Raw genomic sequence first — 63,098 nt, forward strand, 5'->3', positions numbered from 1 at the left:
AGCGATCTGGAGGATATTTCAGGAGCTCGTTAGTCGATTGCTCCGAGCTCGTTGGGGGATTACCGGGAGCTCGCCATATGCTCGCTTTACGAGTTCCGGATCTTTGGTGGAGGCTGGACCTTCCTTGACGAGGTCGTCCGGGCCTTGGGTGATTGGGCCGGTCTATCGAACCGAGTCTGGCCCATGCGAGGTGATGCGGGAAATACATATAACAGTTGGGAAGTACCACTTACCTTGCAAAAAGATAATTTTGCCTCTAACATAATCTTGCCTCAAAATTCGCGTCGGACTTCCAATTATACTCAATTATAAACCTTGGCGTACCCTGAGCATCATAATTATTTAAGAAAATTAGATTTTTAATTTTTCTAATTTCTCTCATTTCCTCCTATTATTTCCTCAAGATTATGAAATAAAAACTTTCTCATAAAATTTTCTCAATTTCTCTTCCCAATAATTCCTAAAGCAATATTCCTAAACTCCATAAATTTCCTCATAATTTTCAGAATCCATGTTCTATTTATTTTTCATTTTCTCTTTAATTTTCAAGCATCTATTACCTAAAAAATCCATAATAAATACTAATCATGCATTTTTATTCCAATTTCATCATCAAAAATTCTAAAATATCATTCTCATATTTCTGAAATTTTTGAAGATAACTCACTTTCCTGCAGAGCGATTCGGTATTCTTCAATATTGCAATGAAATCTCGATTTGCGTATCTAACAACACCTTTTGCTACAAATTTTCACACAAACTACTAAACCACGCCTATAGGATTTTTCTAGGAATTTTTTGATATTTTTCTCTCCCTATTTTTTTTTTCTTTTCTCTCTCTTACTCTCAAATATTTATTTCTTACAACCTTTCTCCTTCTAATCTAAGTTCTCAAACCTTTCAAGTTTCCTCTATTTATAGAAGGTTGAGTTAAGCTTATCATAATTGTAGTGACCCACTATCTTTAATTATTTTTCACTAAATATCACTAAAAATCTTTAATTATTTATTCACACATTACTTTGTCTCCCACACTTCTCAATTATTTCATCCATCATCTTTGATTATTTGTCCACACCTTACCTTGTCTCCCACATTTCTCAATTATTTCAGTAATCATATTTAATTATTTTGTCATATTTCTTAATTATTTTTCACTAAATCTTACTCATAATCTTTAATTATTTGTCCACACCCTATTTTATCTCCAACATTTCTCAATTATTTCACTCATTATCTTTGATTATTTGTCAACACCTTAATTTGTCTCCAACATTTCTCAATTATTTCACCCATCATTTTTAATTATTTTGTCATATTTCTTAATTATTTTTCACTAAATCTCACTCATAATCTTTAATTATTTGTTCACACCCTACTTGTCTTCAACATTTCTCAATTATTTCACCTACTATTTTTAATTATTTTGTCACCTTAATTATTTTTCACTAAATCTTCTTCTAAATAGATTATTCTTTTATTTAATTCATTAATTTTAAATCCACTTTCTTAGCCTACTAATTAGCCCATTTACTTAGCCTTTTATTTTTTTCAAATTAGCCCAGTAACTCTAGGCTCATTTACTTAGTCTTTATTTTTTCAATTTAGCCTACTAACTCTAAGTCTATTTACTTAGTCTTTATTTTTCCAATTTAGCCTAATAACTTTAAACCTATTAATTTTCTTTTTTCAATTATAATATCTAATTGATGTTAAAAATATTTTAAATACAAAATTAATTATTATTATTTTCAAAATGCTAGGATATTATAGGGAGGAGGTTGCCACGGAGCCGTCTCAAGGAGGCTCGTGGTTGCCTGTCGTGAGGCAGCCTGGCCTCACGGCAAAGGCTGTCGCATGGCAGCCAGGACCTGCGACAAATGCTACCGCAAAGCAACTCGACCTTGCAACCAACGCTTATTGCGAGGCAGATGGGCCTCGCAGCAAGCTACTGCCTCGCGGCCAAGGTTGTCGCGAGGCAGCTTGGCCTTGCGGTTAGCGCTGGCCGCCAGGCAAGTCAGCCTTGCACCTAGCGCTAGCTGCGAGGCAGCCCAACGGTTGGCCCTCATGGCTATGACCTAGCCGCCTTGCGACTAGCGGCTCGCAACTTCTCAACGAGCCGAAAAATTCTTTTATTTCTCATTTTATTTTTCCTCCCATTTTTTCGTGGCACAACAATGGTATCTCAAAATAAAACTCAAATACATATCTCTAACTATCTTAGTTAAATCGTAAGAGACACATTTGACATTTTTTTCAACATCACGGATCTAGAATCTCTTTTGCATCACGTGACAAACTACATTCTAATTACCAAAATATATAAGGATAACCAATGTGTTAAAAGTAGGCGCAAGTCTTCCCATAATCTTGGTATATCATATAACAACATAAACTATGGCTATATATATATTTTATTTTATATCAATTTCCAAATTCATGTTGTCAATTTATTTTTTTTTCCTAACATATCATGTAATACCTAAATATTGAGAACATACTATTTTGATCAAACATTTCAAATGCATAAGAGCAATTTTCAAAAAAAATACACACATTGCAAAAGGTACCTACTCCTACTTGTTCATTGTGTTGTTTATCTCAAAAGAATAATTTTGCAATAATCTCTAACTTAGGTTATCTCCAGCAAGTCTCCTTATTTCACTCTTTATTATATTATAAACAATTCACTCCTTATTCTAATTTTGTCTCGAAAATTGTATTTGCTCCAACAACATTCCCTATTCTCTTGTCTATTTGACTCCCTATTTCATGTCTTTATCAATAAATTTTAATTTTCTTTATTTTACCTTACATATATGTTTAACTACTCTAAATTTTTATTATTTATTTTATAATTTAATAATAAATATTATGATATTAAATATTAATAATATTTTTAAATCAATTTACTAATTTAAAAAAAATAATTATTTAACAAAATACAAATTTTGAATTTGCTAAAGCACTTTCATGATTCAAGAAAATGGGTCATTCTTCCACTAAGCTATCTCCAGCAGGTTAAAAAATATACAAAATATACAAAGAAGACTTCCCGAGGAAGTTGCTAAAGAAGACTCGCCGAGAAAGCCGCTAAAGAAGAGTTACGGAAGGAAGACGTCGCCACTGTTATTTTGTCGAATCTGTTGCTGGCACTGTTGCTCGTTGCTACTGCTGTTCGTGGCTGTCGCCGTTGCTCGTTGCTACTACTGTTCGTGGCTGCTGCGCGCCGGATCTATTGTGTGCCACCGAATTTGCTGTTGCCGCCGCTGTTCTACAACTCGTCTTCACCATTCCCGTATTTGGTTCTCTCTTCTCGTCTTGAGCAATTGGGAGGTAAGGGAGAGATAGCGAGAAAATTCAATCACTAACATTGACGATGCATTTCAAGGTTGTCCAAAATTTAGTGAGCAAAAATAACTATAGTGAGCACTGTTGGAACTCATTTTCTAGAACATTCTCGCCACAAATAGTTTTGGCGAACTAAAAATAGCATTGCTTGGACATAGCCTTAGTATAGCTCTAATTTTCTTTTAAAAAATGCCCTAAGAGTATTATAAGGATACTTTTATCATTTTCTATTGAAATTTAGGTGCCTTTTATGTCATTTGTATTAACCAATGGCCATATTTATAATTTTTAAGAATCTAAGGATCATTAATCATTCCATCATATATATATATATATTCTCGTTAAAATTTGATTAATAGTTATTTAACATAAAATACTCATATTAGTTATGAAAATTAACCCACAAGGCTTGAATCCCCATTTTTTGAGAGTTTAGGTTAACCTTATTAAAAATCCCTTTTTGAGTTTAACATTTATAATAGAGGTTTTAAATTCGTATTCTTATATTTCTTTGGTATTAAGGGTTCTAAATTCTCATTTATTTCTTATAATATTAGAGGTGTGGTCCGTGTGATATATGTATAAATAAAAATAAAATATTTCAAATAAAGTTTTATTAGGCAGTAATTGATAGTTGTTGTATAATTTTTATATAAAATTTAAATAAATATTAAAGTTAGTGAAGTGGTAAAATTCAATATTTTGTATTTGGAATGCTCTCCTTCTTAGGGGTCCATCGCTCAATTTCACAATTTCAACAAGAGAGATAAATCTAAATATGATCTATAGTAATTGCACATAGAAATAATTCAAAATTAAAAATTCAACTCGCCCATCACTCTCTGTTGACCAATTAGGATAACCCAATGGACTCAATATTATGTATTTGAAAGGTCATGTGATCAAATATTGATAATTAATTTTTTTATTTTTTCAAACAAAAATATGAATGGGGTTTTAAATTTATAAAAATAAATTTATACCAAAAGGACTTTCTTCAATTTACGCCTATGGCCAAACAGGCACTAATGACTTCGATTTGGGAGAGACTACAATGCTAATATAATATATAAGCTTACAACTCAACAAAACCTAGGGAAGTTGCCTCTTGTGATTTGTGAACACCGAGACTTCGATCGGAGAGAGAGAGAGAGAGAGAGAGAGATGAAGAAGTTCGATCCGTGGCCAGTTTTCTTCAGGCGAGAATGGAATCGGAACTGGCCATTCTTAGTCGGTTTCGCTATCACCGGCACAATCATCACCAAGTTATCTCTTGGCCTGACCGGTATAATCTCTCTCCGTTTTGTCATTTAATTACGTTAGGTTTTACAAATCCTTCCTTGTAATCTGATCGATATTCGAATTGCATTGCAGAGGAGGACGCCAAGAACTCGCCATTCGTGCAGAGGCACAAGAGGTGATCCTATCTCGTTTGCCCTAATTTCCCTAACAAATCTTCGACCTTGTTTCCTCTGTTGTGTGCATTTAGATTCCGCTTTTTTGTTGTGATTCTTAGATTTTTATTCATAGGTCTTTCATTGTTGCTTAAATACATGTGGAACTTTTATTTGTTTTTATGCGTCTTTCAGAATGTACATATAGCCCGTGTTTAGCTTTGGAGGCCTAGAAGAAATCAGTGGAGTTGGTTATGATATGCAAGTGGCAGTTTAGTTAATTAGGATTGTCTAACAGTAACTAAAGTATTAGGGGTATATTGGAGATTTTGATGTCTTATGTACTCCTAGGTTTATCCGCCCAATCTGTCTATATATACGAGGGCATAGGCCAGTCGCTTGAGATAAAACTAATCATTCGATTCTCATGTTGTTGAACGAGTGCAGTGATAGAGAGGAAAGGCTGTGATTAGAATAGCTTTTGTAATCTCGTGAAGTAAGGATTGTACTCGTGAGAACAGAGGGACTCTTGTATTCTGATTTCTTGTTCTAGTGGATTGCTCTCTGGATTGGGGAAGGCTGGATGTAGGACTGATTTCAATCAGTCTGAACTAGGATAAATTCTCGGTGCCTATTGTTGATTGTTCTAACTCTACTCTTTTCAATTCTTTACTTTCTGCTTATGTTGTATGATTGTGTCGATGAGAGAGTGTGTCAAGAGTGTTTATGTTCATTGGTTTCTTGGGTGAATTTAGACTGACAGTGCTCCCAATTGTAACAGGTCTAGACCTAACAGAAAGTACATCCCCAGTCGAGTTCTTTCCCTCTACCCTATGTTGCAACTCTCTTGAATTCAAAGCTCCTATTACATCATCTAGGGTTAGGGTACCCCTGCCACGTTTCAAGATATCTACAAATGTTTCATATGATTTAGGTAGAGAATGCAACAGGACTAACGCTTTGTCCTCATCATCATATTTTACATCTATATTTTTCCAAATCTAAACAAAGTTTATTGAAATCATCTATATGTTCCTGTAAATTTTGACCTTTATTCATTTTGAAGGTAAAGAACTTAGCCTTTAAATACAATCAGCTAGATAAAGTCTTGGTCATGTAAAGGCTTTCTAATCTAAGCCAAAGTTCAACCACGGCTTTCATTTTAGTCACCTCCCGCAACTCCTTATCCCCTAGACTCAAGATCAATGTATTATAGGCTTTCTTGACAATTTCTTTCTTCTGTTCATTCATATAAGTTTTAGGCATTTTTTATTCCCCCTTTAACGCATCTTCTAGTCCTAAATTCCCCAATGGCCCTCATTTTCATTTTCCACAACCCAAAAATCATTCAACCCATTAAACTTTTCTATATCATACCTAGCAACTAACATATTTGAAGACATTTTTAGTGACTGGCTATTTCCTAATGAGTTCTTGGTTTTCTTGATCCTAATAATCGGCTTTGATACCAAGTTGTTAACTAGGGACACTGGAAACAGAATACTTAGAAGGATTTAACACCTCTCTCAATCGAACCCACTCACGATCTAATTTGAAATGAAAGAACAGAATATAACGCATCAAAGAATAGAAATGAAGATTGATAGAAATGTAAATCCAACCACACGAAGAACACGGATATTTATCCTGGTTCAGTTCATTCATGGAATGAACCTACATCCAGCCTTAAATCCTCCCACTGAGAGCCGTCTTCTTAATTGAATTCTGTTGGACGAGATTGAAATTCCAAGTGGAAGCCTATCAACTCTCGGGCATAGATTAAAATCAGATTATCCTAAAGTTGTTTAATTACTTTTCAAGTTGTAGATATTGTTGTAAATTTGTATTTTATTTCTGTTTTATCTCCTAAAATTTAGGAGATAGTTCATCCTAGTTCTTAGGAGATAGATTACCTAAATCTTCTCCTACTTTATAGGAGAAAGATTAGGATATAACCTGTATATATTTTCAAGCTCTCTTAATATCAATTTAGGCAAGGATTCACGGTTTTCTAAAGCTTGTTTCATGGTATCAGAGCCTGCTTTACAATCATAACAAGTCTTTGCCTGTTTTTTCAATCTTTGTTTGTTCTAACCATGGCCGACCCACAACCTAACACTACCTTAACAAAAGATTATGCTACCAACCCTTCGAGCACTCTTCCTCCTTCTCCTTCTTAGCAAAATTTTCCTGTCGTCCCTATTGATAATCACCCTCTGCAAATCACTCCACATAAGGTAAATGGGAGTAATTTCAGGGAGTGGTTTCAATCCGTGATGTTGGTGATTAAAGGGAAGGGAAAGGCAGGATATTTGACAGGATCTACTCCTACTCCACCAACAGATGTAGCCACCTATGGCGTATGAGAGGCAGAGAACTCGACAATCATGGCATGGTTGATAAACTCAATGGAGCCTAGAATTGGTAGGACTTATCTCTTCTACAAAACCACAAAAGAGATTTGGGATTCAGTCTAGAAAATGTACCTAGACTTGGAAAACTCATCCCAATGCTTTGAAATTAGGTCAGCCATAAGGTCTACCAAACAAGGTAATCTAAGTGTTACTGAATATTTCAATATTTTGGTAGAATTGTGGCATGAATGGACCTATTTCACTCTAATAGCTGGGAATCTCTTGCGGATAGCCAAAAGTACAGTAAGATGGTAGAAAATGATAAGATTTTTTATTTTCTATATGGGCTTAACACTGATTTGGATGAGGTCAAGGGAAGGATTTTGGGTTCAAAACCCCGACCGGCCCTTAAAGAAGTTTTTGCAGAAGTCAGGAGGGAAGAAAGCAGGCGTAAAGTCATGTTTCATCACACTGATCCTATCTTAAACCATCAAAACTCAGCACTGACCACTATTAGGCAGGGGGAGATATTTCCAAAAGATCAGGGAAAGAACAAATTGTGGTGTGATTTTTGTAAGAAACCATACCACACGAAGGAGAGATGCTGGAAGATCCATAGAAAACTAGCCAATTGGAAGCCAAAAAACAGGAAGGAAATACCAAGATCAGCATATGTTGCTGAAACTCCTACAGAACCTAAAACTGGTACCAACCTAAATCTCTCTAAGGAACAAATTCAGGCCTTGTACATGCTGCTCAGTCAAGGTATTGCTACTCAGCCCACAACATCTGTAGCATTGCAAGGTAACTCTCTATTCTACTACTCAAATTCAAATAGACTTCTGAAAAATGTGTGGGTGGTAGACCACGGGTGCATCTGACCATATGGCAAGTCTTGAAACCCTAATGACTGATTATACTTTGTGCACTTTACCTATTAACATCTCCATGGCCGATGGCACGTCATCTCCTGCTATGGGTTTCGGAACAATGTGTGTATCATCATTAAGGCTGAAATCAGTCCTACATGTGACAAGGTTAAAATGAAACCTTTTATTTGTAAATAGGATCACTCAGGATATGAATTGCAGTGTAATTTTCTCACCCTCCTATTGTTTATTTCAGGATCAAGTCTTGGGGAGGTTGATTGGCAGTGCTAAGGCTATGGGTGGTCTTTACTATCTGGAAGGAGATCCTCTCAACTTTTGGACCAATGATTCAGTCCTAAATGTAACTTGGAATGCCAAAGTCTTGTTACGGCATAAACATTTAGGGCATCCTAGCTTTCCTTATCTTAAATCTTTGTTTCCTAAAATTTTTATCAATAAAGAGCACAGTTTTTCGTGTGAATCATGCACTCTTACTAAACAACCTAGATATCATCATCCTATTCAGTCTTATAAACCTTCAAAACCTTTTCATTTGATACATAGTGATATTTTATTTGGGGTCCTTCTAAACACCATAATATTATCGGATCAAGGTGGTTCATCACATTTATCGATGATCACTCTAGAGCCTGTTGGGTTTATCTAATGAAGGAAAAATCAGAAGCTAGCAATATTTTCAAAAGATTCCATCGATTCATTTTGAATATGTTTCAAACTTCTATCCAAATCCTTCGGACTAATAATGGCTAAGAGTATTTTTCTAATGATCTCACTCATTACTTGGTTGAACATGGAATATTTCATCAAAGTTGCCCTTCACACCTCAACAAAATGGGGTGGTCGAAAGGAAAAATAGGCATCTTCTAGAAGTGGCACGAGCTATGCTATTTACCTCTCATGTTCCTAATTCCTATTGGGGGGAAGCTATTCTCACAGCTGCCTATTTGATCAATCGGCTTCCCTCTAAAACCTTGAACTTCCACACTTCTCTCAGCATCCTATGTGATATATATCCTCATGCTCCCTATCTCTCTAAACTTGACCCTAAAGTGTTTGGATGTACTGCATATGTACACAACAACAGCCTCACATAGACAAAGTTAGATCCCAAGGCCCAAAAAATGCATCTTTATTGGGTACTCACCTTCTCAAAAAGGGTACAAGTGTTACTGCCCTACAACCAGAAAATTCTCTGTCTCTACTAATGTTACTTTCTATGAGGATTTACCATTCTATCAATTCGGTTGTTCTCAAGAGGTGCCTGTTAGAGTATCTCACAGCTTTCCACTCTATTCTCTCAACCCAACCAGCTTACCAACACAAGAATATACTGATAACAAAGAACAGAAAAGGAAACAACTCATCCACACGAGAAAACAACAAGATTTATCCTGGTTCGGTCTTGAAATCCAAGACCTACATCCAGACTGCTTAGGAGCCACTGAAATCAACTATCTTGAAACCACCAAGGATGATTACAACGAGAACTTAATCCCTCCCGCCCATATACACTGAAAGCTATAGGGAAAATAGGGAATACAAGCTAAGAACCAGCCACTCCCAACCTCTCGCACTCAATCCCAACTCAAGACAGTAAACCGGAAACAATCCTTCACGATTTTTGGCACACTAAGACTCTCTCCCATACAAACCTATCCACGACCCCTATTTATAGGATATAGGGGTGGCGGAGCACAAGGAATAAAACTAACTAACCGCCTAACCGAATAACTAACACATAAAGTTGGCAGCCTTCTTCTAGAAACAGACCTTCTAGAAGAACAATTAAATCTAACACTAAATTAGGAATTAAAATATGCAGAAATACAAAATACATGATTACATTTAATCTAATCTAATACAAATGTTACAACAGTGCCTATTCCTCACAGCCCGAATACTATCTTTCCCTTACCTCATCATGACCTTCCACTGCCAGTATGTTCTCAAGGGGAAGCATCTTCATCTTTGACACCTGAGAATACACTAGCAGATCCTAGCCCATGCCTTCCTCCTATTACCTCTAAACCTGAAATAACAGTTGTGCCTCACTGTCCTTTCCATTCAGACCCAAATAGCCCCTTGCTTGTTTATTCCCGATGCCCTAAACACCGGGAAAATTCTCTGTTTCTACTGATGTTACTTTCTATGAGGATTTACCATTCTATCAATCCGGTTGTTCTCAAGAGGTGCCTATTCCTCACAGCCCAAATACTATCTTTCCCTTACCTCATCATGACCTTCCATTGCTAGTATGTTCTCAAGGGGGAGCATCTTCATCTTTGACACCTAAGAATACACAGGCAGATCCTAGTCCATACCCTCCTCCTATTACCTCTAAACTTGAAATAATAGTTGTGCCTCACTGTCCTTTCCATTCAGACCCAAATAGCCCTTTGCTTGTTTATTCCTGATGCCCTAAACACCATCTAGAACCTCAGCAAAGTCAGCTATTTATTCCAGAGACTGGTCTAGCTGGTCCATCAAATGAAAAAGGGGAAGACAATAGTGACAGCAGTACAATCAGGGAAGATGATATGGATCGGGCCATGCCTATTGCTTTAAGGAAAGGGGTAAGATCATGTGTCAAGTACCCTATTGCTAACCATTTAAATTATGCATAACTCTCTCCTCAATTTAGAGGATTTATTGTGAATGTTGATAGCACTGAAATTCCAAGGGATATTCAAAGTGCCATGAATAATCCAAAGTGGAAGGCTACAGTTATGGAGGAAATGAATTCCCTGGTGGGGAACAATACATGGGATGTTGTGAAACTACCCCCGAACAAGAAGGTCGTAGGATGTAAGTGGGTCTTTATTGTGAAATATAATGCTAATGGTAGTATTGAAAGGTACAAGGCTAGATTGGTTGTCCAAGGGTTTACACAAACCTATGGGATTGATTATGATGAGACATTTGCTCTGGTTGCTAAGTTGAATTCCATTCGAGTGTTACTATCTATTGCTGTGAATTTGGATGAAGAGATCTATATGAGGTTTCCACCTTGTTTTGAACATGAGGTTAATAGTGGGAGTGTGTGCATAGTTTTGAAAGACGCGAGGCGCAGCAAAGCGCAAAGGGTCCTAGAGCCTGAGGTGCACGAGGCAAGGCGCGCCTTAGCGAGGCGAGGCGCACCTTTTAGAAAAAAAAAAAAATTCAAAATCTTGTAAAATCATAAAAAAACTATCAAATTATCAATAATATCACATACATATCATTAATGATTCATTATCTTCAAATTCTAAACTAACATCATCAAAGTTGATTCATTCATCATACAAATTCTAAACTAGAAACATCATCAAAGTTCAAACTTAAAGTCTCAAACTCAAACAAGTACCAATCATCATGCAAAGTTTTAAACAAACATATAAACATTACAAGTCCACAATCAAGAAAATGTTTTTATTTTGAAAAATGTTATTTTTCTAAGTCTAGAAAATTAGCACATTATAAGGAGACATATAAGAAAATGTTTTCATTTTGAAAAACTATCTCCTGGTATTTTGATAGCTAATATTTATTGTTGTTAAAATGATTTTTAATGAATTTTTCAAGAAATAGTAGGTATATATTTTGAGGGTGGTAAAATTGTTAAATTTCGAGTTTGTACTAAAATCAAAATTTTATTTTCTTATTGTTATGGATTTTGATTTTTTAGATATTTTTATTGAATCCAAATGGGGAGTACTTTCTTCTTTACATTTATGTATTAAAGTAAATTGAAGGTAAAATATAAATAAAAGAAAATATGGACATTTACTTAAATTAAAGAAATGTAAATATGTTGTAATGTATACATGCTGGAACTGAGAAGAGGGGAGGAATTGGGCTGCCCAGGTTTTAATTAAAACCTAAGTTTCATGAGGTGCGCCTCTTGCCTCGGTGCCTCACCATGCAAGGCAAGGGTCTTGTTGAAATCGCCTCGCCTTGGCCTAGGCGAGGCATCGAACTAGCGCCTTAAGGCGCCTTGCGCCTAGGTGCGCCTTAAACAACTATGAGTGTGTGCAAGCTAAAGAAATCCTTATACGGATTAAAGCAGTCCCCAAGAGCATAGTTCAAGAAATTTAGCATGACCCTCAACCGATTAGGGTATAAACAAGGACAATCAGATCACACCTTGTTTATAAAACCCACTAGAAATGAGAAAAGGGTTATATTAATTGTATATGTTGATATTATCGTGATAGGTGATGATTTACAGGAAATTGACAACTTGAAGAGGCAACTAAAGGCTGAATTTGAAGTAAAAGACTCAGGAACCATGAAATACTTCCTAGGCATGGAGGTAGCTCGAAGCAAAGAAGGGTTGTTCATATCACAACGGAAATATACCCTTACTAAAAGATATAGGGATGTTAGCTTGCTTGCATACCAGCTGGAACTCCCTTAGAAAAGGGCTGGAAAATGGAAGAAAAAGATGATATTCTGGTAGAAAAAGAAAGGTATCAAAGGTTAGTGGGGAGATTGATTTATTTGTCACTTACCAGGCCAGACATAGCGTATACAGTCAGTGTAATTAATCAATATATGCATTCTCCCACTCAAAGGCACATGAAGGCTGTGTTTCATGTTCTAAGATACTTAAAAGGTACTCTCGGGAAAGGTTTAATGTTCCAGAAAACTAATAATAGGGGAATTGAGGGCTATGTTGATGCATATTGCGCAAGTTCTAGAGAGGACAACATGTCAACTTCAGGATATTGTACCAAGGTATGGGGGAATATGGTTACATGGAGGAGTAAGAATGTAATACTCCAGGAGCCCAGAGGAGAATGGTATATATCAAGGATAGGTAAGGAAGGAAACAATACCAGCTGAATACCTTTGGGCTGAATGTTGGCAAAGAACTCCCAAGTTAAGCGTGCTTGACCTGGGGTAATCCAAGGATGGGTGACCCCCCTGGGAAGTTCGCGTAGGCCCATCAGGGTAAAGTTGTTCCGGTCTTTCCTATCGCTCGATGTAAGATGTTATAGGTGGTATCAGAGTCGACCCTTGGCGAAGGCGGTCCGATGAGGGTGGGGAGTGGCGTCGGGGCTCGAGGGCCTGTATAAGGAGCGGCTTCTGGCAGACTTCTAGGATGGCAGCCCCCAAGGGGAGAAGATCTGGGATCAGTTGTTAGGTCGCATGACGAGAACGTCATGTGCTCAAGGGGGGGAGAATGTAATACCCCAGGAGAATAGTATATATCGAGGATAGGTAAGGAAGGAAACAACACTAGCTGGATATCTTTTGGGCTGAATGTTGGTAAAGAACTCCCAAGTTAAGCGTGCTTGACCTAGGGTAATCCAAGGATGGGTGACCCCCCTGGGAAGTTCACGTAGGCTCATCAGGGTAAAGTTGTTCCAGTCCTTCTTATCGCTCGATGTGGGATATTACAAAGAAGCAATCAGTGGTGGCTCGCAGCAGCGTTGAAGTTGAATTTCGAGCAATAGCTCAAGGGAAATGTGAGGTGATTTAGCTGGAAAGGCTAATGAAAGACTTGGGTATACCTTTATTTCAACCAACAAAGGTATTTAGTGATAGCAAATCAGCTATCAATATTGCAAAAAATCCGGTGTAACATGATCGGATCAAGCATGTGAGAATAGATAGAAGTTTTATAAAGAGGGAGATGGAAGAAGGAGAGATAAGTCTATCCTATATACTTTCTACTAATCAAGTGGCTTATGTTTTAACAAAAATAGTTGCAAAACCATGTTTTGAGCCCTTAATTAGCAAGCTGGAAATGACTTGCATCTATTCACCAGTTTGAAGAGTGTTGGACAAGATTGAAATTCCAAATGGAAGCCTCAACTCTCAGGCATAGATTAAAATCAGATTATCCTAAAGTTATTTAATTACTTTTCAAGTTATAGATATTGTTGTAAATTTGTATTTTATTTATGTTTTATCTCCTAGAATTTAGGAGATAGTTCATCTTAGTTTTTAGGGGATAGATTACCTAAATCTTCTCCTACTTTATAGGAGAAATATTAGGATATAACCTGTATATATTTTCAAGCTCTCTTAATCTCAATTTAGGCAAGCATTCACGGTTTTCTAAGGTTTGTTTCAAATTCAATCAGTACACACACAGCAGTCAATCCCCACGAGTACAATCTTTCCTCACCCGAGATTACAAAGAACTACTCAAACTCTAGCCTTCTCTCTCAATAGAACTGAAAGCACTCGTAGAATGATATCTCTAGCGCCTACACCTTCCCCTTATTTATAGAAACAAAGGGTGGACAACCCAATACAAATACCGGTTTTAGACATTACTGGTTTACCCCTCAACTAATAACAAAATACAGTTGATAAAAAACCGTATATCTTTATAAGGGACGCTCAAAGCTTTGACTGCTTCCAATTGAATTCATTAAAATCAAAATCTCTTTTGTTTATTATCTCTCTTTAGGTTCTGTAAAGGGGATCCCTTCCCCTAATGCCTGTGCAATATTGTTAGGTACATAAAATGGGACATGAAGTACAACCTCTGGTCTAAATTGTGGATATTTGATTGGTTCAACTTGGGACATGAGGATCTTAATCCTCAAATATGTGGCTTTACAGAACTCATGGAATTAGTTATGGATCAGATAAGGGAGCATGCCATTGAACAATAAAAACCACGTGAATTAAGGTGGTGAAACATTGGGAATATAGATAGGATGTTCCACTTTTGGGAATTCTGATTGCTTGCTAATTTGATAAGCAGCTGCTTGTGTGGGGCTTCAGCCTTCTGGTATGAGCTTCATATGTCATGGTTTGCAGATTGGATGAGTTGTGGTTGGACGTACAAGTGTACTCTAGTTGGCCCCTTAAATCCATAGCCAAAACTGAACCAAACCAAACCAAAATTAATTGGCTTTGTTTAGTTCTACCATGGTTCACGTGAACGATTTGGACTTGTATGGAATTGGATCAATTATCCAACCAGCTCAATTTACTGGCTGAGATCACTTAATTACAAGCCCAGCTGAATCCAGGAGCAGGGAAAATGCGGGGAAAGATTATCAACATCATAATGTCAAGAGTAGCATCAAGTTGAGACCCCAGAAATGCAAATGCCTTGCTGGCCCTGAGAATTGAAGCTTGGAAATATGCTTTAAAGATAGAAGTAATGAGAGAAAACGGGATATGTAAAGGTGTCTTGAGTTGGATGTGGAAGGAGATCTCAGCAGGTGGAAATGTCGGGACAAAGATGGGAAGGAGTAAGAGGGAGAGGAACAGGAGATTTAGGGGGTGGGGGGGGGGATAGAATGGAGAAGCAGGTAAACCAAAGGATTATCCTGTAAGACCCATGGAGTTGTGTTTGGAAGTTTTTTTAACCTTGTAAGACCCATGGATCAGTGTGTATATCTATTTATATGTTCCACGTCTCAGGTTGGGTCAGTTTATCAGCTGAATAACCCCTAACCGAACTGTTCCGGTTGGTTCTGGAGAATTCAGACCTGTAATGGAAACAAACTGTGTATTGTATTAGGGCTTTATTGGAATAACAATTATTGTGATTGGTCTTGGGTGCTTGTAGATTCAGTGCAAAGTGTTGATGGTGATGAGTGACATCCATGTTCCTTCTATTTTGAGGCTTGTAATTTCAAATAAGGCCATGAGAAGATTCAAATAAGGCTCTAATTTCATTTTACGGATTATTGTCCTAGTTCTCTTTGTTTTTAAACGAGAATAGATCCCTAAGTTTGGGTGTGAATTAAATGTAAATAGGGGAGACCCAAAAATTGCAGTACAGATCAACTGTAACAAACATATTCAGCAGGGTTGTTTTATGGGCACTGCAATGCAGCCAACGTGATCTGTTGAAAGTGTCTTGATCAAACTGTCTACTTTTGGTGTTTGGGCACTTTTGGAAAATGGTAGAATGACTTTTAATGATCCTAATCCACATTGATGTGTTCCAAGTTTCAGAGGGCTGAAAGAAAATTGTGGAATAACAAGAATTGACATCTTTGCACTAAATTTGCTTGGTGACTTGACCTCTACTAAAACCAATAGAAGGAAATGAATTCATGCAGGTCATCCCCTTTTTTTGTGTCTATTTTCCATTCTAGGCGGTGAGCATTTATTGGATTGATAGCTTCAATCCTACTCTCTACCCATTTATTATGCTTATGTGCCTCTGCAGAAAAACTCTCCATTGATTATCTCCCCGTCAGATCAGTAGTGTTAAATAAAGATTTTTTGAGGAAGATTCTTTGGCCATTGTATATTTGTTTGTTTGTTGTCTTGATTTTATTTTCTTTTTAGCTGTTTCTGGATGTTATGCCACTTAAAAATGTTAACATCTTTGATCTTCTGCAGGTGAATCAAGAAGTCTGGTAGTTTGTTACATGGGGGCTGGAATGGAATGTCTTTTATCTCTCTGTTTTTGCGTTGCTCAATAATTGAATGGATGTTCTAGAAGTTCAACATTGAATTTATATTATTGGCTTTCCACCAAGAATGGGACTTCTGAATGACTGACTGCCTATCTGGCAAGGTTAGGCCACTTTGAAGGCGGATTCAGGTGGTGTGAGATTTATTTGCTTCCCTTTAATCATGTTATTTTGAATGCCAATCCAATCTCTACACTAGCATTTGGTCATGTTCTATAGGTAGTCTTCTTCCATCCTTGGCCCAATCTTTTGGTCTTGTTACTACATGAAATGTCTACATGATTGCATCTTTTTGCGCGCCAGTCTAGCATAAAAAGCGTCTGCCATGGCATACAACGTTTATTAGTGATTATCCAACGAATAGCGTCATCCGTCGTTGGCTGCGGGGGTTGATACAGCTACTCATGTTGTAGAGAGGGCTGCAATAAGACAATTCTGCCACCAAAAAGGGGGGCACAAGGGCTGCGCATGAATTAAAACATTGTAAAAAGGAATAGCATACTACATTCATCCAATTGGAATGGGTCGGCAAAGTGGGCCTGTATTGGCCCAAAACGAGGTCTGCTCCATGCTGCGACCAGTTGGACCAACATAGGCCCAAACCAGACGTACTTAACGAATTTGCCCACTAGACTAATTTGTAACTTTCTTAACCCAACTCCAATTATAATGTCAAAATTTTATTTTATTAAAATATTTCCTATTTAATAATTACTTCAGTGACTTCAAACGCTGACTAAATAGTATCAAATAACATCAAATGGTAAACATAATATACAAATAGATTTACATAATACATTTAATATAAGAAATTACTGACGGGGCAAATTTTATACAAGTCTGGCCCGGGAGCTTTAACATATTTTGTGGGGCTCCTTAATAATAGGGCAAAGGTGTCAACTAAAACAAGAGAAAATGCTGAAATAACAACAGTACCAGGCCGCAAAGCTAAATTGCGGCACAAAACTATATGGTAGTCGTGATCTCCAACGACAAGCCCATCTCCGTTCACACAGCAGTATCTACTGTCTTCATTTTCTTTTTGTCAGGCCTGCCAACCAAAGGAAACTGTTTCATGACTGAAACCGTCATACAGAGAGAAAAACGAAAATACGAGCTGTGTTTGCTCATTTCCATATTCTTAATTTAGTTAACTATTTTATCCTGATTAAAACTGTAATACTTGTATACTACCCAATGTTAACAGCTCCCGTAGTGATATCCCTTGCACTGAGACTTAAAATCTCATATTCAAATCTAGTTTTGTCCAGGAGTTGCTCGAGTCAGTGTAAGGACATGGGAGCTAATGACGCCACCTTACATGGTTCCTATGACAGATGGGTTTTCCCAAATAGTCAGTATGCTGACCTTTGCTGGATTAGTAAACACCACATTGTTTGCATTAATATGCGTCTGTGGGACAGCCGCTCAGGTCTACATTAACATCCGTAACATAATTTTATCAAAGACTTCTTCAAAGGAAGAAGTGATGTTACTAATGGACTCAGAACCCTTTACCCTTTTTAAATCGTGCATAGTAGTAGAATGTTGAGTTCCAGCTATAGAAAAACGACAGGGTTGCAGAAAGTTCTATGGCCATCATATCAAAGGTAACAGTTCCAACATAGCAAGGGCGACAACTATGAGTTCCTGGCTTATGGGGGCCAGCAACGATATCTCCGATTGTGTCCCCTAGTTCAGGCTGCCCACCGCTAACCTTACCATTTGAAAAAAGATAAACCTGGATTTGTATGTCTGTGAGGCTCTCTCTCACTTGGCCATTAAATCAAACCAAATTTGGTTACTAACCTTTTATGGGCAGAGTTTTCGACTGATCGGCTCCCTTCGCATTCATGGGAACTACCTTCGCTTTCTGTCTTGAGGTTCAGATCTACTCCCTGTCAAGAAGGCTCATGCTGACAATGCTGGTTACAAGTTATCCTTTGAGGACTTACGTTGACAATGTTGAAAATAGGTATGCCATAAAATCTCGTGGAGTGGTCAATTTCCAAAATTAAGCAGTTGGCAAACATATGGTAAAGCATAGCACAATCACAGACCCATCATGGGATGGACAAACATAGTTGAAAAAAGAAAGAATAATGCTATTCAGTCCAAGAAATCAGACCTAATAGCAGGGTCCAAAAAGAAATACACTCAGGGCAGGGAGTAAACCAGGGTTATATATTTGAGGGAGCCATGACCCCTGCGGCTTAGCACATGAGACAATATCCAGTATAACTCCAACTCCAATTACTAAATCGTTTGCAGGTACAGTGCGATTTTATCCTTAATATTTATAAATGAATAAATCTAACATAACACGTCTGGCAGTTGTAGTTACCACATGGCTAATTTCAACTGAATTACTATATCATTTTACCACCGTATATTTTAACTTGCACACACACACACACACACACACACACACACATATCAGATCCCTTTTTTGTGATGGATGATTACAATTATAACCTTCGCTGTGGTGGACTTGGGTGAAAAAATCCAGATTCATTCTACCATTTCATTTTGAACCAAGTTTGTTTAAATTTGTAAATGTTTACCGAATAAACATGGCACAAGATTATAGATCCTATATCCCTGAATTACAGGTTCATCTGCTTTTAAAAATGTTAATCACTCTTTCAATAACTAGGCCTTTTAGAGGTGATATAGTTGGTTGGGCTTGGAAATTTGGTCCTCATTTTTCCATTTGGCATTAAGAATTTATTTATATTACTTTGTATATGTCAGATAAGAGGTAAAACTTAACTGTGAAGCATGCAATACCACAATGCTTTCTTGAGATTCAGCGATTGGAGAAAGATTATATTTTAATTCACAAAGAAACATCCCGGGTCAGCAATAATTTTTAGGAGACAAACCTCTAGATGGTTCTACACCATGAAGGCCGCCTTGAATTCCAGTAATTCTACGATCCTGAAATAACAAGATATATGTAGTGTTACAAGAAAGAACCAAATCACTTAATCTTGAAGAGTCGTGCTAGTATCAAGCATGATAGGTGGCCACCTGAATTGACTGACATAGATGTGTCAGCAAATATGACACTAGTTGATCATATATCAGCCTAGAGTGACCTCAATCCTGGCTGATGTTAATTTCTCTTGGTTCTGGAATATGCATTCGTAGTATTTGGCGAGGGAAAAAAGTAAAACTTGAAGCAAATTGATCAAATAATTGAAATAAATGCAAATATAAGCAAAATCAAAGGCATTATACAGTTTTACAATTTGAAGGTACAAAAAGGTCAGAGAAACAGAAATGGTTTCAGTTAGGAAATGAGAAAATAACTGATTTCCAACTTAATTGAGGCGGCATCAAATTAAGGGTACAAACCCACATTTGCTGGGAAAAGTAGTACATGCTATTTAGCAAAGTCATGGCCACAATGGTCAAGACTTGTAAGAACTATAGGTTTCATGCAATGGACGTAAATATAAATTTCTCTAGCCAATTCTTGGGGAAATGCTCTATTTGCTAGGAAAAATGGAAAGGTTTTCTTGAGTGGAGACTAAGAATTAGATTAAAAAGGCACCACACAGAAAAAATGCAGCAGACCAAAAGCAGATAGCATAAATGTCCCACAGTACAAACAGGACATGGTAAGCCACGAGAAAAGAAAGGAAAATAGAAGACCTTAGTTCATGTCAATAGTTGAAATTTACAGGCTTTAAAATTAAACCAGCCAATAAATTTTCACTGGAAAATGCAAATTGAGTCATGATTATGATTCGTTGTTCAGGACATAGACAAGTTAGACATTGGAAAGTTCAAGGGTGGGCAACTGATGTATGGGTTCAAAAAGACACTTTGCAGAAGCATGCAATCATGAATTCAGGGAACGGTAACCAAACAAATAATGGATTATACTTTCCAGGTCTCAACTTCCTCAATCCATCTGACTTAATGATGATCGTAACTGAAGATGCTAGCTTCAGTTCTTCTGACTGCCAAGAAAATACCATCATCTTTGTCGCTGACAACTATGTTACATGCATATATTATCATTTTAGATTGCTACAAAAAGAAACTCTCAACTCAACAAAAACTTCTAATCAAGTCAAGTAAAAACCTTAACTTCAGACTTCATAGATGAATAGTTGAAAGTGCACAAGGGCAGAATGGGTCGCATGTGTGGGTGTTGGAAAATATATGTACATAACAGTAAAGTTACATTCACAAAGTGCAAGTATAGAGTTATTGGCACAACGTTCCAAAAATCATCACAAACCATATCATAAATTGGCATCTGATTGCGCCAGAATTCTAGGGTAGGTAGCAGCAGTCTTCCTGCAAAAATACCAAAAACATTGAATACCTGGCAAGAACCAAACTGAGGATTAAAGATTTAGTACATTTAGGGTTTTAAAGAATTCTTTTTTATAATACACTGCCATGGCAAGGATTTATTGGTAATGTGCATAAAAAGCAGAAAAGCTGACTGGAAGAAAATAAACACACCAAAATAATACTGTATGTTTGTGTGTGTGAGAAAGAGGGGGGGAGTTGCACCAGAACTTTTGAGGACAATGCAACAGGATGTACCATGTATTACTAGATATTGGCATCATGGGAACAGGAAATTTGACATAGTTTTATAATAAAAAATTTACCTGATCGAGATCGTTTAAGATTCAAAGATTCTGGAGAAATTAAAGATGCTTTTTTGGCTCCTCCCCTGCTTATTGGACTTTCCTGAAAGAAGAAAACCGGGGGTGGGTGGATTTAATAATAATAATTGAGAAAAGAAAAAATAGAAAAGGTAGCAGATTGTCAAACTGGAAAATTCAATAAATTGCCAATTAAACTACATCTAAACTATCACCATCAGCAGCCATAAACTGATTATTAATAACTCTAGTTAGAGGTACTGCAGCAACTACAGCAGAATGAACAAAACTGCTCCACCTATGTTTAAACATCAAGCACTATCTACATTTATAATACATCAATGCCTCAATCAAAATTTGCAGCCAAAGGTGAAGTTAATGGGCTAGTATAACAAATGCAAGCACCTAACTTGCAAAAATGGCTGGTTAGATCTCACTTGTAATCTTGGAAATAATACTGGAAGCTTATATGCTAATACGATGAGCAACTAGCTTCATGCTTTCTTCACAACAATAGTGCAATTATATCAAAATGCATAGAACTGCTCAATATCAGACCACAAAGAACTTTGTCTGCACTTAGATTATTAAATAGCTCAATCTAAATGTACATAAATAGTACTAGAAATGTAGGTTCATGCTCTTTCACACAATGAGGTAAAGGAACACAGCCATGATACTTTCACAAGAGATTGATTACCATGGAAGGCATCAATTTGACTTCGATGCTGTTAATAAGTGGACAATCATAATAGCATTATGACTCAAGTGGGTGATATTAATTTGTCTTGTTAAAATTAGGAAGCCATGTCTAATGCTGACACTTCTAATAGATTTTGACCAAAAACTATATAAAAACACACTGAAAATCGTACAGCAATGATCACAATGCATAAAAGAGTAAGAAAAGAAAGAAAGTAACAGCTAATGTTCCTAAGGAATATGATGAGTCAGTCCTCCTCTACAGTTGATATTCAATCATAATGGTTGCAAAATTCATAGCAATTTTATGATGGAGAATGCCCCTTAAAATGACAGAAGGCTTTCATTCTAGTAAACCACCAGATTATGTGAATACAAATCATTTTCATTAATTATTTAATTCAATTGTCATCTAACCTGGCTTATTCTTAGGCCGGGGTAATTGCTATAATATTGAACCAGCCATGGAAAGTATTTTAAATGCAATAATATTTACCTACAGTAAGATTAATATCCCTATATAAAAAAGGAAGAAATCAATTTAGGTTCAAAGTTCAGGAAACAGCTTACTGACATATATCAGTCTTCTCCTGGTTTCACTCCTGGGTTTGCTTGCTTTCTTAGCATTAGTTTGCTTCTTGCTGACAACAGCATGCAATTCATCATCTTGGATTTCATTACCAAGCCCAACAGAAGACTTCAATGCCCCCCTGGTGCTTTTGATTTCCTTACCACTGTGACTTCTAATGTTTCCACACTTTCGTTCCTGTTGTTCATCAAGTATTAATGAAAGGAAATGTATACTTTGGACAAAATCCATTTTTAGCACGTATATTTCTTACAATTTCATGACTGGTAGGCTGTTGATATCCAATTTCACATGGAATGCAGACCCCAGGTTCGACCTCACCATTTACTGCAGCATTTTCCAATTGATCAGGATTGCCAGTTGAGACACGATTCAGCTCATTATTTTCATTTCCCAACAGATTGACAGCTGTTTGGTCATCCTTCAGGTTATTCTTCTTGTTACGTAAGTTATATCTATTAATACTTCTCTCAGATGGATTAATCTTATCCAAAGTATTGCCATGCTGCACAGATCTACCATCTAGATGACCATCGGTTTTTGATGATGAAGGATATCTTTGTAATGCATCTTTGCTGTTAATGTTACTGACACCTGAACCAAAACCAACATCAAATTCATCCTCAAAATCATAAAGCAAGTCACTTGAATAGTTTTACAAGTCAAAACCTGGTGACACATGGCCAATGAATATCTCAGACAAAACCTGAGAAGAATTTATATTTGGATCTTCAACTGAAGAGGCACTACCAGTACCATTCTGGTCAGAATGCTGCACCTTCATTGAGAAACCATCTCCACCATCTTTTGAAAAATCCATTTTGTCATTATCATCATGCCTTTCTTCACTAATGGATTTTTTGTCGTTTGAAGTTCCTTTATTAGAATCATTAATACCTGCTCCAAGGTAAAACTTTCAGCAATAATATTAGTTTAAAAAAAGATGCCAGAATAATTGTAAGAAAACAGACAAAACTGACTGTATCTCACATCATCCTAGTAACCGGACAGTTTTAACTTGATCTGTAAAGAACTTACCATGATCTGAGGGAGTTCTTGAAACATCCTTGTGGGTAACACCTAACCCCAAACACTTTCCAGCATATTCCTCCCAATAAGGAGGGAAGCCAAAAACAAAATGTTTGAAAACCTGTCCAGAGCAGGAACTAATATTTATGCTTTGATTTGGTATGTCACTAATTGCAGATTGGGTTCAACTCTTGGGTTGTGCCAAATAGACTTGCAACCCAAGCTCATGCGAGTTGAAAAGGAAAAATAAATCTAGACACAGATCAATCCTGTAGCATGCTGGATAAAGCTTTTTGATTTCCTCAAATTAGAAAGTTTTTCCCTTAATGTGACCATCTGACAGAAAGAGAAACAGTCATACATTTAGTCATCTGGTAGGAATCAATGTAATTGAGCATAAGAAAAGCAAACCCAAAATATCCAATAAGAGATATCTTACTGGCCAAATACATATTTTTGCCCTTGTACTTGCACGTTCTTTTTTTTTTTTTTTCCATTTACACACTTGAACTTTTCATTGTTTTAATAACACTCTTGAACTATGCAATTTTGAGTCAATTTAACCCCTGTACTTCGACTTTTTTTCATGTAGACATTCAAACTTTTCATTGTTCCGATTACACCCCTGAACTACGCATTTTCGAGTCAATTTAACCCCTTCTCAAGAGTAATATTTTGTGTGATTAGTGTATCTAACACTTGTGTTGATTAGACAGGCAACAAAATACACAAATACAAGTGTGTTATATTAAATATCACTTTAAAGTGTTCAAATAACATTTTTTTAAATTTTCTCTAATTTTCTGTTGGTATTTTAATGCTTTATTCTTTAATTATATCTGAAAAAAGTTAGTATTATATAATTATTTATTTAATTTATAAGTTTGCAAAACGTATTTAAAACAATGATTTATAAAAAAAAATGATATTTGGACACTTTAAAGTGACATTTAATGTAACACTTTTGTATTTGTGTATTTTGTTGCATGTTTAATCAGTACAAGTGTTAGATACACCAATCAGATAGAATATTACTCTTAAGAAGGGTTAAATTGACTCGAAAATGTATAATTCAGGGATATAATTAAAACAATGAAAAGTTCGAGTGTCTATAGGAAAAGAGGTCAAAGAACAAGAGTTAAATTGATTCAAAATTGGATAGTTCAAAGATGTAATTGAAACAACGAAAATTTCGAGTATCTAAATGAAAAAAAAGTGCAAATACAGGGGCAAAAATATATATTTGGCCTATTATGTTATTTGCAAATGAGATTGTCATGATAGATGGAACAAAAGAAAGCATGAATACTAAGCTTGAATTATAGAAGGACACCTCTTCAAGTTGAGTAGGTCAAAAACTAAATATATGGAATGCAAGTACTATAAAATTAAAAATGTGAATGATGTCATGGTGAGACTTGGAAATCAAGTTCCTAAAAAAGACCAATTTAGATATTTCGATTAAAGTGCTTAAAAATAAGGCAAACTTATTGAAGATGTTGATAACAGAATCAAGGTTGAAAGATTAAAGTGGAGAACTACATCCAACATTTATGCAATTCTAAAATCCTTTTAGAGCTAAAAGACAAGTTTTATCAGACAAGCTATAAGACCATCTTTCTTGTATGACAAGGAATTTTAAGCAATTAAAATACCAATAGGTTCAAAATATGGCCATAAATTGGGTGAGAATATTACAATGGATGCACAATTGTACAAGAGAAAATATAAGTAGAAACAAGATTATCTGTAGTAAGGTCAAAGTAACACCCTAGGCTGCATGGAAACTGAAATGTTTCCGCTAAGAAACAAAAATAGGGAAACGACATTTTTCCAAAAAAGTAGAAAACAGAAACACGAGGTAAAAGCGTAAATGAAAAAAATATAGACTTTTTTATAAATATAATTTTTAATATAAAAAATTATAAAAAATAGTTATTAAACATAAACTTATAGAACCCAATCGACAGAACAATTGTTAGTTTGTCTAGAATATTGATGGCAATGATAGTAGTGTTTTTTGAACATGTTATTATGCGATTTTAGAGGGTAGAGATAGGTGGTGGCCTCACTTGCAATTAGAAATCAAGTTGGAAGGTAAACCGATAATATCCATACCGGTTTTGTAATAGCCTAGGAATTATCACCCTACTATTCTATAAATAGGGAAGAAGGGCTAGACATCATTAACACATGATGCTATTGTTTCTTGAGAAAGATTTAAGAGAGGAAAAGCTGTGATTTTAGAATAGCTTTTGTAATCTTGAGAGAAGGTTTGTAATCGAGGTGTAACTGGCTATACTGATCATTCTTTCTTTAAATCAAAGAAGGCTGCTCTTGGAGGGTTCTTAGGCTGGATGTAGGGTTGTCCTAAGGGGCAATTTGAACCAGGATAATTCTTGCGCCTCTTGTCTCATGTGGTTTGCTTTACTTTTTGTTCTGTTTCTTATTTCAGTTTGATTCTTTAACTTGTTATGTTAATTTTGTCCGTGAGTGTGTGCGGTTGAGAGTGGCATAATTCTTGTCTAAGAAATCTGATCCAGTGACCATAGGTATAACAACAATCGAGCACGGAAATGGAGCATCGAGATGGTAGCGCGAGCACCAAGCAATTGATGAAGAAAGGGAACGACGATAAAAGGCGTGAGAACGGAATCAATGGTGGCACGAGCACCAAGCACCGAGCAATCGGCGGTGAAAAGGAACAACAACAAAAGGCATGAGAACGGCGAGAGGACTGAGCAACTAAATCGATAACAGCATAAGCACTGAGCAATCGACACAGGGCGTGAGAACGGTGACGAGAGAATTAAGTTGAATTTCGAACTTCAAACAAGAAATTAAGGCTACGGTGTGAGTGAAGAGAAGAACCGGAGAAGAAAGAAAAGACTCAATAGAAAAGTATATATTTGCTGCTTAGAGACAAAATTGCTTCCCTCTCTAACCAGCTTCGGTAGCTGGAAATGCATTCCTGATAGTTTATGTTAATTGCAAAAAGCCCCCCGAAACATTTATGAAATTACAAAAACAACTCGAAAAACGTTTTTAGCTGTTTTCAATGTTTTCGAAATGAGAAACATCTCAGAAATGCCAAAATGGCGTCTCCGAGTTATTCTCGTGCATCACTGGTAACACCTATTATATGCACAAGATGCAATTAATATGTGGTTTGGACACGTGACAAGAAGACCAAACAAGGAAAATGAAAGATGAAGAAGAAAAACCATAGAAAACTTCGTGGAAATTGGACATGAATATACAACCATGTACATATATAATTAGAGAACTAGAATTCATGTAGCTAACCATAGTGGGATAAAGGCTTATGATGGTGGTGGTGGTGGTGGTAATGACGATGATTAGAAACCCAACTCCTAGAATGGCAAATCCAATTTTGACTCACCTTTTATCACAAAAAAATTGCCACTATAGCAGGACTCTTACAGCATTAGAAGTTTGCATTCAGAAATGACTCAATATCAACTCATACATTGTATTTGTCAACCATTTTCATATCAAGCAACACCCACACACTAAACTACCCACACAATAAACTAGTTTTCTTGTTTGATTAGTCACAACATATCAAATTTGCATGAGTCTTGTGCATTACACCCACCTAATTGCTTCATTAGGTATCACTGGGTATCACTACTCTGCTTGCAGCACACTTGTGCCACCTTCAAGGGCTACCAGGCAACCTAAGGATGTAAATGGGGCCCATTAACCCCATTTAGAAAAAAGCACAAAAATGAGGTATAGGTACAAGACTAATTTGAAAATTAACAAAACAGGCATGTAAATGGAGTTATTTGGGGCCCCATTTACATCCCTAAGCCTACCATACAATTATCTGAATTTCCAAAGGCAAAAGTACAAGTTAGTGTTTACTAGCCAAGGAATGGTTTTTCATTTATCCCTCCCCCTATCTCTACAAAAGGTGCAGTTAAATGCGCCGTGCTCCTGCCATTGAGCTTACATATACAGAATTTTACTGCAGAAAAGAAGAGCTGTTTGTGTTTTAGAAGTGTGATGCCTAGGTAACATTGGCAACCTTCCCAATTTTCAATGCCCATATATCAAATATTTATTTATTTCTGGTATTTTCAGTTTTTGTCCATCATTGATCATTGTTCAAAAATGTTGTCGTGCCAATTCCAAATGTATGTTATTTTTCTTATAGTGCCTTTTCTGATCTAGACTTGACAGTTGATGCTTCAGCTGATCTGCCTTCTTTGACAGAGATTGTTGTGGATCATGACATAATATATGGATGGCCTTAGTCCAGGAAGAATCTACTTAAGTACCTGTTCAATTATAGACCTCACTAAACTAAAACATATATTTACCTCAGAGGGAAACCCATTTTCTTCTGTGCGAGCCTTGTTTATGAATCCTTTCATAAGAACACATATCCCATCAGCTGTTTCAAGAGTGAACACATCATATCTTTTAACAATTGGTGCAGATGAAAACACTCGAACGGCTTGCTTCCTGCAGAAGAAATGTTTCACATAAATTAGATGGTACAGAAGTGCAAGAAGCTGGAAAGGGATCTTGAAGGGGAAAAAAAAGAAAAAAATGCTACGAACTTCCAATTCAAATTATAGTGTACAGTCAAATAAAATTTCCATCATTATTTCGTTCCAAAAGGCCATAGCCTCCATGCACGTTGATGTCCTCGTTCACTTTTCAGCCCACGTGGTCATTTAAGCAACCTCCTATAATCATCTTTTTCCCTTTAGGTTGTTTTAGCAATGATCCATCTAAAATCTCTCAAAATTGTCTTTATCCTTCTCTTAACCCAATTTGTGATACATATGTACTAACAATATTCAAAGTCTCTTATCCTATAACAACTTTAATAACAATAATTGTTGGAAACAAAACAAAGATATCAGGATTATTACCTTTATTTTATTGTATATTAGACGTATATATTGCTGATATGATGTATATCTTGAAGATATGTTGTAGATATTTCATTCCTAGGATTAAGGGAGCTGATTTGTAATCTTTGATTTGATTTGGAATCTTTTCTATTATTTCCTTTTGTGGAGAGATTTGTTTCCTCTCCTTTAGTATAAATTAGTTGTAAACCTAGAGCATTTGATATAGGAGAAATGTCAGTTTCTTTATTTTTCTCTTCAATAATTTTATCCCCCAACCTCTTCAAGTCCACTACCCTACCCCATCTTTTAAAGTGAGGTAAAACACACTAACCACCCCCCAGGTTTGGCATAATTACAGGGACCTCCCCTCTAGTTTGAGAAATTACAAAGAGCCCCCCTACTGTTAAAAAAATAAAGTAAATTAACCATTTTACCCCTATAACGTTCTCTCTTCTCTTTCTTTCACTCCTGTTTTTCTCTCTCATCTCCTCCCGCTAATTACAAAAATTTAAAAAGAGAGAGAACCCCAAGCATAGTTTTGAGGTTTGTGATGAGGTCATTATAGAAAACCCCAATACGATTATGTGCGTGTTTCTTTCTTTTTTTTTTTTTTTTTTTTTTTGGGGGGGGGGGTTGTGGGGGCTTACCACACTGCTATCACCACCATTGCTAGGAAAGGAGAGAAGGGGAGTGACACGACCCCAAGGTTTGGCTAGGGTTTAGAAAGGAATTTGAGAAGAATACAGGGGAGAGAAAGAAGAAAGGAAGGGAGAGACAAAACAGAAACAGAGATAATTGAGGGAGAAGAGAGGAAATTGAGGGAGAGGAGTGCAGAGAGAAAAGACTAAAATCAAATTATCATTCAATCCTCTCTAATTCTTTGGGTTATAGCCTATTTATAGGCTTTTTAGATCAAGGTACAAATCAACAAAGCAACAAGTACACAAAGGAAAAAAATACATGTAATCTATTATTACTAATATGCCTTAAAATGCCATTGGGGTCATGACAAGGAGAAAGAAAGAAAATAGATGAGGGGCAGAGAGACATTTAAATATGTAAAAATTCTCGGAATTCTTGTATATTCACAACATAGATTTACAGTCATATTTAAGATAGTCTTGACACCTCCATAAGGAAACTATCAATCTATCTTCTAAGAAAACTAGCTATTAAGGAAACATATACAATAAGGAAACTAACTAATTAGGCAGCTAATTGATACAGAAAAACAACTAACTATACATTCTATATCTACATTAGGAAACATAATCCTCTACATTTAATGGTGAGCCAATTAGCTAAGTCTTCTACTTCCATTATTCCAACACTCCCCCCCTCAAGATGGGTGAGTGGATATCTTCCATTCCTAACTTGACAGCAATTTCTTGAAACCTAGAAATGGGTAACCCTTTGGTTAGAACATCTGTCAATTGATTTTTTGATTTCACGTGAGGGATAGTAATGAATCAACTATCAATTTTCTCTTTGATGAAATGTCTGTCTGCCCACTTTCACACACTTCATTCGATCATGTAGTACCAAATTATGCGCTACATTGATAGCTAATTTGTTATTACAGTATAGTTTCATCGATCCACTTTCAATCATCAAATCCTTTAGAATTATTTTAATCCACAAAAGTTCACAAACACCTAGAGCCATAGCACGAAATTCTACTTCTACACTTGATTTGGCTATCACATTTTGCTTTTTACTCCTCCAAGTAACCAAATTTCCTCCTATGAAAGTGCAGTAGCTTGTAGTTGACCTCCAATCTATAAGAGATCCTGCATGGTCAACATTGGTGTATGCCTCTACTGTTAGGTTACTACCCTTTTTGAACAAAATTCCTTTTTTTGGAGTAACTTTTAAGTACCTGAGAATTCTTTAAATTGCTTGTAGATGTTCCTTCTTAGGATCATGGATGAACTAACTAACTACTCCCACAATATAAGCAATGTTAAGTCTAATGTGTGAGAATAAATCAATCTTCCTACTAGCCTCTAGTAGCGCTCTTTATCAATGATTATTCCCTCCCTGCTCTCTTGTTTCATTCTATGGTTTGGATCAATAGGTGTACTCATTGGTTTGCATCAAAGGGGACCTATTTCCTTGAGCAAGTCAAGTATATACTTTTGTTGGCATATAAATATCCCTTGTTTAAAATATGACATTTCAATTCTGAGGAAGTATTTCAATTTCCCTAGCTCTTTCATTTCAAATTCTCGAGCCAATTTTGTTTTCGGCCTCAATTTTTCTTCCTCATCACTTCCAGTAACTATAAATCTATAATATCATGTACATATATCAATAGGATTGTATATTTTCCTTACCTGAGTGTTTCACAAATAAAGTATGGTCACCATGACTTTGCTTATACCCAAACTACAACATAGCCTTAGTGAATCTCCCAAACCAAGCTTACAGAGATTGTTTTAGCCTATACAACGCTTTCTTCAGTCTGCAAACTTTGTCAGGACCATACTTGCCATTAAAGCCTGGTAGTGGCTCCATGCACACCTTTTCTTCTAAGCTTCCATGAAGGAATGCATTTTTTTACATCATATGGTTGAATTTCCCAATGAAAATGAACTGCTAGAGATAATAGGATTCTCATCGTTTTCATTTTTTGTCATCGGTGTTAAAAGTCTCTTAGTAATCCACCCCATAGGTTTGTGTGTAGCCTTTTTGCAACTAGCTGTGCCTTGTATTGTTCAATAGTTCCATCTGCCTTAAATTTAACAGTGTAGACCCATTTACAACCAACTGCTTTCTTTTCCTTGGGACACACCACAATCTCCCATGTTTCATTATCTCCAAATCTCTCATTTCCTCCTTCATGGCATATGACCAATTCCTATCCCTTAAAGCATCATATACTGTTTAGGGTATTTCGATTGAGTTCAAGGTGGAGAGAAAGCTTTTGTGCTGGGAAGATAGTCTATGTGAGGAGGTAAAATGGGCCATAGGATGTTGGGTACACTTTCGTGTTCCTTTTGTGCAAGCAATAGGAAGATAGAGATCACAATTTGAGTTAGCATCACAAACAATAGTGTTTTCAGTTTCAGAACTGGACAAGTTCAAAGTGTTTGCATTACCTATGCTTGGAGTTGATTCTTAGACTTACTTGAGAGGCTGTGAGGGTTGTATTGTTCTTGAATACTGCTTCAATGGCCTTAAAGGGTTACGGATTTGAACATGTTCATGGACATTGGCAGTGGCAGGTTCAATGTTGTCAGTGTCAATTACTGCAATTGTCTTTTATAGCAGTGATATCTGCCATATCTGCAACCTGTTCAATTGTTTCTGGGATGATAACATTGGGAAAGGGTTGAGATAATGATGGTGGTGGTGATGGTTTTATCAAGAAGATTTGCATGTAGTTCGAGAAAGGGGATGGAGCTTGAGCACACATCTTTGTTTCTGGACTACTCCACCTAAAGATGGGTGTGAGGAGATCTATAGAAAGGTTGAGACTCATGGAATGCGACATCAAGAGTAACATAGGTGTGTCAACTAGAAGGATCATAGTATTTGTAACCCTTTTGGGTAAAAGAATAACCAACAAAGATGCACTTTTGTGCCTGGGGTCCAATTTAGATCTATGCGTTTTGTGAATATGCACGAAAGCTGATTTCTAGTAGACACAATATTTGGAAAATTGTTGGATAGAATATGTATAGGACTATGATTGGCTAAGACTTTAGAAGGAAGACGATTTATGAGATAAGGAAATGTTAGACCTACTTTCCCCCATAGGAATTTTGGAGCATTGGACTAAAAAAGAAGTGCACGAGTGACTTCTAGGATATGATGGTTTTTCCGTTCCATCACTCCATTCTGCTATGGGTTTTCAACATAAGAAGATTCGTGAATAATACCTTCCTTGATAAAAAAAGAAGAGAGATTCTGATTGAAATAATATCTGACATTATTTGAGCGAAATTGTTTTATTTTTACTCCAAATTGAGTAAAAATCATTTTTTGAAATTGAGGAAGCAGTGAACTAACTTTATATTTGTCTTTTATTAAGAGCAACCAAGTAGTCCTAGTGCAGTCATTAATAAAATTGACAAACCACCTAGCCATGAATATCAAGAATTTTTGCTAGCTCCCATATATTAGAATTTATCAAAGTAAAAGGCTGACTGCATTTCATTGAATTAATAGGGAATGAAGTACAACAATGTTTAGCAAATTGACACACTTCACATTGAAAATCTGACACAACCAGATCTTTAAACAACAATGGAAACATATATTTTAAGAGAGGAAAAGGTGGATGACCAAGACAAAGATGATGTGCCCAGATCATTTGTTTATTAGACGTGGTTAAAAAAACTTGAGAGAAAGGAGACTGGTTTCCCTTTATTCGACCACTATTAAGATCCTCATAGTACATCCCATCACTCTCGAGCAAATCCAATCATCTTCCTCGAGACTTGATCCCGAAGCACACAATGAAAGTCAAAGAATGTTAGTTTGCAATGGAGTTCTTTAGTAATTTTTTTGGACAGAGATAAGATTAGTTAAAAGGTTGGGCATATGAAGGACATTTGTAAGAGATATGGAAGGGGTAAGATGAAGACTTCCTTATCTAGCAATGTCAGTGGGAGAGCCATCAACTATAGTAATTTTTTGGTTTCCTAGGGTTGGTTTGTATGAATCAACGAAAGAGATATCGTGAGTCATATAATAAGTTGACCCAGAATCTACAACCCATCTACTCGTTTTGGTATGTGATGCTTTCAGTCCTCTAACTTTTGATTTTAATAAACTGAAAGTTACAGTTAACGTTGCAGGGAGAAAATTAACATTGATGGGAAGCCTAGAGACAGGGGAATGCAAATTGATCTCCAAAAGGAAGTTACAAAAGATGCTGGAGAGAGGGAAGGTTCAAGCCTCCTAATTGTTCTCCATTCAGGTAGTGGAGGTGGAAGAGGAAGGATGCATAGGAGGAGGGAATGCAAGAAAGGAAGATACAAAATCAAAGTTGCCACGCGAAGAGGTAACCAATTTGGACACCCTCAATTCACTCTTGATTGAATTTAAGGATTTATTTGCTGAACCTAACTCATTACCCCCTACTCGAGCCTTAGAACACATCATTCCTCTCAAACCCAACTTTGAACCAGCAAATATTCGGCCCTACCGATACCCTCCCACGCAAAAGACTGAAATTGAAAAACAAGTCAAACAAATACTAGCCTCTTCCCTTATACAGCCCAGCCAAAGCCCATTCGCCTCACCAGTCCTTTTGGTTAAGAAAAAAGATGATACCTGGAGGTTTTGCATAGACTATCGCCAATTAAACACCCTCACCATCAAAAAAAAATTTCCAATTCCTATCATAGAGGATCTGATGGATGAGCTACATGGGGCAACCATCTTCTCTAAGCTAGATTTAAGGTTAGGGTACCATCATATCAGAATGCACCCTATTGACATCCTCAAAACCGCCTTCCGTACCCACCAAGGCCTATATGACTTCCTTGTCATGCCCTTTGGGCTTACTAATGCCCCTACCTAAGGAAGTTCATCCTAGTCTTTTTTGACGACATACTTATCTATAGCCCGAACCTATCAGAACACCTATCTCACCTAAGGACAGCTTTTGAAATCCTTAAACTCAATCAATTGTACATCAAAATGTCCAAGTGTTTATTCGCTAAGAAGGAGGTAGAATATCTAGGGCACGTGATATCAGGGAAGGGGGTCAGCACAGATCCCAAAAAATTTCAACTATGGCTAAATGGCCAAGACTGAGGGAGTTAAGGGGTTTTTTGGAATTAACCGAGTATTACAGGAGGTTTGTTCCCAAATACGGCATTATTAGCAAGCCTTTAACCAGGCTGTTGAAGAAACACAGATTTCAATGGGATTCAGAAGCAGAGATTGCCTTTACTGCCCTCAAGGAAGCCATGACAAGAACTCCAGTCCTCGCCCTCCTAGATTTTTCAAAGGCTTTTGTAGTGGAAACAGATGCATGTGAAACGGGCATCGGTGTAGTGCTTGTGCAAGAAGGAAAACCCCTGGAATACCTTAGCCAGGCCTTAGCCCCTAGACACTTGGGACTAAGTATGTATGATAAAGAGCTTCTAGCAGTGTTGGTGGCGGTGGAAAAATGGAGGCACTATTTGGAGGGCAACCATTTCATTATCAACACCGATCATGATAGTTTAAGGCACTTGTTACAGCAAAGAGTGCACACCCAATTACAAAAAAAAAGGGTAACCAAACTACTGGGATTGGACTTTACAATCCATGCAAGGAAATGAGAACAAGGTGGTGGATGCACTCTCTAGAAGAGAAGGAGAGGTCAAATGCAATGCCATCACAGCTGTAGTGCCGGACTGGGTGAAAGAGATAACAGAAAGTTATGGGCAAGTGGATTAAGGAATTGCAGGGGTAACTGGCCATCGAGCCAAAAGGAAACCGGGAGTACTCATTCTCCAATGGTTTGATACACTACAAAGGAAGAATAGTGGTGGGCAATGACTCCAGGTTGAAAGAAAGGATCTTACAATCCCTCCATGATTCCCCTCTGGGGGGACATTCTGAAATCAAGGCTACCAACTACAAGGTGACCCAACTTTTCTTTTGGCCGGGACTTAAGAAAGAGGTGATGTCTTTTGTGCTGGCTTGCCCTATTTGGTACAGATGCAAACATAAGCATGTAGCTCTTTCAGGGTTACTCCAGCCCTTTTCCATTCCAAAGCAAGCTTGGGAAGGAGTATCGATGGAGTTTATTGAAGGGCTACCAAAATTAGAAGGTAGGGATGTAATTTTGGTAATCGTGGATCACCTGACCAAGTTTGCCTATTTCATCAGCATGACCCATCCCTACACGGCCCAAGAGGTCGCCCGAAAGTTTATAGATTCAGTAATAAGGGTGCATGGGGTTCCAAAATCTATAGTGTCTAATCGGGACAAGATTTTTACTAGCAATTTCTGGCAAGAATTGTTTAAAAGTATGGGAGTAGATTTACACATGTCTACTGCTTACCACCCCCAAACAGATGGGCAAACGGAGAGAGTAAACCAATGCTTAAAGGCCTACTTACGGTACATGTGTTTTGCCAAACCAAAAAGTTGGAATCGGTGGTTGTCTATGGCATAGTGGTGGTACAACACCAGCTATCACAGTGCTCTGAAAAAGCCCCCTTTTGAAGCACTGTTTGGGTACAAGGCCCCTATCCTACCAGCCCTACTGAATGCACCCACAAGTGTGTCCGCAGTCGAAGACTATCTGCAGCAACGTCAAAATACGGTGCAATTGTTGAGGAAGGAGCTTACCACGGCCCAAAACCGAATGATGTAGGTAGCTGACAAAAGGAGGAGTGACTGAGAGTTTAATGTGGGGGACAAGGTGTACCTTAAGGTCAAAAGGTTCCTCCAGCATTCGTTTTCAACCTCCCCAGTTTCCAAATTGAGCCCCAAGTACTTTGGGCCATATGATGTGTTGGCTAAAGTAGGCAAGGTTGCCTATAGGCTACAACTACTAGAAGGAACTCCTACTCACCCAATGTCCCATGTATCCTTGCTTAAGAAGGAAATAGAACCCACGGACAATACCAGCCCCAACCTACCTATAGCCGATGAAGACAGGGAGGTGATCAAAGAGCCCCAGGCTGTTGTGGACCGGAGGATAACATACAAGGAAGCACTGCCACTAATGGAGGTGTTGGTCCAATGGAGCCGCCTGCATCCGGACAATGCCACCTGGGAGTATCTACCAGAATTGCTGAAACAATACCCCCAAGCAGCTCACCTCTTGTCCTTTCTTGGGGACAAGAAAGATCTTAAGGGGTGGGGGAAATGTCACGACCCAAAGAGGAACAGGGACCTAATTGTAATTAACTAAGGGGGCAAGGCTGTAATTAGCCTAACACATGTAATAAGTAGCAGTTGTAGCTATAGTCGCTTGTACCCATTTGGTTACAGTTCAAGGCAACCTATAAAAGGAATCCAAACGCCTAAGGACGGGAATTATGAATTGAATGAGAACATAATTATTTCCCTCCTATTCTCTCAATTCTCTCTTAATACTCCTTCCTCCTTTCAAATTCTCTCTCTTTTCTACCTAAATTCCCTACAGCTACCAGATCATATAAGTCTCAGATCAAAGACTTATCAACAGGCTCCAAAAAAGAAAAGAGTAATATATCTCAAAGCCACAAGTCACTGAGCAATGTAAAAGGAGGTGGTCCATCAACTCTCCATTCTCTTTACAAAGGACCACAAATCCACCATTGAATGCCCTCTGTTTCCCTAGTTGTCTCTTTCTCAAGTTGTCAATAATAAAGGATGGAATCAAGTGAAGCCGCCCAAGTAAGAAGGAAAAGCCACTCAAGGTGGACTTCTCACTTTTTAGATAGCGTCCCAAAAAAAGTTGCTCTCAATTCCAAGTCTATGTGGTTCATTTGTGCCTGGGGGGGTGGGGGGCGTTTGTTAGATTGTGTTAAAGACTGTGCTCACCAATTTCTCTTAAATCTATGTTGTAAATTGCTCTTACATGTAAATCATAAACTTAGAGCAATCTACAGTAATTGAGAAACAAGAAACTTAACCTTACAAAAACGGTTATCAAAATCACCGCTCATTGATCATAAATGACACAGCAACAGGAGAGAAGGCCACCTGCTCTAAACCCAACGAGTAGGACACCTTGATATAGTTCATTTCTTTGCATAATAACGGAATTGACAACGCGAAACAATGTTTATTTTGAAGCGAAAACCCTAAAAGTTAAAAATTCTTACTCTCGAGATGTCAATCCTGCAACGGCAAGCCTCTTCCCTTGGGAGTCTTTTTCAGCCTTAATCAACCACCAATCTTGCAAACAAACCTTTCCAATTGCAACAAAAAAACAAACAAACAAAGAAAGAAAATGAGAAATTAAAAACCAAGTGTTTAAAGTTCGAGAGGGAGCTCCGGGAAATGACTTACGGTTTTTTGGAAATACGATAATGACGCGCTACTATTAGTGTCCGAGATGGCGGTGTTGTTGTCTGAGTGCTTCGACACAGGAACAGTAGCCATTTCTGGATGGCGGCCGCCGACCAGCGGGTCCAATAATCTGACGCCACCACTAAACTCCCCGCATCGCAGTGAACAATATGTTAAGGTGAACACGCATACTCGTGAATATACATATATGTAAATATATACCGGCGGGAATGAACAGAGAGAGAGCATACCTGGAAGGAAAGGGCAGATAAGATGAAGAGGCAGTGGTAGGAAATTGCAGAGGAAGTGAAGATGCGGTGCTTGTGGCGCTTCTTGGTGGCGGTGCCCGGTGGCGACGGAGGCGGTGGTCGGGCCTCAGCTGTGGTTGCCGGACGGTGATGGCCGAAGAGGCCTTGGTCGTCGACGGCGGTGGCGGTGGCTGGCCGCCGAAGAACGGAGAGGAATAGGAGATGGTGGCTGCTGGTGGAGGCGGCGGTGATGGTGGTCGCTGGGAGAGGGGGGCTACAGTTTGGGGAGAGTGAAGTCTCTCCAGCATTATATTCCGACCCGGTTAGGTCGGTTCGGGCGTTCGGTCTGGATCACCCAGATCCGGCTGATTCCCTTTCTCCTTTTAAAACTACAGTAAGAAATAAGAATATACAAAAATAAGAAAATAATATTCTTTTAAAAAATAGTAAATGAATACTAGAACAAATATGTAAATAAAAAGAATATAAAGGTATTTTTATAAATATAATTTTTAATATAAAAGATTATAATAATATTTATTTAATCCTACATAAATATAAATTTCATAATCAAACATAAACACAAATTTTATTATCCATAAATTATAATTTAATAATTAAAAAATAAGAAATTAAAAAAAAAAAGTCTTTGAACCAACTCTTTATTTTTTTGAGTTGGTTGGTTATTTATCTGGAGCGGAGATAAAGAGTTAATTGTATAAAACACGTTTTCAAGTTTTTGAGAATTTTTGAAATGGTCCTAAAACATTTACAAAATTATTGAAACAATTTCAAAGTGCATTTTTTGAGTATCTCAAGATGTTGGGATACATAATATTTCAAAAATATTGAAATGACACTATTTCGACATTTTCTTTTGTCAAAGCTGGTGAGGATTAAGATCGTCACAAAATTTTTAAAGAGTCGTAGCAATGTTACCAATAATTATAAATTATCATTAAAACATAAATAAATCGTTACAAAATAGCTTTTCTTTTTGTGGTAGTGCCAAGTTCTTGTGTAATTATGAGAGTAAAGTAGTTTCGCTCAAAGCATAGATCGACTGATCGGACAAGTGATATGTCGGTGCTAGTCCAATGAGTCGTGAGTTTAATTTTTGCCCTGCGCTATAAGGTGAAGCCTCACACCTATAATTTATCTCTCTTAACGTAATCAATGACACAAGCACTGATGATCATGCAATGATGATTATCTCAAGAGAGTAAAGTAGTTTGGATTCATTTTCAGCTTGTTCGGAATGCTTATTTAGTTGTATAAAATGATTTTAAATTTTTTACTTTTACTTCTTAATTGTTATTTTTATAAAATTTTGAAGGATCGTTCATATTTAAAAATTCATAAACTAGTTTCTAATTAAAAAAATTAGAACATATGTTGAAAAAAATAAGAGATATTTTAATTTTTTTTTATCTAACTTTTGTAAGAGAATTGGACGAAGATTTCTGATTTTTTTTTTTCAAAAATTGCGTTTTACAAAGCTCTAAATTAACAAGAAAAATTTAGAAAACTCATTTGAGTAGTTTTCCATATTTAATTCAATTTTAAGCTCTACATTAAAACACGCCAAACAAACCCTTAATTTTAGAAAATATTTTAATTCCAATTTTATAATTCAACATATCTAATGTTTTAAAAATTAATAGCATTCGTTTTTGAAATTTTTTGAAAAAATATATTTTTTTATATTTTTCAATTATAGTATAAGTTAAAAAATTAAAAAATTGAGGGCCTATTTAGTTGTAGTAAACATTTTTAACTTTATAATTCTAATTTTATATTGAATGATTAAATACTTAATTATAGAACAAAAACTCAATTTTTTAATTTTTAACATCATATTATGAATTGAAAAATATTAAAAATATGTTTTTTTAAAATAAATGTTATTATTTTAATTCAAATTTAGTTATACTTTTATTGTTTATTCTAAACAAAATAATTAAGATTATAATTTTGATAAAATCATTAAATCAAATTAAAATTCATCCCAAACAATCTTTTAAGGTAATGATCCAATCGAAAGTGAGAGAATCTCATGGATTTAAATCCATGGTTGTCAAAATCTCGTCTCAACTCTTATGAATTTACGATTTTATGTATTAGAAACTTTTAAATAATTCAACGCCTATATAAAATCTAAATTATAATTGTTTCTTCCTGGCTAAAGGGGGCGATCGGAGGCAGGCCTGTAATGGTGGGCGACGAGCTCTAGCGTTTGGTCCGTCGGTGGGGTTGGCACCTACAAACACTTTGATACTCAAGTGAGTAGATGAACGAAATGACATTGTATAAGTAGGCTAAAAAGATAACATACCTTGGCTATATAGAAAGCTTGTTCATATAGAAGGATGAGAGGTCATATTGCATGCATGCGTTGTGTGTTTGCAGGGTGATGAGACTGAGTATACGGCGCCCATAGAGGCTTCTAGGTGATATCATGGCATTGACAGGACCCCCATTAATGCATATGGGATCCGCCATTAATGAAAATATGATCTTCCATAAAAGATGGTGAATCTTGAGCGGGCGCACGAACACCCAGCCTACGATCGCAATGATGTTGTTGCAGGCTAGCGTAAGGTCAGGATCAATCCAGGGGCCAAGATCAAAGGCAGGCTTGCAACAGTGGGGTGACAAGCTCCGATGTTTAGTTCGTCGAGGGGCGGCTGGCATCTGCAAACACTCTGATGCTCAAGTTAGTAAATGAACAAAATGACATTGTGTGAGTAGGCTAAAAAAAGAACATACATTGGTTTTGAAGAGAGCTTGTTCATATGGAATGATGAGAGGTCTTCCTACATGCATGCGTTGTGTGTTTACAGGGTGATATGATAGAGTATCTGGCGCTAGTGGAGGCTCTCATGTGATAGCATGGCGTTGATGAGACTCTCATTAATGTGGATAGAATTCGTCATTAATGAATATGGGATCTGTCATGATGAGGGTGAATCTCAAGCGGGCACGCGAACATCCAACCTACGACCGCAATGATGCTGTTGCAGACTGGCCCTACCAGGATCAAGCCAGGGGATAAGATCAGGTCAAGATTGGGCCGAATATCATGGCCAAGACTAGGCTGAAGACCATGGGCTAAGATTGGGCAGAATACCATGGGCCAAGATTGGGCCGGGACAATCCAATAGTAGAATTAGAATGAATCTCGACTTAACTCAATAAATCGATAGAATCCCGAGTTGGATAACGATTTTACTAATTTTAGTTTTCATGCACAGAAAGGTTAAAAATGAAAAAAATTACGATTTAAGGGATGCCATTTGCCTGTACAAACTTTTATCTCTCTTAAACACTCTCGTCACTATAATATCCTCAATTAATTAAATGAAATTAAATTAATTAATTTGTGTTAAAATTTGAGGCGATGCGCGTGTGTTGGTGTGCTAAGCATCAAAAAAATTTGTTATTTTTTTTGTCTCTCATTGAAGCTTCTTAAAGCTTCTGGCCGAGAGGGAGAGGGAGAGATTGAAAGAGGGAGAGAGGCGTGCGCAGTGGCAGCCATGGAAGCCTCAAGTTCGAGCTTCCAACAGGCTTGTACGGCCATGGCCGCGAGCTTGGGTGAAGAAGGAACAACCAGAGAGGGCAGAGAGCGAGAGCCGAGTGAGGGAGATGAGATCGAGAGAGAGGATGAGGTGGCGACAGTGTGCTGGTGCAGCCGTGGGCGGCCATGGAAGCTCAGCCATGGCAGCAGCTCGCGTCGGAGGCAGCCATCGATGGCGACCTTGCAGCGACGTGGAGCGGCGGTTCGTGGTGGCACGAGGAAGCGGCCAGGAGCTTCGCCAGCTGCCATGGCGGACGGCCGTGCTGTGCGTGTGTGCTGACAGGGCTGAGGTGCAGTGGTGGCTCGCGGGGGTTGCTGGGCTGGCAGTGTGGACCGGCTATGGTGGTGGCGGCCCAAGGCGCTAGTGGTGTGGTGATCGGCGACGGCGGTGGCTGGGCAGCAGCGAGAGGCTGCTGGTTCGCGCAAGGAAGAAGGCGTAGGGGAGAAGCCGCGGTGATGAAGAAGAAGAAGAAAACAGGAAAGAAGAAGAGAAGAATAAGGCGCGCATGAGCAGTGCGGGGGAGAAGAAATGAAGAAGAAGAAAGAAAAGAAAAGAAAAGAAAAGAAAAGAGAAGAGATGAAAGAAAAGAAAATAAGGAAAAAAAAAAAGAATTTTAGGATTTTTCGACAAAGAAAGTGATCAGGTACGTGGGTAAAAATTAGTAGAAGCGTGTTATGTTTAAATTATAAATTTTGCGCTATTAGAATTTTTTTTTGGGTGTTAATTTTGGGAGTTTAATCTATTGCAGCGTGTATTAATTTGGTGGTGTTTAAGCGGGGAAACGCTGTAAACGACTAGATACAGGCAAGCTCTTAACCCTCTCATCGTGTTCTTCAATTCTCGTAAAAGACCCCGTGATTTCATGTATTTTATCATCTCCCTTACTTTAATTTGGCACCTAGCCTTATTTGTTGAATTATTATTCATCTGTTTTAATATAAATTAAATTCGAGACTTTTAGAATTTTATTCGTTGAGTGCCTATGGGGGTTTGTACCGCCCCCACTCCTTTTGAGAATGATGCTGAACCAGCCTGGGAACTAGGTTCCTAGACGTGCGGGTTATTTATGATTTTCTCGGATTTATTTATGGTTCGGTTAGAGTTATCGAGCAGTAGAGCAGGGGTCGGTTGTTGGTGACATTGGGGTAGACTATTGTACGGTCTTGAAGTGGACCGTCGGGTGGACACTCTTAGTCACTAGCCGTTGACCGGTGCCGAGCACTACTGACTAGCTCTGCCGATATGTGATTTACTGCATGTTTAGATTTATTATATTGTTGTCCATGATTTGATATGCACATGGGTACGGGTTGCATATTGGGATATTCATTTATTGAGTATGCTTGGACACGGACATGCTAGCTTAGTTAGGTTGCATCCAGCATGGGCATATGCATCGCGTGTGGTTTACTATGTGGGCGGAGCATGGCCTGATACCTGGATGTATGGGCGTCGGTGTATCACGTTGATGCTCACTACGCCATTGCATTTCTATGTGCATTGCATGGCTACTGGTAGTATTTAGTTCTCGGACGGGAGTACCGTTCCGAGGGAGCCTCTGGCTCGGATGTCGGGAGTACCGACATGAACAGGTGACGGGAGTACCGACCCGGGACAGCGCGCGCAAGTTTGTTGGAGATACATGTTGCCTTTCAGGGCAGCGGTAGGTTGGTATGGGACTTAGGTGCCAGGTGTCTTGTGTGGACCCCAAGGACCGGTATGTGTTTTTATTTTGCTATGCTATTGTGTTATAGCGTCTCATGGCTTGTGTGTGCCTAGGGGTTTATTCTCGGGAGAGATTTCTGGTTTTGTGTAGCCTTCAGCCTTTCTTTTCTTATGCTTGCTAAGTCTCTCGACTCACCTTGCTTTCCATCATTCCAGGTAGTGGCAGCGTGGGTCCAAGCAAGGGAGTCAGCTTCTAGCGGCAGCGTCGGTATGGTGTACAGGCAGTCCCGTCAATCCCTGTCAACTCTAATGGTTGAGTAGGGTTTACTCTATCATTTTTACTGTGCCAGGTCGTTTCTCGAGTCTCGGGTATGTTGGCACAGGAGTCGGTGTTTATTTATTTATTATGTGACCGTTGTGTTAGCGGGGTACCCGTAGTGCATGCATGTGTTTTGTTTTGCTTCCGCTGTCTTTATTTTCGTATATGCATACCAGGGTGGTTTTTGTCTTGTGGTTCATTCTTTCTCCTCCCGTAGGTGCTCCCGTTTGGGTAGTCCTGGTGGTTGGGAATATCCGAGCGGGGGTGCTTGCAGTCACAACATTCCGCCATTCCCTCTTATCGCATGGTTGCTCAATGCTTAGAATCGTTGTCGATTCACAACTTCGATTGCTCTATGATGTTGTTGATTCACAAACACAAACTGCCAACTGAGCTGTTGTCGATTCACAAACACGAATTGACGTTTCCGTGTTTGCCTGCTTGGTGTTGTTGTTTCCATGTAACATGAATCGATTCACAACTCTAATTACTCAGTGTTGCTGTCGATTCAACTTAAGGGGCATATAACTTTGTTTGTTTCTTCTATTGCAATTTCTTCATTTGTTTTTTCTTTTGCAATTTTTTGGTATGATTTGGTGATTTTTGTCCATCACAACTTTATCTGTTTCTTCTTCGTTTGCCTTTATTAATTTGATTATTATTGTTAGTTTTCTTAATTTAAAAGAGAATTATTATCAATTTGCTTAAAGAATTAAATGTTTGTTGAAGATTTTATTATAATTATTACTCGTGATGTAGAAATTTATTAATGTATGTTATTTTTATTTATATTAAGTTATGACTTATGAGAATTTATATTATATGAACTAATATTCAAAATTTTCATTATGAATGATTATAAATAAACTTAATATTTAAAAATTTTATATTATTTAGTATTTTTAAAATTAATAAATAAAATTATTTTAAAATAGGTATCATGTATTTCAATCACAATAAAGAATAAATTTGAAATAATCATGTTATTAAACAATACTAATTCATTTTTTATAAAATTATGTCATTATAAACTTATATTTTTATAGATTAAAGAAAATTTTTAATTATCTTTAAAATCTTATAATTTTATGATATAAATTTACAATTCAATTTTATAGACATATTTTAATCTCACTTAAAATATCAATTTTAACAATCTTATTTAAATCTCTAGATGAAGTAGAATGTATATAATAAACTAATAATTTATTTATGCAAATATTTTAGTGTTGTTTAAAGTGATTCTTATCACAATTTTAAAGTTGATTAGTGCGGGTTTAAGTTTTGACGATAACATGCAAAAAGTAATTTTTAGTTAGATTCTTGAGAGCCATACCTATCACGATGTGTGGTGAGTCAATTCTAATAATTTTATTTATTACTTGAATAATGTAACTTACCATAATGTCAAAACTCCCTTCATATTTTTAAATAACAATTTAATACCACTTTCATAAAAAAATATATAAAATCCTATTTGATCTAGAATTATAAGTTAAAACCAACTCCTTTTAAATCTTTAATGATAAAAAACACACTTAAAAACTGTATCCATATATACATACGCATGTTATGTCTGATTAAAATATATTAATCTTATCTCTCTATTCGTTACATTTTCTTAATTACATAAATAATTCATAGCATAGAAGCATAATGGAATAGGAAAACAAAGTAAAAGATTCAAAGAAAGAGGAAGAAAAAAAATTATTGAGCCAAAATCCTAAAAGACCAGCCCAAGAAGAAGCAGTCCCAAAACCCCAACTTCAAATTAAAACCAATTTAAATGTAGCATTTTTCAAAGGTTAAACGCCTAAGAGTGGACAGGAGAAATTTTAAGATTTTTGAAAATGTTAGATTGAAAATCTTTATTCCCATATTTGATATAATTTTTTTATAAAAAGAATTTTAAAAAATAGAATTCCCGGAAATGATTTTTAAGCAACTTTCCTATAAAAAGATTTTTATAGGGGGTTAGGAATCTAAATTTTCCATGAACTTAAGAATATTTTTAACAAATAAAAAGAGTAAAACACCCTTTACCCTTTTATAACCCCATACAAACATATTATATATATGTAATATATTTATATTAAATATAAAAATATATTATAATATATTTATATTATTTATTATAAAATATTATATATATTAAAGTAGATACAAACATATATATTATATATATATACACATGCATATATATACTTAATGTGTAAAAAAAATGATATTTTTTTGACTTTCTAAAGATATTATGGGTCCCAATATTTTATAGAATAGAAAAAAATTATCATTTTTAATAAAAAAATAAATAAAAATAATTTTAAAAAAAAATATGAATTCTCTAAAATGTTACATTTAAATCAAACATAGAAATGTTAGATTCTAAAAAAAGAATACTCAATATTTCTGAAAATGTTTAAATCTAACCAAATATAAAATTACATAAATCTGGGAATTAAAAATTTTCAAGAACATTCTCAAGAATCATAAATCTCATAAATTTAAAAACTTCTCCCGTACCGAACATCCCTTAAAATATCTAGAGGCAATTGATTTCAAGTTACAGATAGAACACTCCAATATCCACATGGCGACATTCACGGAATAGAAGCAACCAAAAACAATAGATTCCAACACAATCCTGGACGCAAACAGAAAAGCCTATTGAACCCACTATTATGCCATTTGAACATAATAAAGGTGAGTCCCAGAGCACCTTTTAGGATTTCAATCCATGCTTGCATTATAGCCAACTACTGAACTAAATGATTGCTAGCAGCTGACAGGTTAGTTTCACTTCATATACAATGCCAATGGAATTTAATCGGCATATTATAAGTACCCAGAAAAGTGGGACCGCCCCCTGAACGGGCCTTTATGCGCACCCCTTTACTTCCCTCTGCGGCTTTGCTCCAATTTAGTCTCAAACCATTTGAATAAGCACTTTCTCTGTTTCAATTCTAGCAACCTGAAAACATAGAGCGATGGGGCACATGATGCACGACAGTAAGGGAAAATTGCAGAATACTGGGAAAAGGAAGAAGAGAAGGAAGTTGTTGGGAAGAAGCAAGAAGAAGAGAAAAGCCGAGGACAGGGTAAAGAGAGAAACCTGAGGAGAAGTTGGAGATAAACTCCAAATATCTCAACTCCCTTCATCTATAAAGAAACCAAACCCGGTGTTATCTCTATCCAATCTGAATGATTTGCTTTCATTCACATACACACACATCACTGTTTGATTGCAACGCTACTTGTATTGCTCAAGCCTAACATTACTCTTTTATAGAGGAAACTAAAAGAAATTACCAATGGTCCCTATAATTCAACTGCATTCGTACTGTCAAATTTTCCAAAATTTAAAAACTACTAAGAACAGGACCATGTAAATGCTTTATTCATCCATTCAAATGATGTTATTGGCACCTATTTGCTTCATTTCTGCACCCAAAGCAAGAAACTGATTATCTTAACATGAAAAACTAAATTCATACTTGTCAAAGTTGGCGATCCGGGAGAATCACAGAACACCCCAACCACCACCACCTGGAGTTAGAATCTGAAGAATTTCACCGACCTGTACCTCAACTATGTTCTTACCTCCTAGGTACACTCTCCGATTATCCTTTGTGAAAAGGTAGTTAACGCCCCGAGCTCCATCCTTTCCTCCCTTCAACCCTCTTGGTGCGTGGACCCGCCTCTCTGAAAGAATGCTGACTACAACTGGGCGTCTGAATTCAATCTCCCTGACAAGTCCATTGCCCCCTCTATGCAGTCCAGCACCTCCACTGTTCTCTCTTAATCCAAATCTATGCAGAATAACTGGATACCTCTGCTCAAAGATCTCAGGATCAGTCATACGAGTGTTTGTCATATGGCATTGCACGCCACTGGTACCATCCCAGGAGGGGCCAGCCCCGCTCCCACCTCCAATTGTTTCGTAGTACCCAAAGGTGTCATCCCCAAAAGTCAGATTGTTCATGCAACCCTGAGAACAAGCACAGGCCTGGAATGCAGTAAGTATAACATCTGTTATCCTCTGAGAAGTAAGAACATTACCTCCCACTACGGCAGCCTTGTCACTCGGAGAAAGGAATGAACCCTCTGGGATGTGTATTTTGACAGGAGCTAGACAACCTTGATTGAGAGGAATGTCAACGTTCACCAAACAGCGGAGGCAGTAAATGACTGCTGCAGCTGTCACTGCTTCGGGTGCATTCCAATTCCCGTAAACCTCTGGGCTGGTCCCAGAGAAATCAAACACAGCTTCCCCTTTATCAGGATTGATTGATAGCTTCAGATGTATCACAGAACCATCATCCATATAATCTTCCTCTTCAATGGTCAGAAAATCTGTCTTTCCACACTTATCTGACTCAGAAGAAACAGTATTTGCAGCAACTGACTTGAGCATTTCTCTAACTGCTTCTTCTGCATTGATCTGCACATAAGTCATGTAAGCTTTGACAGTGTCCAAACCGTACTGCTCGATAAGCTCCTGAATAAGGGAAATTCCTCTCTGATTCGCAGCTACTTGTGCCCGAAGATCAGATAAATTATCATCAAGCCTGCGGGTTCCTGGAATGTTAAGTGCAGATTCATCTAAACAAGGGAACTTGAGAAGTTTGATGATTCCTTCTTCCTGAAAAATCCCCTTTTCCACAAGCTTGAATGCTTTTATGGCAGCTCCTTCTTCCCATATGGACTTAGAAAAAGGAGGCATGCTTCCAGGAGTGATGCCTCCAATCTCTGCATGATGCCCTCTACTTGCCACGAAGAATACCAGCTTTCCGCTACTAAAAACCGGGGTAATGACAGTTATATCAGGCAGGTGGCTACCTCCAGCACAGGGATGATTAGTAACCAAAACATCTCCATTGTGCAAATTGTCGGCCCAGTACTTGAGTTGCCACTGCACAGTACTTGACATAGCGCCCAAGTGTACCGGGACATGAGGGGCATTTGCTACTAGCCCGCCATCAGGACCAAAGAGAGCACAAGAGAAATCTAGACGTTCTTTGATATTGGTCGATATGGAAGTTCTCTGCAGGGTCCGTCCCATCTGTTCAGCTATACCCATAAACCTGTGATTGAAGATTGAGAGCTGCACAACATCTGCAACCTTGTCTGCCACCTTCAATGTGCTAGATGCAGACCCAATCTCAATTTTAATGTTGCCATATTTGGTGATAATAGCTTTACATTTGGGTTCTACTATTACAGTGCTGTTACCATTCATGATAATAGCAGGGCCGGGTATGACATGTCCATAAGTGAGCTGCTCAAGCTTGAATAAAGGTGTATCATTCCATCCATTCTCAAAGTAAACCTTGTAGCGACCTTCAACTTTTGGGGTACCAGAAGCAGGTTCCAAGGTCCGTGGCCTCAAGATATTGGTGACTCCAATACCACGAACCCTTATGTCACAGATGAGGATCCTCCTATTCTGCAGCTTGAATCCATACTCTTGCTGAAAGAGCTTGACAAATTCAACAGCATAATCACCTCCTGAGCCATCTTCATTTATCTGCTTCTTTACCATGATGGAGGTATCTGTGCCCTCATAACTCAAATACAAATACGTCTCTGTTGTGATGTTTTCCTCTTTGAACCCTTGCCCTCGCAAATTCTGCTTAGCCTGATTCAACAAAATAGCTTCTCTCCGAGAAGCTTCTTGTAAAGATTCACAGTTATAAACTGCAGAATATGGCTCCTGTACCTCCTCAACTACATTAGCCAAACCCATTCCATATGCACTTAAGATTCCACAAAACCTGTGAATTAATACCTCTGTCATACCAAGTGACCTAGCAATTGCACAGGCATGTTGTGGTCCAGCACCTCCAAAGCAAGCAAGAGCATGATTTCTTGTCTCATGACCCTTCATTTCAGTTAATTGCCTTATTGGCCGGCACATTGTTTCATTGGCAACATTTACAAATCCTTGTGCAATCTCCTCTATAGTCATGTCGTTTGTTGATGGATTCTGACTCTTTCTATAGGAATTAATTTGATCTGCAAGTTTCTTGAATTCTTCTCTAGTTGCACTGACATCTAAAGGTTGATCCTCCTTGGGGCCAAAGATTGATGGGAAATAATCAGGAATTACAAATCCCAAAACAAGGTTTGCATCAGTAACAGCCAATTCTCCCCCTTTCCGATAACAAACAGGACCTGGATGCGCACCCACTGACTTGGGTCCCACCCGGAAAGCTCCAAACTGGAACTTTAACTTTGATCCTCCACCAGCAGCTACAGTGTTTATGTCAAGCTGAGGTGCTTGTATAATAACACCGGCAATCTGGGTTTCTAGAACTTGCTCATAGCTTCCCGCATATCTGCTTACATCAGTAGATGTACCACCCATGTCAAACCCAATGAGGGGTTTATCTGTTTCAAGCCCAAATAGGGTCTGTGAGTAACCAACAACACCACCCGCAGGGCCTGATAAAACTGCTTTGTGGCCAGAAAATCTACTTTCTGGTGCAAGTCCTCCATCTGATTGCATAAACAGAACATTCACCTTTGCCAATCCGTCATCAAATTTGGATATGAACCCTGATAAGTACTCTTTGATAACTGGGGTGAGGTAAGCATCCACGCTTGCTGTTAAACCTCTAGGAACTGCACGGACCATGGGGGTTAGAGCAGAAGACAAGGAAACATGTTTGAAGCCCAAACTCACAGCTAATTTCTCCACAGATACTTCATGCTGTGGGAAAGTGTAGGAGTGCATTAACACCACGGCTAAACAGCTAATACCTTTCTGCAACAAAACTTCAAGCAAAGGCTTTAGGGTTGCTTCATTCAGTGGCTGCACAACCCGAACAAGCTCTCCTGAAATCCCTTTAACTACCAGTGTAGAAGAATCTGCATTACTTTCCTCATTACCCATGACAAGCTCAACTCTCTCATCAACTTCTATAACCTCTTCATAGAGATTCGAAGGTTTTGAAACTGTAAGGTCAAATATGTTGGGGCGAGCCTGGTTACCAATCTGCAATAGATCCCTAAAGCCTCGAGTCACGCAAAGTGCAATTCTCTCTCCCTTTCTCTCCAACAATGCATTTGTTGCCACAGTAGTACCCATTCTTATCCATTCTATCCTATCTGTAGGAATTTTTGAAGACCGAGAAATTCTTTCCCCGGTAAATTCTTCCAAAATTCTCCGGATACCCTCAATTGGAGCGTCCTCATAGTTAGACGGATCAACAGACAAGAGCTTCATAACTCGACCCTCAGACTGACCCGGAATTTCAGCATAAACATCAGTGAATGTGCCCCCTCTATCGACGCAAAACCTTAGTTTTTCTCTGTTGAGACTCCCCATTCCAATAATTACCAATAAAATTGGATACTACCCCTCTATTGGAAGAACAAACTAATGGTCCAGAAATGAAAACCTGAAAATAAAGCCAACCAAAAAGATTAAGCACTAAGATAACTGCAATGTAAATGAGTAGTCTACATTAGTAATCCAAGTTTAATCAGTAATACTTAAAAAAAATTAAAAAAACAGTTTCATTTTCACATTCCATGAATGAATCAAACTGAAAAACAAACGAACCAGAACATCGACAAAGAAAGAGAAATGGCAATCTTCATATTCGTAGTAGAATCAAACCTTCCACTAAGCGTTAGAAAGAAAAAACACTGAACCTATCGGGATATAGGATGGGTAATTAATAATAAAACTAGACAAAGAAGAACAAAATCACAAGAAAAGTGACCCAAAAACAGGATAATCAAGCACAGAGACTGGTTTCAGTCAAATGGGTACAACTTGAGAATATATGAAAAGGGGTATAACTTGAGAATATACGGACAGGGTAATCTCAGATTCTGAGAGATCTACGATCAAGAATTGGATAAAATCGAATGGAGTGTAAGCTTACCTTGCGGAAAGAAAACAAGCTTTGGCAACGAAATACTGGGACACGGATGGAATTGATAGTGCAGTTCTGACCTCCCCGTGTTGGCCGACTCTTGAATCGGGTTGTAGAAAAGCATAAAAAGATAAGGTTATAAGCTATTAGTATAGCGTTTAAGCTAGAAAGCTTATTTTCTTACCTGTTTGTGTTTACCAACAGCTTCAAAACTGCATAGCTTAAACGCTAATACATTAGCGTTTAAGAAAAGCTCTGGGGCAATAGCTTTTGCAAAAACGATTCTGGGAGCTTTTTGAGTTGACCAATGAAATGACGATTTTGTCATCTTCCAATTTCAATATTTACACTTCTTATCTCTTTACATTCCCGACCAGGGGCGGATCCAGCAAGTTGGGGTGGGGTGGGGTGGGCTGGGGCTAAGCTGGGCTGGGCTAAAATGAATTTAAGGCAAACTTTTGTATTAAAATTTTAATTTTTTTGTGGGCTGCCCTGGGCTTCAGCCCAGGGCAGCTCACATGTGTATCCGCCCCTGTTCTCGACCCTTCTCCTCCCACAGCATCTGTGCCTCCATTACTACCATCGCCGGATCTCCTCCCACAACGGTCGTCGTCGCCGCCCATCGCCTCCAGCGCCGCAAGCCGCCATCGCCACCTGCTGCTCAAGATCCGTCGTCATTGTTGCCGTCGCCTGGGTCTCCTCTTTGGTCGCGTCTGCTGCCGCCTCTTGCTTCCTAATTAAGTTTGTTTAACAGACACTGGACTGGAGGGAGAAAGACAGGTACGAAGAAGAAGAAGAATCAATTACAAGAGAGAGTTTGCAGAATGAAATCCCAAAGAGAAGACGTAGCTTTTGCATGGAGGCAAGTTCAATTGGTTTCTTCTGGCTTGAAAGCAACTCCAACTGTGACATACGGGAAAGAAAATAAAACCTAAGACCCATGAAAGAAAGAAATAAAATAGTTAAACTCACCCAGAGCCGGTGCGGTGTATAGAGTGTCTTTCTTCTGCTTCCTAAAGCAATGTCTTCCCAAATTTTAAATTTTCTTTAGGTATAAATTTAAATTTATACATAAAGTAAAAAAATTATATATTTTTAAAATTATTTTATAATTTATTAACATGTAATTGCAAGTACTTTAGCAATTGGACATTAATTTATTTTTTTAAAATTATATATTTTAAATTTTATTTATATTATTTAACATCATGTCTATTTTAATCTTTTTGTTAAGTTCTAACGGCTTTTTAGCTTTTACAAATCAAACACATAACTTTACTTTAATAGCTTAAAAACACATTTATCTAAGAGCCGTTCTACACTGCTCGAATATATCATACCGAGAGATTACTGAAACCATAATTGCGCGATATTTTGGCTGTCAAAATATTGCCATCTTGAGAGCAATTCGGAGGGTTTATCAAAAGTCGCGTCTCTTTCTGCAGAGCCTCTTCTTTTCCTCCTTCCTCCCCAACGCCTCTTTGTTTCTCCTTCCTTCTCGCCGACGACCTCTCGCCAAAGACGACGCACCTTCTTCTTTCTCCTTCAAGCACAGTCTCCTTATCTTCCTCATTCTTCGCCGACTGCTTCTTGTTCATTTGTTCCTCCTCGCCGACAACCTCTCGCCAAAGACGTGCCTTCTTCTTTCTCCTCCTCCTTCACACAACCTCATTCTTCTTGGCCGACAACCTCTCGCCACCAGCGATCTGAAATCTCCACCCACCTACAGTCGGACAGCCTTCGCCCCCACCCGCCATCGTCACCAGTCATACTGTAATACCCCGAGAGCCTAGAGAGGTTAGTATATATCGAAGATAGCGTAAGAAAAGAAATAACACCAGCTGGATACCTTTTGGGTTGAATGCAGGCAAGAAACTCCCAAATTAAGCGTGCTTGACTTGGGAAAATCCAAGGATGGGTGACCCCTTGGGAAGTTCGTGTAGGCCCATCAGGGTAAGTTGTTCTGGTCCTTCCTATCGCTCGATACGGGATATTACAGGTGGTATTAGAATCGACCCCCAAGTCTCTAAGCACGGTGGTGGGGCAAACCTCAGCGAGGATGCTGAGTCCCCAATGGGAGGTGTGTGTAGGTACCTTAGGCGAATCCCACATCGGCCATGCAAAAGGGGGAGATCTGGGACCAGTTGTAAGGTTGCATGACGAGGACGTCACGTGTTTAAGGGGGAGAGAATGTAATACCCCGAGAGCCCGGAAAGGTTAGTATATATCGAGGATAGTGTAAGAAAGGAAACAATACCAACTGTATACCTTTTGGGCTGAATGCAGACGATGAACTCCCAAGTTAAGCGTGCTTGACCTGGGAAAATTCAAAAATGGGTGACCCCCTGAGAAGTTCGTGTAGGCCCATCAGGGTAAGTTGTTTCGGTCCTTCCTATCGCTCGATACGAGATATTACACATACCGCTTTCGCCTCTACCTGCCACCGACAACAATGTCGGACCTAGGTAAGATTGGCCCCTAGTCTTTTACATTTTCTGTAGAGCCTTTTGTTTTGTTAATAGATTTCAGTTGTTGTTATCTTAATGGATTGTTTTATCTTACGCTATGGACCTAGGTAAGATTGTTTTGTTAATGGATTTTGTTTTGTTTTGTTGATTGTTATCTTACATTTTGTAATACCCCATGCTTGTATAAGGTTGCCACGTAATTTTAATGAGTTTAGAATACCAAAAAATTGGCTTGATAGCAGTTATAAGTACGGAATCAACTGCATGGAATGTCTCGGAGTGAAATTGTCTAAAGAAAATAATATGGTTTCGATGAGCGTTCCAAGATAGGATTTATGGTATCAAAAGAAATTGGATCGGAAACAGTTTTCGGTACAACTAAAATACAGTTGCCATTTTGGCTGAAAAACTGAATCGTTGTAGGAGTCTCCCAAAAAATCAACGGAACCCTAGGGGGCTCCGATTTTGCGTAATGAGCAACCCTTTAGTGGTTTCGAGATGAATTGATGGCCCGATGAGGACACTAGGGCGAAATCGTCCTTTTAACTAAGCTTCAAGTTATTAATTTTGTATTTTCGGTATCGTAATGCCAATCAATTTAGAGTTAAAATGGGATTTAAATATATAATTTTCTAATTTTTATAATATAATATATAATTTTACATATATATATAATATGTATGCTCATGAGTAAGGCATTCATAGCTATGCCCTGCAATCCACGCCTCTGCAAAATTTTGGAAGCCTTTGCACACAAATCCCATGCCTCTGCCAACTGAGGGCTACAGTAGAGTGACTTTCACGCCAAAAGGGATGGGCAAGGCAGGCCGTTGGCAGCAAAAGCGGCTATAAAAGGGGGAAGAAGAAGAGGGAAGAGGCAAGCTTGGCCAAGAGCTTGAGGAAGGCCGAGAGTTCGCCTCACAGAGAGAGAGAGAGAGAGCTTGATTGAGAGATCGAGAGGGAGCTGCTGGTGGCCGAAGAAAGCCTCGAGAAAGGCCGAAGCAAGTCGCAACAACAAGCGGCAGCCATGGCCGCAAGCTGTTGCGGCGATGAAGTAACCAACCACGGCCAGCAGCGGCCGTGGCCAGCTTCCAGCAAGCGGATGGCGGCCCATCAAGGTTCGCGATGGTATCCGGGAAGGCCGGCGGAGGCACCCACGGGTAGCGAGGGAGGCGGCAGCGGGCGGTGCGGCGGCGGTGCACGCTGGTGCGTTGTAGCGGAAGGAGAAGAAATGAGAGGAAGAGGAAGAAGAAGAAGAAGAAGAAAGAAAGAAAAAAAAAAAAAGAAGAAAAAGGGGAGTTGCAGGAGCAGGAGGCGGGAGGAAGAAGAAGAAAGGAAGAAGAATGAGGGAAAAAAAGAAAAGAAAAAGAAAAGAAAAGAAAATAGGAAAATGATGGGGAAAAATCCTAGAAAATCCCAAAAAATAGGAAATTATGTTTCGGTAATATTCTGGAGATTTTAGCAAGAAAAATGGCTCTGACAAGCATTTCGAGAATATGACACGCATACCAAGAAAGTCAGAGATGCTAAGTTAAGATAAGTAAATTTTTTAAAAAATTCTAGAAATTCAAGAATATTATTTTATGAATTGTCGTAGTGAAATATTTTGAGAAAATATTTTAGAAATATTTAATCTGGATTTATTGAGGAAAATAGGAAGGAATAGAGAAAAAATGATAGAAAATGCCAGAAATTATGAAAAAATAAGTTTTAATATTTATTTAAATAATTATGGTGATTAGGATGTTTTGAGGAATAAGTTGAAGTGACTTGTCGAATTTTGAGGTTGGCACGCAAATTGAGACGATGCACGAGGCAAGGCACAAATATCGAGGTAGCTCGATGAGCTTAAGAAGGTAAGTGGTACTTCCCAATTAAAGTTAGTTTTATGAAAAATATTTGGTTTGTAAGTGATTTATGCTCATCAAAAATGTTTTCATCATATTGACATACTCTGATATGTACCCATCACGTAGACTACATACATGACATGACTATGAAATGCATAAATACACATTGATATCATTGATCACTCGTATTGAGGCCGTAGGGAGTACGAACTGGCACCCTGCTTTACCAATGGTGCACCCATACACCCCATCTTCGAAAAAGGTGGTCGCAAAAATGGTAAGTAGCATGAGGGGTATAGTTGACACTTACGAGGAAAGACATTGCATTCATGCACGAAATATGTTTTCTGTACCCTTACTTAGATGATTCATCATCTAACTTGGGCTTTGCCCCCGGAATATTCAAACGTTCCAGGTGGAGATGGTTGCATTCTCACCTTGCAATTAAAATACAATAAAAACAAATCATAATAAAACTTTTATATTTTTTTTTATTTTAGTGAGAGGTTTATACTCGCCAGTGTACGAGTGTAGTTGTAGTCCAAATTTAAATTTATATTTTCTGGATGAATCCAGGTCATCCACTGAGAGATTTATTTATGGCAAAAGAAAAAGAATGTCACACACACGTACACGCATTTGGACAAATTGGCAATAAGATTTTTTATGGTTTTTTTTAGACAACAGATACTAGAAAATAAAGTAAGGTAGAAATTGAAATAAACATTAAACGTAAAAATATGAATTTGAATAGTGCTTGAGTTAAGACAATTTCAGTACCAACCCGTTGATTCCCAAATTTTAGCATAAAAGATTAGCAACATTAATTTAATTTCAGATATGAGGGTTTGTTATTAAATGCAATTAGAGATGATGATAGTTCTACTTTAAGCAATCCCGATACATGATATACGTGATTCTAATTTAAGCAACTACCATAAATCCAATTACAATTAATATACAAAACAACTAAATTAATCATCCAGGTTTGGGTATGATAGCGTTTCCAGTTCTAGTAACTCTCATACATGGCATGAAAGCTCTAAGTTAGACTTACACTCCAATCCAAACCTAGTGATTTCTTAATAATTAAGACACACTCATACTGAAATTTAAATTAATGTTACTCATTTAAAGCGCAGCTTTCTTTGGGAATCATTGGCGTTGGACACTGTCCTTGCCTTAACCCAAGATTAGATTTAGTTACTCATCTCCATTTGAAAATTAATTGACAAGAATTTAAATGACATAATTTGAATAACAGAATTTAAATGACGGGAATTAAAATAGTAGAAACTAACCGTCCATTTAGGCGGTGAACAATTAAATGGCAAGAATTAAAATTACAGAAATTTAAAGGCATAAACTAACCGTCCATTTAGGCGGTGAATAATAAAATAACAATAAATGACATAAGAATTTAAAAGAAGAAAGAAAGAAAGTAAGATCACAAGAGAAAATACTAAAAAAAGGAAAAAGAACAAGAACAATTCTCAAAGAGAGAATTATAAGGAAACAACTAAACTTTGATTCAAGAATAATAATCACACTTACAAATGCAATCAAGTGACCTATTTATAGGCCACAAAATTCAATACAAACCACACAATTTCAATTATTCAACTAGACATAATTATATCTAATGGGCACTCACACACTTAAAGTTAAATGGATTTTAGCTATAATACACACCTTATATTAAATGGATTTTAGCTAAAATACATACCTAATAAAGCACTCATAAAGTTAAATGGATTTTAGCTATAATACACACTTAATAGATAAATGAATTTTAGCTAAAAAACACACCTAATAAAGCATTCACATTAAAAATAAAAATAGATTTCTATAAATTGATTTTTTAATCTTCATTAAGATTAAAAATAATCATTGGGCCTTAATTCTTCATGGACTTTAATTCTTCATGGGCTTGAATTCTTCATGGATTTTAATCCCATGCTTGAATTCTTCATGGACTTTAATTCTTCATGGGCTTTGAATTCTTCATGAGCTTGAATTCTTCATGGACTTTAATTCTTCATGGGCTTGAATTCTGTATGGAATTGAATTCTTCATTCCTAAAAAAAATAATAATAATAATTTAATGTTATTAATAAATTATATTATATATATATTACATGCATGCATATAATGATGTATATGTATTATATATAATTTGATATATTATTCTTATTATTATTATTTTTAAATTTTACTTTAGAACTTCATTTCATTCATTTTTTGATTTAAACTTGCATATAATCATAAAATATATATTAATATCTAATTTAAGCCATTTTTAAGATCAAAAGAATGTTGTAATTATAACAAAATTTTTACAAAATTAACCACTAATCAGTGAAATGCATCTCCAACTAGGAACTCATGAACACTACCATCAACTTCAATGGAACTACAACCAGGAGCCTTCCTAACTGAGCATAAGTTGTATCACCAAATAGAAGAGCAAAAGTAAAATGATCAAAGAAATTCTCATCTGGCTTCCATAAGTAGTTTTGATAAAGTTACTAGTAATTCATAAATACGACATGCTAATAGCTTGATTACTCATACTCACACCATCTCTATTACATAAGCTTTGTAACAAACAATATCTTAAGAAAAGCCATCAAGGCACAAATTATAAGATACATATTGAAAACAAAGAGGAAATAAACTCCTCACAATGTATACAATTACAACTAAAATTGCCCTCACCTACAACTTTTCTTTTCCCTTCCTATGCACAGTTCCATTACCCTTTCGAATGGTTATGTTAAGGGATATCTCCATGTCATCTTCATCACTTATCTGTACACACATTTTTAGTAGTCGGGCCAAATCTTTAGTGTCAACCTTACTGCCTGATTTATCTTAGTCACGTTCACTTGATTCCCCTTCATCCCACTTAAAAAATCCACATTTATTGTCACAAGAGAAGAACAACCTCACTCGGTTCGGTGACATCTTCTCTACCTCTAGCCATCTTACAAATCCTTGTCCACAATCTGGGCAACGCCATTTTTTCGAGCAGTCATCTAACCAATGCCTCGACTGTCTATAACTATGGCATATTCCATAGTTCTTTCTCATTGTTATAGTTCCCGTTACAATTCCTGTTGTTCAAAAGAATAAACGGTAATTATTATCTAAAATTAATCAAATCAACAGATAATTAGCATATTCCATAGACAATAAATATGTTGTTGCAATATACCCAAAATAAGTGACTTTATTATTGTTTCAAAACAATAATAGAGGATTATTCGCAAAACAAATAACATAACAGTCAATGTAAACAATATACCCAAAACAGTGAATGTAAACAATATACCCAAAACAGTCAATGTAAACAAATAAGATAATAGTCAAGTAGAGATAAATACAAATCGGCTAAGACAAATACAAATCGACTGAATCCCAAAAATTACAAATAAATAATAACTAAAATTACAAATGTATAATAAGTAAATAAATCACTCAGCAGAAGACAACTAGAACGATTTGAAGGGTCGAGCATGCGCAGGAGAGTGAGAAAGAGAGACACCGATGCCGTTGATGGTGAGGAGCGCCGACGGCAAGAAAAGAACGAGAGCGAGAGATGCCGTTGCTGGCCCGAAGCGTCGACAGTAAGAGGAGACGCCGTTGCTGGCCCAAAGCGTTGACGACAAAAGGAGATGCACGCCAGACTGGAGAAAGAGAGAGGTGGAGAGAGAAACGGTGGATAGCAGGAGAATGAGGAAGAGGAAGAGGAAGAACTCGTTCAACTCTTTCACTTGGCAGATTTGTAATTTTGTTTAGGGATGAGGGGTAAAATTGTCAAACCACATGACTTCGGTAATCTCTCGATATGATATATTCGGGCAGTGTAGACTTTTTCTTTATCCAAATACGCTATCAGCTTAAACCCTACCCAACTTAAACGTTATTACACAACTTAACACTACTCAGCTTTTCAGCTCTTAAAAAAAAGCCTAGCCAAACTAAGCCTAAATAATTTTTAGATAGATAGCGCTCCATACAATGCCATTCCTACCACCCTTATTTCTAAAAGTCAATTCCACCAGGTTGCAATCGAGTTGAGCGACTCAGTAAATCTGAGCTCAAGTTCGAGCTCGGCTCGTCAATTTGGTTGATAAATTGAATTCGGGATCGGACTCACCACTAGAGTCAGCTCAAGGGGATGGGGGGTCTTAGGCAATTACTAATTTAGGGACCCTTTAAAAAATAATATATTTTTATATTTTTTAATATACAAAATTACTAATTAAATTTTTGTATTCTAGTTTAGAAAGTAAATATTTTTTAATTGACAATATAGGCAAATTAATTAATCTTTCATAGTTGAACGTAAATAAAATTTTATTATTTTTAATTTTAAAAAACTTTTTTCTACTGAATCTATAGTAACATAGTAACAAGAATGGTTAATAATATTTTATAAGTTATCTATGCATTTGAAAAAAAAATTATCTTTTTATAAAATTTAGTATTGCAAGTGGTGTTTTTATTTCTATGGTTATAATTTCTTTTAAAATTTTTAATTCTAAAAATAAATCTAAACCATCAATATAAAGAATATATCATGTTTAAGAAAATTTTCAAGATTTAAATATATTTTTTTAAAAATTATCATCATCAAATAATTTTAATATTGAGATAAAAATAACAAAAAAAAATACATAAAGAAAATTGATTAGCGTGTCACCAATATTATGTAGAAAAATATAATTTGTAAAGAAAAATCACAAAGAGAAAGAGAGAGAGAAGTGGGCGAGGAGTTGAAGCCAACCTGCTGAAAACCATTTATACTCACAATTTCACTCTAATGGTCACTAATTTTTTTTGTTGCTCAAGGATTTTGAAGACTAGAACAGGTTTAGCTGTCAGCACTCAACAATCTTCATCATCTTCACTTTTTTCTTTCATTTTTAATTTTAATAATTATTTTTCTCTCTCTCTCTTAATTGTCACTTAAAATAAAAAAAAATTGGAACAACAGGGCTGGCTTTTGAAAATTTTTTGGGACCCCCTTTTTGGGGCCCTAAGCATAGACCTTAGTGGCCTATGCCTTAGGGTGACCTTGCTTGAACTCTAGCTCAATAAGCTTCTAGTAAGAATGGAAGATGTAGTTTTTGGCCATATCTTAGAGTAGGGGTGGAGTCAGAAATTTTTATCTGGGTGAGCAAAAATTAAATAATAAAAAAATTAAAATAATATAATATTAAAAAAATATATCAATAAATTACTATAATTGTTCTCGACCCGTTTTTATATTTTGATAATATCATATAATGACATCATTATTAATTTCATTAAATATATCATTTTCAATATATACAACTAAATTGTCATTCAATCATTAATCTCTAATTTAATTGTGTAACTGGGTATTGACAAGTTTCATAGCAGAAAATACTTTTTCTATTATAGCAGTAGCAACATAAAAAATTAATACTAGTGTCACAAGTCTGTAAACTAATGGATACACATAATTTTTCTTCGTCACTACTAACTTTTGTGCAAGATTACTAAGACCCCGTAATAATTCAAAAACACTTTTGATTTAAATTTTATCTGTCCAAATACAGAAATTATAGAGACAAACTATGAGTGATGAGACCTAGACAGGTAGAAATAAAAAACAACTTTAATCCACAATCCACATCATTCATTAACAGATCAAAATTAGAAAAATAAGTTAAATCACTTTTAATCTACTTTAAAGACATCAAAATGTCAAAAACTAAATGAACTAATAAAGAGATTTTGTCTGTAGTTAGGGGTGTTAAAAAAAAAAATCGACAAATCGTGAAAACTGATTGCACCACGAGATTTTTTAGGGGGAGCGGTTCGGCACAGTTTGAGAAATCTTCAAACCATGTGATTTGCAGTTTGAGAATTTCTCAATTCGATTAAAAACTGAATAGCCCGAGTAGTGTACTCAAGAAAATTAAAAAAATAAAAACGCATGTACAATACTCCCTAACCTGTTAACAAAATTTGAGAGATAAGAAAAAGTCAGAATGCAAATAAAAAAAATAAAAGTGAAGAAAGGGTTAGAGAATGTGAGAAGAAGGAAAGATAATATTTGAATTACAATTATAAGTAAAATTATCATAATAATCTAAGTCTTTAAAATTTTTTAAATCAAAAGATTAATTGGAGGTAAAAATGTAAACTCAAAATAAATATAATAATCTTTTAAAACATTTTGTTTGGTGGATCTATCCCAGCCTTAGAGTAAGAGAGACGAGGTGGTGGCGAGAACAAAGGATGTAGCGGCGATTGACGAGACGACACTAGAGCGACAAGAGAGGCGATGCGAGGCGACGCGTTGACAATAAGGAAGGCAAGAGATACGAGGCAACAACAGAGATAGAAAATACAACAATGGTCGGCGACAAGAGCCGATAAGACGAGACGGGTTGGCGGCGAGTGGTGAGAGCAATGGACACTCTGGCAAGGCGATGGCAGCGATGGGTCTCTTTCTAACTGCTCCAAACCTTCAACAAGCTGCTACAATTGCTTTGCAATTTAGGGTTTATAATAATCTATTTTACTTTTTAAGTATTTTATATTCTATAAATTCTTTTTTTAGAAATAATAATAATAATAATAATAATAATAATAATAATAATAATAATCGTAATATCCTAATATTTTGAGAATAATAATAATTAATTTTTTTGTGTTTAAAATATTCTTGGCATCCATTAGAGATTATAATTGAGAAAACTAATGGGCTTAGAGCTAGTGGGTTAAGTTGAAAAAAAAAAGAAATTCTATGTAAATGGGCTTAGAGTTAGTAGGCTAAAAAAGTGGGCTTAAAATTAATGAACTAAATGAAAGAATAACCTATTCAAAAGAAGATTTAGTGAAAAATAATTAAGATGACAAAATAATTAAAGATAGTAGGTGAAATAATTGAGAAATGTAGGAGACAAAGTAGGGTGTGGACAAGTAATTAAAGATTATGGGTGAGATTTAGTGAAAAATAATTAAAAAATGTGATAAAATAATTAAAGATAATTGGTGAAATAATTGATAAATGTGGGAGACAAAGTAGGGTGTGGACAAGTAATTAAAGATTATGGGTAAGATTTAGTGAAAAATAATTAAGAAATATGACAAAATAATTAAAGATAGTGGGCCACTACAATTACGTTAAGCTTAATTCAACATTCTATAAATAGAAAAAACTTAAAAGGTTGGAGGACTTAAATTTGAAAGAGAAATATTGTAAGAAATAAAGATTTGAGAGTGAGAGATATTTGAAAAAGAGAAATAAAGAAAATAGAAAAAAAATATAGAGAAAAATATCAAAAATTTCTAGAAAAATCCTATAGGTTGAGTTTAGTAGTTCGTGTGAAAATTTGTGGCAGAAGGCGTTGTTGGATACACAAACCAAAGTTTCATCGCAGTATAGAATAATACCGAATCGCTTCGCGAGAAGATTATTTATCTTCGAAATTTTTTTCAAAAATTCCAAAAATATGAGAATGATATTTTAGAATTTTTGATGATAAAATTGGAAGAGAAATGCATGATTAGTATTTATTATGAATTTTTGAGGCAATAGATGCTTGAAAATCAAAGAGAAAATGAGAAATAAATAGAACATGGATTCTGAAAATTATGAGGAATTTCTAGGGCTTAGGAATATTGTTTTAGGAATTATTGTGAAGAGAAATTGAGAAAATTTTATGAGAAAGTATTTATTTCATAATCTTGATGAAATAATCGGAGAAAATGGGAGAAATTAGGAAAATTAGAGAAAATTAAAAATATGATTTTTTTAAAGTAATTATGATGCCCAGTGTACATTAAGGTTCATAATTGAGTACAATTGGAAGTCCTATGCGAATTTTGAGGCAAAATTATGCTAGGGGCAAAATTATACTAGAGACAAAATTGTCTTT

The 63,098-nt window shown here is 36.9% G+C and overlaps 3 protein-coding genes across 12 annotated transcripts; 1 reads left to right on the top strand and 2 right to left on the bottom strand.

Moving 5' to 3' along the window:
• The first annotated feature begins 4,432 nt into the window (after positions 1-4,432).
• LOC127788414 (ATP synthase small subunit 6, mitochondrial-like) lies at positions 4,433-16,576 on the top strand. 3 transcript variants are annotated; one of them, XR_008020363.1, is made up of 3 exons: positions 4,531-4,636; positions 4,726-4,768; positions 16,294-16,576. XR_008020363.1 is itself a non-coding variant. In XM_052316643.1 (3 exons), exons 1-3 carry the CDS (start codon positions 4,557-4,559, stop codon positions 8,633-8,635), a joined length of 534 nt encoding a protein of 177 aa, XP_052172603.1. In that variant the 5' UTR covers positions 4,538-4,556; the 3' UTR covers positions 8,636-8,646. The 3 variants fall into 3 exon arrangements, 2 of the variants coding, with proteins under 2 accessions (XP_052172604.1, XP_052172603.1); XM_052316643.1 differs by lacking the exon at positions 16,294-16,576 and adding an exon at positions 8,225-8,646 and having other exon boundaries at positions 4,538-4,636; XM_052316644.1 differs by lacking the exon at positions 16,294-16,576 and having other exon boundaries at positions 4,433-4,636; positions 4,726-4,772.
• A 576-nt stretch (positions 16,577-17,152) lies between these two features.
• LOC127788413 (kinetochore-associated protein KNL-2 homolog) lies at positions 17,153-37,747 on the bottom strand. Of its 6 annotated transcripts, none has more exons than XM_052316638.1 (13): positions 37,417-37,747; positions 37,166-37,307; positions 36,979-37,064; positions 27,671-27,815; positions 23,331-23,442; positions 22,962-23,189; positions 22,546-22,886; positions 22,278-22,469; positions 21,005-21,086; positions 20,623-20,681; positions 19,253-19,307; positions 18,177-18,265; positions 17,153-17,418 (listed from the first exon to the last, which is right to left on the bottom strand). In XM_052316638.1, the coding sequence occupies exons 1-12, from the start codon at positions 37,719-37,721 to the stop codon at positions 18,228-18,230; spliced, it is 1,785 nt and encodes a 594-aa protein (XP_052172598.1). In that variant the 5' UTR covers positions 37,722-37,747; the 3' UTR covers positions 17,153-17,418; positions 18,177-18,227. The 6 variants fall into 6 exon arrangements, with proteins under 6 accessions (XP_052172598.1, XP_052172599.1, XP_052172600.1 ...); XM_052316639.1 differs by having other exon boundaries at positions 17,153-17,435; XM_052316640.1 differs by adding an exon at positions 19,401-19,501 and having other exon boundaries at positions 18,177-19,307.
• A 7,702-nt stretch (positions 37,748-45,449) lies between these two features.
• LOC127788726 (5-oxoprolinase 1) lies at positions 45,450-50,968 on the bottom strand. Of its 3 annotated transcripts, XR_008020449.1 has the most exons (4): positions 50,868-50,968; positions 46,467-50,375; positions 46,085-46,131; positions 45,450-45,943 (listed from the first exon to the last, which is right to left on the bottom strand). XR_008020449.1 is itself a non-coding variant. In XM_052317323.1 (3 exons), exon 2 carries the CDS (start codon positions 50,300-50,302, stop codon positions 46,493-46,495), a length of 3,810 nt encoding a protein of 1,269 aa, XP_052173283.1. In that variant the 5' UTR covers positions 50,303-50,375; positions 50,868-50,968; the 3' UTR covers positions 45,450-45,943; positions 46,467-46,492. The 3 variants fall into 3 exon arrangements, 1 of the variants encoding a protein (XP_052173283.1); XR_008020448.1 differs by having other exon boundaries at positions 46,085-50,375; XM_052317323.1 differs by lacking the exon at positions 46,085-46,131.
• Between the last annotated feature and the right edge of the window lie 12,130 nt (positions 50,969-63,098).

The sequence above is a fragment of the Diospyros lotus genome, chromosome 13 (assembly GCF_014633365.1).
Source record: "Diospyros lotus cultivar Yz01 chromosome 13, ASM1463336v1, whole genome shotgun sequence".
NCBI lineage: Eukaryota > Viridiplantae > Streptophyta > Magnoliopsida > Ericales > Ebenaceae > Diospyros > Diospyros lotus.

What these genes read in the sequence shown, in the direction of transcription:
- LOC127788413 (XM_052316637.1), bottom strand. Translation starts at nt 37,721, where the DNA reads ATGCTGGAGAGACTTCACTCTCCCCAAACTGTAGCCCCCCTCTCCCAG. An exon ending in TATCGTATTTCCAAAAAACC is followed by an intron (nt 37,065 to 37,165) that starts GTAAGTCATTTC and finishes GCAATTGGAAAG; the next exon opens with GTTTGTTTGCAAGATTGGTG. An exon ending in AAAATGGGTTTCCCTCTGAG is followed by an intron (nt 23,443 to 27,670) that starts GTAAATATATGT and finishes TGCTCTGGACAG; the next exon opens with GTTTTCAAACATTTTGTTTT.
- LOC127788414 (XM_052316643.1), top strand. Translation starts at nt 4,557, where the DNA reads ATGGAATCGGAACTGGCCATTCTTAGTCGGTTTCGCTATCACCGGCAC. An exon ending in GTTATCTCTTGGCCTGACCG is followed by an intron (nt 4,637 to 4,725) that starts GTATAATCTCTC and finishes ATTGCATTGCAG; the next exon opens with AGGAGGACGCCAAGAACTCG. An exon ending in TTCGTGCAGAGGCACAAGAG is followed by an intron (nt 4,769 to 8,224) that starts GTGATCCTATCT and finishes TGTTTATTTCAG; the next exon opens with GATCAAGTCTTGGGGAGGTT.
- LOC127788726 (XM_052317323.1), bottom strand. Translation starts at nt 50,302, where the DNA reads ATGGGGAGTCTCAACAGAGAAAAACTAAGGTTTTGCGTCGATAGAGGG.